Source organism: Quercus suber, unplaced genomic scaffold, assembly GCF_002906115.3.
Source record: "Quercus suber isolate HL8 unplaced genomic scaffold, Cork oak 2.0 scaffold_124, whole genome shotgun sequence".
NCBI lineage: Eukaryota > Viridiplantae > Streptophyta > Magnoliopsida > Fagales > Fagaceae > Quercus > Quercus suber.
The window spans coordinates 411,715-483,803 of record NW_027069588.1 but is presented as its reverse complement, the minus strand read 5'-3'; the positions used below and the strand labels follow the sequence as shown (position 1 = coordinate 483,803).

The 72,089-nt window shown below is 38.8% G+C and overlaps 3 protein-coding genes and 2 pseudogenes across 3 annotated transcripts; all 5 read left to right on the top strand.

Annotated features, from left to right (window-relative positions):
- The first annotated feature begins 17,226 nt into the window (after positions 1-17,226).
- On the top strand, positions 17,227-18,213 carry LOC112017065 (rust resistance kinase Lr10-like). The gene has a single exon (XM_024049528.2). It carries the CDS (start codon positions 17,261-17,263, stop codon positions 18,206-18,208), a length of 948 nt encoding a protein of 315 aa, XP_023905296.1. The 5' UTR covers positions 17,227-17,260; the 3' UTR covers positions 18,209-18,213.
- A 3,218-nt stretch (positions 18,214-21,431) lies between these two features.
- LOC112017060 (pentatricopeptide repeat-containing protein At3g49170, chloroplastic-like) lies at positions 21,432-29,119 on the top strand (annotated as a pseudogene).
- Positions 29,120-30,034: 915 nt separating this feature from the next.
- Positions 30,035-31,091, top strand: LOC136068592 (rust resistance kinase Lr10-like; annotated as a pseudogene).
- Positions 31,092-40,458: 9,367 nt separating this feature from the next.
- On the top strand, positions 40,459-40,911 carry LOC112017066 (uncharacterized). Its single transcript, XM_024049529.1, has one exon. The coding sequence runs from the start codon at positions 40,459-40,461 to the stop codon at positions 40,909-40,911; it is 453 nt and encodes a 150-aa protein (XP_023905297.1).
- Positions 40,912-49,190: 8,279 nt separating this feature from the next.
- On the top strand, positions 49,191-49,769 carry LOC136068591 (uncharacterized). The gene has a single exon (XM_065775946.1). It carries the CDS (start codon positions 49,191-49,193, stop codon positions 49,767-49,769), a length of 579 nt encoding a protein of 192 aa, XP_065632018.1.
- The last annotated feature ends 22,320 nt before the right edge of the window (positions 49,770-72,089 follow it).

The following is a 72,089-nucleotide window of genomic DNA, read 5'->3' as shown; positions in this document are numbered from 1 at the left end:
AAAAAAAAAAAAAAAAAAAAAGGAGAAAAGGAGATAAAGAGGGAGCAAAAGTCAGACGGTGGGACTGGGTTTGTAATGGTATTTACAATTTTGCCATTGAGAATTGAGAATTGAAAACTGAAAATAGCCAAAAGTTGTTTTCAGTTTCCATAACTCATAACTCAAAAAGTAGGGAATTGAGTATTGGAAACAGAGTTATGAAAATAGAGCATTGGTGCAGGCAAATGAGTATTTTACTATAGGTCCTACCATTTTTGAGAATTGAGTTATGAAAACTGAGAATTGAGACATGAGAATTGGTCATCCAAACAGCCTCTAATATTCTTGAAAACTGAGATAAGTACAAGTGTTTCTTCACTTTTGATACAATGCATCCATCTATTCTTTACAAGTTACAACCACACACCATATATATAGTCAAGTAAAGTATGTAGGTTTGAATAGGCTTTGAAGATGATTGACCGCTTGCTTTTTGTCAACCACTCTTTTTAAAATTTCGTTGGGCTCGTAATTTAATCAATTTTGTAAAGCTTTAAGTCTTTATCCGGCCACTCCTCTAGCTTTTGTTTATTTTTTTTATTTTAAAAATTTTCATAAAGAGTTGAATATTCAAATGGGCTTTGGCATAAAACAATTGATTGGATGGTCTAATGGGCTTGAGTATAACTTGAGATAATTTAGACATAAACTCTTATAAAAAGATTAAAAAGAAGTAAAATATTGAGTTTTATCAAACAATATTTATGTTTGCTTAAGATTTCATATTTTTTATTTGCCTTATGAAGGTTGTGATATAAAAAAGACATTTGAAAATTAGATCTTTATATTTATTTATACTATTTTAGTTCATTTTTCTACTTATATTAATTTAATATATTAATTCATATTTTAAATAATTATTAAATTAATTATGACGTCATCATGATTCGACCTCGGTTCGACTCCAAAAACCTTGAACCTTTCTCTTTTACGGTTCAATGAACAATCCGGGTCTGAAAACCTTGCTAATTTTCAGTAAATTGATTTGTAATTCTTTTAACATTGTTATATGAGTACCTTGTGGGCTTGAGAGCTTTGTAATCCTCTAAAAACATTTCAATCCTAACTTGATTTTCTTTCTTTGTTTTGTCATAGTGATAGACACGATAGAGTGCATATACTACTAGTACCGAAAGAAATGACACCAAGATGGAACCTGCAAATTAAACACATTCATGAGTCTAGGAAGAAAAAAAAATTTTACTATAAATTTTTCAAAAATGGCCAATGGAAAACTCACCAATACTCACTTTTGTTGTTAATGTACCTGAAAAATATTTTAATAGGATTAGCTTTTTATTGCACATATCGAAAGAGAAAATAAAAAATAATTGTGTGTAAATTTTTTATCACTATTAGTAGAAAAATGATAAGATACTATTAGAATACAGCGACGCGATACTCTCTTCTCTCATGAATGATGGATTCCATCAAGAATTTAATTAGTAGGGTTAATTATTATGTGAGACGAGAAAGTACTAAGTCGTGGTACTTCTTAAACATTGAATAATTACTCTTATTAGAAAGGTAATATTACATTTAGACTTTGAGTTCATGTTTAGGCTTTTAAGAGGTCTAATGTTCTAAGCAACGAGTTTTCCTCAATTAAACAATTACCTCTCTTATGCTAATATTTTTAGCTAAAATTTATGTTGATATCGCAAGTTTGGTTCCAACTGATGGGCTACCAGCTTATTCAAGTTTTTTTGAGATACAAGTAATTATTTAGTAAAGTACTAAAGTACCATGCTATTGTACTCCTAAAACATTAAATAATTATTCTTATTAGCAAGGTAATATTGCATTCTGACTTTGTTTTCATGTTTAGGATGTTAAGAGGTCTAATGTGCTAAGCAATGGGTTTTCCTTAATTAATCAATTAACCACACTTGCACTAAACTTTAGCTAAATTTTATGTTGATACCCCGAGGCTTGGTACCAACTGATGAGCTACCAGCCTATTCAAGTTCTTTTGAGACACATGTAGTAATTATTCAGTATCAGGTAAGGTATAATTTATACCTTCTCTTAACACATAATAGTGAATTTTACTAAATACTAATTAAATTTATGGAGAGATCCATAGTCATGTGAGACAAAGGAGTACTACATTGCTTTATTGATCATTTCCCTTGTGAGACAAGCCGATTTCTAAAATAATGTTATTTTGGTTGGAAGGAAAAATTACACCTTAAGAATTAGTAGTCTAATGTTATGAGTACCATTTTGGACCGGGTTCCATTTTGTTTAACAGAAATACTGGCCTATTTTGGTACTGTTTTAAAATTTCTGATATATATATATATATATAGATTAAGGGTGTTAAAATTAAAAGTCTCTTTTCTTAATTAGTATGTCAATCTTTAAGCCTAAATATCAATTCAATATTATTAAGAATAATAAATTAATAAAGGGATCAAGCTGAAAAAGAAAATTGATAATCACGTGTAGTTCACAAACAAAAAGATATACAGTAATTAAAAAATGACAAAAAACAAACTAACAAAGCAGTGAAGTTCAAACGGGCAGACAACACAGAAACCAAAAGGAAGAAACAGAGGACGATACGAAACGAAGAAGGAAGAAGAATGGATGACCAGCTGTGATGGGGGTGGGTTCCTTGAAGCCACCAGCGACGTGGTTGTACGTGACTGGTGACCTGGGGGCTGATTTATAACAATTGAGACACAACTTAGCACCCCATGACTGGTTACAGGAAATTACCGTCGCAGAGGATTTATAAACTGAGGTTGATAAAATCAATACATGTTGGCTTGAAACGTGAAGAACTTGTGTGATTATAGAAGTGGAAATTGGGTAGAAATAATACAATTCGTACCTTTGTCTTTGCACTCAATTTTCGAATCAGTGCTATTTTCCTCGAATCAACAGTTCTTGCCTTTCACTTCACCGTGTCCGCAGAACCATGTCAATGCAAGAAGAGGATCCTCCCATATATAATATGGAACTGATGAAACGCTGTACATCTTTGTACATGATAATATGGGCAAGTCGTCTATGTCTCTCTCCGAAGGAAAAGCATAAACTTGGTGGCGACTGCTACTAAGACAATCGATATAAGAAGATCCTGGAACTGTTTCTGGCGTACAATCGAAAAGGGAATAGTTATAAAGAATATATTCAGCTTCGTTGAATCGGAAAGGGGAAGAAGATAAATTGAGTTTGAGTTCTTGGAAAGCAGCCATCTGAGTCAGTTACTTCAATTGACTAAGATTTGTAATCAATGTGTTTAACAAAGGTTTTTACCGAATTTGACAGCTCAAACACCGTATCATCTTTATCATTGCAGTAGAGATCAAAGCCACCGTGCTGGTCTGGCTGCCTGTTTTTGCTGAGTCGGAAAGGAGGTCGGATGTCTGGGCCATGGTCTCCACACCAGTCGGGACACCAATTGTGGCCCTCGCCAAGGTCTACGATGAAAAGCGCAAACAACACTAAGGTTGGGATAACTATTCTAAGGGAAATATCCATATCTGTGGTCCGGAAAGGCTTCTCACACTCCCCAGATTATCTAAGACTAACTTTTTTTTTTTTTTTTTGAGAATCATCACCTAAGACTAACTTAGATGGAGAGTATATGGATTATTATGGAATCCTCACCTATTCCTAACCAACCAATTATTATTTGGGCGGGTGAAAATTTATAGACTTGGGTCAATCGTTGCTTCGGGTCATCGAGTGGACTCCATTTGGTTTTTACTTTTTACTTTTACTTGGATTCATTGATTCAATAAGGGCTGTTATCCTCTAAAATTTTCTCACGCGTATAACCTTTTTTCTAGGTCGGTCAACATATCAGAACTCCTCAGATATCAACTGTACTGGCCCATTATAGATTATACAAAGCTCATGATGAAAGTCTGAAAGTTATTTGTATTGTGTTTTCTTTTCGTACATGTAAAATTTCATTGCTCACAATCTTCTCATGGGCTACTTTTTATAAGTCCGATGGGCTGATTTTGTAAGTCTGATGGCTTTAAGGATAGAAAAAGAATAGTGATTGGGCCCACCTAGTTCCCTTTCTTCCTGATTTATTTAATAAATTTTAAAAAAAAATTGACAATCACGCATTAATTTGGGCCCGTTGTTTTCATGACATTCCTGCACTAGCGAAGGCATTAACTTGAGCCAATTTTTTTTTTAGGTTTCAGCTAGTTTAACTGGTAAAATCTTTAATAGTTGTATAAAAAATCTGGAATTTAATCTCCACTTACACCAAAAACTGATTGGTGCTTTAGTCTAATGATAAAAAGCTATCATTAGGAGCGGACGTCATAAGTTGAAACTAAAAAAAAAAAAAAATTGAAGAATTTTGATCAACTTTTCTTACACGATATGACTATACTAAACTTTAATTTTATTTAAGGGGAAATTGCAATTAACCCACCTGTGGTTTGGCCCGTTTTAATAGTGTTCACCCGTGGTTTGAAATTTGTCACTTAACCCACTTGAGGTGGCCTCTATTAAACTCCCGTTACCCACCTCTGTGCTCTCCGTTAGAAATTCCTCTTTACTATATAAGCCAAAATTAGAACCTAAATAGAACCCTAAAAAAAAGAAACGAACTCTCTCCCTTTCTCTACCTTAGAACCCCCAAAAATCCCCAAACCCATAATCCCTTTCTCTCTTTGCTTTGATTGCCAAAGTGAAATCCCCGAACACTTGCAAGTAAGGAGGAGGTGTGTTGAAACTTGGGTTTTCCTCTATATTAGGTATGAAATGACTTTCTAAGGGTTTTGGGCGGTGGCTAACAGTGGTGGTGTTGTTGGAGGTAGTAGTTTGGTGAGGCTATGTTTTGATGGTTCAGTGAGTTGGTTGTGGTGTTGGATTTGCTAGATTGCTGGGTTTTTTTTTTTTTTTGCATCCCGATCTGGGGTTTTGGGCAGTGGCTAACAATGGTGGTGGTGTTGGAGGAAGTAATTTGGTGAGGTTATGTTTTGATGGGTCAGTGAGTTGGTTGTGGTGTTGGATTTGCTAGATTGCTGGTTTTTTTTATTTTTTTTTTTTTTTTTTTTTTTTGCTGATTTTTTTGCTGGGTTTTTCTTGTTTCTTTGTTTTTGCATCTCGATCTGGGGTTTTGGGCAGTGGCTAACAGCGGTGGTGGTGTTGGAGGTAGTAGTTTGGTGAGGCTATGATTTGATGGTTTAGTGAGTTGGTTGTGGTGTTGGATTTGCTAGATTGCTGGGTTTTTTTTTTATATTTTTTTATATTTTTAAGATTTTTCTTTTACTTGCAAATCTGGGTTTTTTTAGAGAACCCAACAAAAGAGAGAGGGTTAGAGTTTTAGAGAGAGTGTTTTTTTGCTTTGTCTACCCTCTTTCATAAAACTTTGTGCTAATTATGTATATGAAAAATGATGAAACAAATTTTATCTTGATTTGTTTTTTGATATTTTTCTTTTACATTTTATGTGAAGAATAAGAAGAATGAGAGAAAAGAGAAGAGAGACATAAAATATAATGAAAAAGACACATTTACCCCTATTTTTAACGGTGAAAAGGGAAAGGTGGGTAACCGGGGTTTAACGGAGGCCACCTCAGGTGGGTTAAGTGACAAATTTCAAACCATGGGTAGGTATTGTTAAAACGGGCCAAACCACAGGTGGGTTAACTGCAATTGTCCCTTTATTTAATGTGTTGAACTTTCCACTGAGCTATTATTATTATTATTATTATTATTATTATTATTATTATTATTATTTTGTTAATTTAACATGTTGGGACAATAAGTTGTATTTTTCATTGATATGTTAGTAAGAAAGCAAAAAAGATAGGGATGACTCTACTTACAAAAGTGGGTGTGGGGCCCATGGGCCTGATAGCCTCGGCCCATCGTGTAGTAGGCCCAAGGCCCGTGCTGAGGAACACAGACTATCCAAAGCTAAATTAGGGAAAGCCTCTTTTCCCAATCCACACCGAGGACCTCCTCATCCTCGGCCTAACAATGATGATTTTTGGAGAAGACCAAGCCCAAAGTAAGCTGTCACCCTCGCATTTAATGCATTCACCTAACCCCCCTGGCCGCATTAATGGGGATATAACCCCTTGGCAGGATAACGTTGATCAGAGTGAACCACTTGAGTACTGATAAGGCCTCTGATGGGACGGACGGCCAGAAGAAAGGCAAATGGATGATCAACAGATGGAAGAAGGAGATTATATAAGAAAAGAAAGTAAAGTAAAACAGGGGGAAAAAAGAGAGAACAAAAAGGTCTCCTCGGCCACAGGCCGAGGAGCATCCCCCCATTTGTAAAGAAACTCTTAGTTTTTTTTTATAAAGAAGGTTCATGCTTGATGAACGACGGCCAGCAACTAAACCTTTAACCCACTCTCTATAAATTTATTGTTTGGGCTTGATTGGGCTGAAAACTCATGTCAATCCAAATTGAGTCCCTACAATTAGCGCCGTCTGTGGGAAGGATTAGGGTGCTGGCCGGCGCACCAGGCGAGTGGCGAGTGTTCTAAGTAGTTGTTTTACAGAAGGTTAAAAAAAAAAAAAAAAAAAGCGAATAAGAAAAAATATAGAAGATTCGACAGCAAAAAAAAAAAGAAAAAAAAAGAAATATCTTGATATTATTATTTCATGAATAGAAAAGTACAGATTACAATCAGAGGCCCAGGTGGAGCCGCCCTAAAAAACCTAGCTGGTGGGAAGTGTCAAGCCGTCCCTTTATTGGTATAAAGAGAATGGGAGAGCTTGACACAAAAGGCGGAGAAGGGGAAGGGCAATCATGTTTCCAGGCCACCAACAACTCCCTTCTCGGCCAGGCGGAGCTGGAACAAAGAGAGGAGCAGATGCAGGGGCTCTGAGATACCTTCCCCCATGATGTTCCCTCGATTCTCTCCGATCCCCACGAGTGTTGGCCGTTGGAGACGGCAACACTCGAGCACCGCCCATGAGGTGAATTCGCACGTCTTCTTCATCGGGGGTGCGCTCCGAGGAAAGACGTTAGGTTCTCTAACAACACCCCTCTAGGACACCTCGAAGGGCACTATCGGGGTTACGCCTAGACTCTGCCGCACCGAAAGCCCAGTGGGGGCTGCGGCCATACCGGTTTTTGTCAATCCCGGTAACAATTCCGGCGGGGTTGTTAAAAGGGATTGGGGAGCTGGAAGAATATGTTTTTTCTGTTTGTGTTGAGAGGTCCATGGATTATGGGGGAACCATCTCCTCACTTTATATAGGGGATGGGGGTTGGTGAGAATTAATTCATGCAGAGTTCGAAAAGAGAATTATCAGCTGGGCTAATAATGAAGCTGCCAATTTCCAAGAAGGCCGTAGACCGTTGGACTCGTGTTAATTCACGAGGACATTAATGAAGGCGCGTTTCGCGCACCGAAGCGTCCAGCGCGGAACACGAACAGACAAAGGGCACTTCATAAATGAAAAAGATGGGACCTCGAGCCGGAGGCGAGATCAATGCCACGTGTAAAGATCATAATCTGACCCAAAGAGGAATCATCCCCAGTAAAGTGGTCTGAGGACAAACCTCTGCTTACAGAAAAATAGAAGTGGTAGACAGAACCAAGGTATTGCATGGTCCTCGGACCCAAGCCTATGGTAAAACTATTCACACCATTATACCTGGGTACTAGACAGAACCAAGGTATTGCATGGTCCTCGGACCCAAACCTATGGGGAAACTAGATACTTACAGAAAAATTGAAGTGGTAGACAGAACCAAGGTATTGCATGGTCCTCGGACCCAAACCTATGGTAAAACTACACACACCATTATACCTGGGTACTAGACAGAACCAAGGTATTGCATGGTCCTCGGACCCAAACCTATGGGGAAACTAGATACTTACAGAAAAATTGAAGTGGTAGACAGAACCAAGGTATTGCATGGTCCTCGGACCCAAACCTATGGTAAAACTACACACACCATTATACCTGAGTACTAGACAGAACCAAGGTATTGCATGGTCCTCGGACCCAAACCTATGGGGAAACTAGATACTTACAGAAAAATTGAAGTGGTAGACAGAACCAAGGTATTGCATGGTCCTCGGACCCAAACCTATGGAAAACTAGATACTTATAGAAAAATGGAAGTACTAGACAGAACCAAGGTATTGCATGGTCCTCGGACCCAAACCTATGGAAAACTAGATACTTATAGAAAAATGGAAGTACTAGACATAACCAAGGTATTGCATGGTCCTCGGACCCAAACCTATGGAAAACCAGATACTTATAGAAAAATAGAAGTACTAGGCCTAACCAAGGTATTGCATGGTCCTCGGACTCGAACCCATGGAGAAAATAACTATCTGAAGAAAAACCAAAGCGTTACTTAGAGTCAAGCTATAATACGGTCTTTAGATTTATATTTGAAGGATAACAGATGGTTTCATGAGGCTAACTCCAGAATAGAATACGAATATTGAGCAGAATACAATAGTAAAGCAAATAAAAGAAAATATCATTAGTTGGAAGCAAAGTATTAAGTATTCAGTTCAAACGGAAAGTACACAATTTCCTTACAACGCCACTAAGGCAAGAAACAAAATGAAATAAAAGAGAAAATAAACAAAATTATCCTATGTCGTATACTAGTCTCCCCGACTCAGTAGGTAAATTAATCCGATGAGCAAATCAAAAGGCTTTAGCCAAGGCCTAAGGGCTTGGTCTCGAAGGTTCCGCCGTAGGCCTCGCTACGTCTTGTGGTATTTCCTGACCCTCGGTTATAACTTCCCCCAACGTTCTCTGGGGCTCAACCTCCTCGGATGGTTGGTCAGTTAATGATGTATCCTCGGCGGTCTTATCGTGACTCTCAACCGCTGGTAATGAGGATCCCTCCTCGGGAGCAGCAGGTGCAACCTCGCGAATGGCAATAGGGTAATATACCCTGTCCTCCCTTCTAAGATCAGATGAGGCATCAACCCCTGCTTGGTTGAGGGCTTCATGCCAGGTTTGAGAACAGTAATGCCTGCACACTGCAGGAACTTGAGCCCGAAGGGTGGCTTCAGTCTTAGCCACCCCATCTGCGAAAGCATCCTCCTCTGCCTTTTCCACAGAGCGCTCAGCGTCTATTTTCGCAAATACCGCCTCGTCTTTGGCTCTCACAGCCTCGTCCCTGGCATACTCGGCAACACCTTTTTCATGGATTGCCTTGGTCAAATTTTCCTTCATATAGGCAATGTTCTCCTTGGCAGTTTGTAATTGACCCTCAACATCTTGCAAGCGATTAGTTTGATCCTCAGCTTGCTTCCTGGCCACGGCTAGGTCAGAGACAGCAGTATCCCTGGCCTTCGTCATTTCTGTCAGATCATCGGTCGCCTTTTTTAGGTCGGCCTCAGATCTCTTAAGAGTATTGGCAGCCTCCAAGAACTTGTCACGCTCTTGCGCTAAGGCATTGCTATGGTCATCGACCTCCTCGCCTAACCTGAAAAGGGCCTGGATAGCCTGCCAATAAAAACAAGTAACTCCGTAAAGAGAAAGAAAGGTACTAAGCGACAAACTTTGAATAAAGTGAATAGGTGCCAAAGGACCCACCATTCCTAGATACTTCTTAAGGTCGAGGACAACCTCTACTCCAGTCATATTTCTTAGCTCGGCCATGTCAGTGGGAAGAAGAAGAGATTTCTCCAGGGCCTCGGCTACAAGAGCCCCCTCGGCTCCTTGAGATTCCCGCATCGACGCGTTATCCATCAGGGGCTGATCATGAAGCATGGCAGCGGGCAGCCAGGCCTGAATCTCGGACTGCTGGCTGGCCTTCTTACTCTTCCGTTGATCACCGAGCTTCAGTTGCTTCGGAGGCCTGCGAAACCTACCCTCCTCGGGCGGGGAATGGGATTTGCTCCCATCCATTGGCTCCTTACCCTTGGAAAGTCTTTTCCTTTTCGGGTCATGAGACTCGGTAGGAGGGTCTGTTACTGTAGGAGCAGAAGACGACCTAGTTTGCACAGTTAAAATCTGGGGCGGAGGTGCTGGAGGCTGGGGCTGCGACTCTTCTGGTCCACCCTTCTTTGAACCGCCTTCGAGTAAGTCAAGAAGATTGGTTTGGGGCTTTCTTTTTAAACCCATCTCGGCTTGAGTACCAACTCTTAGGGACTGGAGATCGGCTTCGGACAAATGAGGGTCTCCTAGATCACCAGAGGGATCCTCGGACTGATCAGCTAGGTTGAACACGCTATATTCGTCCTCAGAAGAACTCAGTTCAACCACCTCCCTTGCCTTCTTAGATAGTCCTTCCTCGGCCACCGTTACTTGCTGGGATGAGGAGGGACCTGCTAGCGGAATGCCTTCAGGTATATAAGACCCCTCAGTAAATGCAAAACCGTCTTCCACCACGGTGATCTGCGTAAGCCGAGGGTCACGAGCTCTAATTACGTGCTTCGGGACTGGGAATGATTTCTGAGCAGGGTCGCATCCGAGGATGTGATGAGCAGCTCTGACCTGGTTATCAGTTTCGTTTAGGAAAAGGTCCGACCTAAGAACGGTCTCCAAATCCGCTTTGTTAACCAGATGGAAATGACGTGCAAAGGCGTGCGGATCTGTGACAAGAAAAGTGAAACTCCTATGGTTAATCAACCAAATCAAATATACAGTTATAAAACTTGAAAATACTGAAACCTAGATTGTCTTCTACTTCGGATATCCTACCTGGCTCCCCCTCTACTGTTGGGCAATGAAAACCGTTGTGCCACTCTCCCGACACTATGAGGAAATCTTGGGTTAACCCCTTATTGGAATCAGGAAGACACTGGATAAGACGAACCCTATCGTCCCTTGTCTTCATATAGTACGTCTTACCCCTCAGGTGATGAAGGTTGTAACACCAGTTCACATCGTGGTGAGTCAGTCTCAGCCCCATTTTCTCATTCAGGGTATCTACACACCCTAATATCCTAAATACATTCATGGCACACTGAGTAGGAGCCAGGCGAAAATGCATAAGGTAATTGAGGGTTACCAGCCTCATAGGGATTCTCATCCCTCCTTCTACAAAAGCGACTATCGGGATCACGACTTCACCCTCTCTCCTCTTAAGGTACCACTCCCCTTCTTCACAGTACTTCAAACTCACATTATTGGTTATTCCATAGTCGACAATGAATTTGTTCATCATCTCGTCGGATTCAACCAACTTCTTAAACTTACCCATTCCCCAAAGACAACTAAAGGTTCTAAAAGAAGAAAAGGAGGAGTAAAATTAAGGAAATTTGGGGTCGCTAGAAAAAAAAGACTTACAGAAGTATGACGATACTCTTCAGATAGTGTACAAGTCGAACCAGATTCAAATCATACGCGTCAATAATTGTAAGCGCGAAAATGATGAAACCAGGTGGTTCAAACAGGTACTTATACTCCCCCTTAGGTTCCCCACATGTAACCACTTGCTCATAAAAGCAAAAGATCATGCCGTTGAAAGTGGGAAACGTGGTGCCGCCAAAATTTAATGCGGGCACCCATTAAGTCTTGAAACGCTAAAAACGCGCATCGGGCAATCAAAAAGCCGCCAGCATCAACACGAACCGAGGTGGGGCGACTCGTCTAGAGGGCCCGCGGGTATCAAAACCCTCCTCCCCGTGCCGAAGAACACAGACTATCCAAGACTAAATTAGGGAAAGCCTCTTTTCCCAATCCACGCCGAGGACCTCCTCATCCTCGGCCTAACAAGGACGATTTTTGGGGAAGACCAAGCCCAAAGTAAGCTGTCGCCCTCGCATTTAATGCATTCACCTAACCCCCCTGGCCGCATTAATGGGGATATAACCCCTTGGCAGGATAACGTTGATCAGAGTGAACCACTTGAGTACTGATAAGGCCTCTGATGGGACGGACGGCCAGAAGAAAGGCAAATGGATGATCAACAGATGGAAGAAGGAGATAGGAAGATGAAGATTATATAAGAAAAGCAAGTAAAGTAAAACAGGGGGGAAAAAAGAGAGAACAAAAAGGTCTCCTCGGCCTGTGGCCGAGGAGCATCCCCCAATTTGTAAAGAAACTCTTAGTTTTTTTTATAAAGAAGGTTCATGCTTGATGAACGACGGCCAGCAACTAAACCTTTAACCCACTCTCTATAAATTTATTGTTTGGGCTTGATTGGGCTGAAAACTCATGTCAATCCAAATTGAGTCCCTACAGTGGGTATTCAAATTTGTATAGAAACACAGCTTCTAGAAAGCTATTTGTTGACTCATGGCTTCAATTGAATATGAAGGTGCATGCAACAAAGATAGGGATGACTCTGCTTGAAAAAGTTGGTATTCAAATTTGTACAGAAACACAACTTCTTAGAAGCTATTTGTTGACTCATTTTAAAAATAGTAATGCTACAAACACAAATTATTTTACAACATTTTTACAAAATGTTGACATGGCCAACCTTTTATTGGTTTTCATCTAGGCTCACCATTAGTATTACTTTTTTCATTTACCAATAATCACTCACGACATCAACATTGTGTAAAAATTTTTATAAAATAGTTTGTATCTCTAGCATTATTCTTTTAAAAAACTTTTTATGAGAAAATAAAAAATCAACTAACTCTTTTTACAACTTTTTATATTTTCCATTAAAGTGGTACTCCATTAGTGGAATAAAAAGCGAATTTAACAAGGGATCAAATCTAAGATGTCTAATTGGTTGATCTCGAATACACGAATACGAATCTTTTGTTTTACTTTTTGGTAAAAATAGTATGTCATGTGTTTGATTTTTACCATTTTAAACTTTGGTAATTTTATAAGAAAAGTCAAACACATACATAGTAATTAATGGAATAAAAAGCAAATTTGACAAGGGATCAAATCTAGGATGTCCTACTCTATTACCATAATAAATTACTAATTCTCCCAAAAGATTAAGTTAATAGGAAATGTTAAGTTTAATCATTTAATCTTAATTCCAACAATCTCATTCTTTTAAGCTTAATGATATGAAAAGTAAAAATTATATAATTTCTTAAGAAATTAGCTTCCTTTCAATAAAAATTTGCCTTTTCTGGCTCCCAATTTTTCCATGAGAATAAAGGTTTATTACTTAGTATTCAATGCAAAATGCACGTCCAAACATTCACTCCATTATAACCTAATTAAAACATCATGCTTGACTCAATGGGAAAATTCTTTAGCCCTAGCCATAGGTTAACTAAATGTTAAATTACCAAAATTTTCAAAAATTTAAGAGGTTGAGAAATAATAAATTTAATCATTTAACCATATAATTCTAAGTTCTAACAACTAATGCATATTGGAAACTCTGAATGCATCTGATTGAGCTCAACTCAATTAAAGTGACATCCCAATTTTAAGACCATATATATAAATTATAAAGTCAACCGGCTTTTATGGTTGTTGATATTTCTTGCTGAGCATGACCCAATGTAAGATCTTACCGCATTTTTATTAGGCCTTAGACTTTTCAAGTTATTCAAGTCACTTGTTTCACTAATTAGTAATGGCGTATATGCACTTTCGGTCATTACATTTTGGGATCATTTCTATTTTGATCTCTACATTTCTATTTTACCGCTTTTAATCCCTAAAATGAAAAATGTGTTCTATTTTAGTCCTTACCGTCACTCACTTAATAGAAATTGCTAATGTGGCAAATAGAGTACACTTTTAGTCCCTAAAATGAAAAATGCGTTCCATTTTAGTCCTTACCGTCACTCACTTAATAGAAATTGCTAATGTGGCAAACAGAGTACACTGCTGGCACATTAAACGCTGACGTGGCCATTAAAAAAATATTAAAAAATTTTAATTGGCATTTAAAATATGCCACTTCAGCTTTTTTATTTTAAAAAAGAATTTCTAATCAATTTTGACAAAAGAAAAAAAAAAGAAAAAAATAGAATTAAAAACAATAAAATACAAGAATTCAGATCTACTCCATTTTAAACAAGAACATAATCGGAGATTGAAAGCTCTAGCAAATCACGTCACTTGAAGCCCACAGTTTTGAACAAAAAGTGGATGAGCTGAAAGCGATTTCTGAGCTCAAGAGTAGCTTTTTCAAAAAAGAACTTGATCTTTCACCCCAAGTCACTCTCATGCTCATTGAGATTCAAGAGCAACAGAGCTTGATGAGAACTTACCAAATCACCATCAAGAAGCTCCAGAATGAGGCAGACCACAAAGACTCTGACATTTATTCGCTGCAAAACTAGCTCAACAACTTGGTTTCCTTCAACAAGTCCTTAGAGAAGAGGCTAAACGCAACTGGGCCTCTGTTAATGTTCGATAATCTTAAGCTTAACAAGTACTTTTTCTGATCTAATCCAACAATAGAAAGTGCTTTTTCTTCTTCTTCAGTCAGTGATTGGAGATTGAAAGCTCAAGCAAGATAGGATGTGTGGGTGGGGTCAGATTTGGGTTTGTGTTTGGTTGCTTTGTTTGGATTTGAGTTTTCTGGGTTTGCTGAAAATGGATTGCTGGGTTTGTGTTTGTATTCTTGCTGATGTTTGGGTTTGTGTTTGTTGTTTTTGTGTTTGGTTGACAAGAAATGGAAAGAAAATGTTAGGAAATCTGGGCTCTGTTCACAACCACCAACAACCCACAATTAAACCGATCTCAAGCAAAAAGATCTAGAATAACCACAAGAAAAACAAACCAAAAAACTCATCAATCATCAGATATCAAAGGCCAAAAATTCCAAAACCAAATCTGAAAATTCAACCCAGCAACAAACTGATTCTCTTAACCAGTAACAACCCAATTTGCTTACTTCCAAATCGAAATGAAAAGTTGTGTGAGTGAAGGACTTGGCGGAGAGGAAATCGAAGAGGACTCAGAATGGTCAACGTCGTGAAGCCTCCTTGTTCTGTCGTGAAAATGCTGGCCATCGCCACCACTATCTCTCTTTCTAATTTCTCAAATCAACATAAAGAGCCGTTTGTGGGTATGGATGGTTTCATGTTGGGAAGAAAATGAAGAACACATGTTCTGATCTTCGTGCTCTTCCCAAAGAACACATGTTGAAGTTTTTTATTATTTTTATTTGATGTGGATTTTTAAAAAAAAAAAATTAAAAAGCTGAAGTGGCATATTTTAAATGCCAATTAAAATTTTTTAATATTTTTTTAATGGCCACGTCAGCGTTTAATGTGCCAGCAGTGCACTCCATTTGCCACATCAGTAATTTCTATTAAGTGAGTGACGGTAATGACTAAAATGAAACGCATTTTTTATTTTAGGGACTAAAAGCGGTAAAATAGAAATGTAGGGACCAAAATAGAAATGACCCCAAAATGTAGTGACCAAAAGTGCATTTACGCCATTAGTAATTCATTTTTCGTTAGCAAAATGTAATTTCACCTTCTTCGTGTTTATATTTCTTGCAGAAAATTTGTTCTTAACACCGGCAATCAGTAATAACCTGAATATCTTCTTCAACTATAATTTATTTAGCATATCATTCCTTAAGATTGTAATTAAAAATAATTTACCATGCATGCAAACAAGACATAAATATTAGTTGCATTAACATGAAATAAAATATATTGTGCTTAATTACAAGGATTAAGAAGGTATGTAGTAAGTCTCACTACAAAAAACGTGGGCTATAGCCACTTTTTTTTAGCCGCGTTTACAAAAATGCCACTATAGTTGATCTATAGTTGCGTTTCTAAGAAACGCAGCTAAAGCCTCAAGCTATTGCTGCGTTTTTAAAAAACGCGGCTATAGCTAACTTATAGTTGCGTTTTTTAAATATGGCTATAGGTCCAGTCGAATAAATTTTTTTTTTTTTTTTAAGGATGACCTATAGATGGGTTTTTAAAAAACACGGCTATAGCTAACCTATGGCTGCGTTTTATAGGTCTAGTCGAATAAAATTTTTTTAGGGTGACCTATAGCTGCGTTTTTTAAAAATGTGGCTATAGCTAACCCTTAGCTGCTATAACTAACCTTTAGCTGTGTTTTAAAACGCAGCTACAAGTTAGCTATAGCCACATTTTTCAAAAACGCAGTTATAGGTCCAGCCGTATAAATTTTTTTAAAGGGTGACCTATAGCAGCGTTTTTTAAAAACGTGGCTATAGCTAACCTTGAACCGCAGCTAAAGGTTTGCTATAGCTGCGTTTTTTAAAAGGCGGCTACAGGTCCAGCTGATTAATTTTTTTAAGGCGGCTTCATTCCTCACTCATTCCAGGGTAACTCTTCAGGTTCTTTTTTTTTTTTTTTCCTTTTTCTTTCTTTCTTTTTTTCTTCTTTTTTGCTCCTTTCTTCTACAAGTCACGCCAGGTTCTTCTTTCTTTCTTTCTTTCTTTTTCTTTTCTTTTCTTTTTTCTTCACTCCAGCACAACTCTTTTTTTTTTCTTTGTTTTGTTGCTGCTGCTACTTTTTTTTTCCTTTCTTTTTTTCTTCATCTCAAGCACACTGATTTGTCTATAGATCTAGTTTTTTTTTTTTTGGTTATTTTATGTTTTGTTAGTAAGAAAATGGAGGAGATGCTAAAAATTTTGAATGAAGTGGATATTCTAGCAATATTTGTGTCTATGTCTTGATTTGGATTTGAGTTTTGATTTTGAATTTTTTGGATCTGTGCTTGAATTTGTGCTATTGTGTTGCTGATATTGTGCTTATGTTTACATAGGTTTGTGTTCTTTTGTGTTTCTAAGCTTGTGCTTTTGTGGGTGTGTTTGATTTGAATTTTCTGGGTTTGTATTTCATTTAAAATTTTTTGGGTTTGTGTTTAATTTTGAATTTTTTGGGGAAAAAAATCCAGAATTTAAAAAAAAAAAAAAACATATAGCCGCGTTTTTAAAAAACGTAGCTATAGGTCCGCAGCCTATAACCACGGTTATAAACGCAGCTTAAAATGGGTTTGTAGCCGCGTTTTTGAAAAACGCAGCTATAGGCCCGAAGCCTATAGACGCGGTTAAAAATGTGGATATAGGTCCGACCTTTAGCCACGGTTATAAAAACGCGGCTATAGACCCACAAGGGGCTATTGCTGCGTAGTATAGGCCAGGTTTGTAAACATAACTATATCCTATAACTGCATTTTTGGGGTCTATAGCCACATTTTTGAAACGTGGCTATAGCCCCTTTTTTGTAGTGTCTAACTATAATTTCAACTAAAATTTAAAATAGGTGACAGGTGCAACAACAAATTTGTTCTCTTATAGTCATTTTGGTGATGTTTCTGCACAGTATTATTTCACCTTGAAACAAAGATTGTCTTGGGGATTCCATGTGTAGTGGCATTTTTGATATATAAGTGGCGTAAGAGACATTTATCAATGTATGATGCTGTTGAAGAATTTCTGCAAAGCCAAATTAATCTCATACCAATTAGGTACTCTTACTCTGAAATTAGGAAGATGTCCAAAGGTTTCAAGGACAAATTGGGTGAAGGAGGCTATGGCTCTATATATAGAGGAAAGCTTAAAAGTGGCCCTCTTGTTGCTATAAAGATGTTGGGAAACTCCAAAGCCAATGGGCAAGAATTTATCAACGAAGTTGCAACAATTGGAAGAATTCACCACGTGAATGTGGTGCAACTCATTGGCTTCTATGCTGAGGAGCCAAAGCATGCCCTTATATATGAATTCATGCCTAATGGTTCCCTTGAAAAATACATTTTTTCTCGAGAAGAAAGTATCCCTATAAGTATCGAGAAAATATTTGAGATTTCTCTTGGAGTGGCTCGTGGGATTGAATATCTATATCGAGGATGTGACGTGCAAATTCTGCATTTTGATATCAAGCCTCATAACATTCTTCTCGATGAGAACTTCATTCCCAAATTTTCTGATTTTGGGCTTGCAAAAATTTATCCAACAAATGATAGCATAGTGTCTTTGACTACTGCAAGGGGAACACTAGGATATATAGCTCTAGAGTTGTTCTATAAAAATATTGGAGTGGTCTCCTATAAAGCTAATGTTTATAGTTTTGGCATGTTCCCAACTTGGGTCTATGGCCAATTTAGCAAAGGAAATGACATAGAATTAGAAGATGCTTTAGAGGAAAAGAAGAAAATTGTTAAGAAGATGATCATAGTTGCATTATGGTGCATACAGATGAAGCCTAGTGACCGTCCCTCAATGAAAAAAATTGTAGAAATGCTTGAAGGAGAAGTTGAATGCTTACAAATGCCTTCCAAGCCTTTCCTATCATCATCACCAGTGAGACCAACAGGGGATGTAGGAGACAACTTAAATTCAACTAGTTCATCATTTCAATAAGGTGAATCAAGTTAATCGGCTAAACTTTAAATGCAAGGAAAAGCTACACCACCGCAAAACTGGGGCAATTAGTCTTCACACATTTGCGCTATAACTCAAAAGGACTAGTCACAATTGAGGCTCCTTGTAGTTGTTAATAAAGCCCAGAGCTACCTAGTAAATACCCAGTGTAGGACTCCTCACACATCCACACACATCACATAATCAATCAAATTAGGGCATCATAATCTCCTCCACTTAAATCCCTAACCTCCTCGTTAGGGCCCACTTTGTGGGGTAGTGTCTCTGAGACCACACAGGATTACTGGGCCGGCTCCAATACCATATGTAACGACCTAAGGAAAAGCGCTAGCCACCTTTGTACATTACCTCAAAAGGACTAGTCACAATTAAGGCTCCTTGTAGTTGTTAATAAAGCCCAGATCTACCTAGTAAATACCCGATGTGGGACTCGTCACACACCACACACATCATACAATCAATCAAATTGGGGCATCACACAATTAGTCTTCACACATTTGATAGCATAGAGACACTTCATATTTTTGTGTGACAAATAATTGATCCCTTGATTTATGATAGCTATCCTTACCTAAAACAATTTTCTTTTTGGCTTAGTACATGGTATATTTATTTTTTAAAGTCTTTTTAAGAGGAAACAAAATTTATAATTTTATAATTGTGATTTGTGAATGTGTAATTGATTAAGTTAATAAACAATGCTAAAAAACCGGGCAATATATATTGGAGTGGCAATAGCCCAGTTGTAGAAATTGCTTTACTTCTATTTATATGTTCAGTATTCATATGCATGGCTAAGCAATGAATTTATGTGAACTACGAAGTCTACAATAATTCAGTGGCTGCACTACCTCCAATAGTGAAGGAATCCTTCCAAATATTGTTGTGCAGAATCGTTCGAGGTTTAGCTCTGGAATAGATTAGGCAACTAATTAATACTTCCTTAATCAGCCAAGCTGCTCAATTAGAGCTGTCCCATTGAATGAAAATGTTCCTGACATATGGAGTTGGTATGCATAGCATCAACATGTACCCAAATGCATTTCACCGCTCTTTCACACATGCGAGAGGGTGGTTACATCATCTGCTCTTATTGTAGCAGGTCCAAATATTTAGATTTAAATGCTATAAATCATTGAATCATAATATATATATATATATATATATTTGATCTATTATCATTTTATCTAAAATTTTAAGTCGAAATCCAAATTATAACCTTTTTGTTTTAGTAAATTATCATTTTCATCCATAAATAATTATTTTATTTTATTTTATTTTACTATCTATAAAATTGTCATTGGGTATGATAAAATGGCATTCCATCACATATGCAAGTAGTATCAAATTTATAGCCAACAATAGACAAAAGGATAAGGACTACAATAACAAAAACAAAAACCTTTTAATACAAAAATAAAAATTTGCTCAAATATAAAGCTTTTGAATTTTAGCCAAAAATTTTAAATGATGTGACACTATATACATTGTTATATACAAGAAAAAAACAAATTGATAAGAAAAAAGTTTTATAAAAACTTCCAAACATTCATAGATATCAATATAATATAAAAGTTAATGGTGTACAAACCAAACATTCATAGATATCGCTATAAAAGTGAATGGTGTACAAACCATACATTAATAGATATTGTTGTAGTTGATATATCTACACTATAGATGAAGCAGTTAAATTGGTCGAAACGAGTTTCGTGTGTATTTGACTCAAAATGACAAGATTATTACATGAGTCAATTTGTATCAACCTAAATCTAGCACGAACCCGCTAAAACTCAATCCTAATTTACAAACATTGTGTCATGTTCGTGTCATGTTCGCAGGTTGCATCGAATATTGTCCCCTAAATATATGGATATTCACAATTTTTTATTATATTTGATAGGCCACAAACGTATTGACCCCTTGTGATGAATTAATTAATTAATTAATTAATTAGCCATGTTTAATTAATTAATCAAATTAACATGCAAACGCGTGGTAGCACAAACAAATCACCAATAAACTAATTATGTAGTGGAAAATAAATAACACGGTGATTTATTTACGAATGGAAAAAACCTACATGGCAAAAACCCCACCGGGTGATTTTCAGGTCACCACTCTCGAAATTCCATTATTATCACAACAAGCGGTTACAAGTAAAAGAATCCCAAGTACCTTACCAACCTACAGTTGAACTCTTACCCTAATACCCAATTGGACTTGTTTTGTAGTAACAATTTCTCCTTTTGATGCACGGCTCCTAAGTACGTGACTAACTAATGCGCGGATCCCAATACACGACTTCACTCACCAACTAGAAAGAGTTGTTGGATAAAAAGTTCTTCAGTTCATCCTACATGATGAAGATCAAGAAGATGCTTGGTCACAAAACCCAAAAGTGCACTTACATAGCAATTTCTTCAGAAGAGATGAACTAAGGCGAAACTTTGTCTTCAATCACAAATTGCTTGAACAGACTTTGCTCAATGCTTATGCAACTTGTGTCCCTTTTGATGGCCCTTAAAACAATCCTCTTATATGTCTAAGGTTAGGATAAAAGAAGGCCCAAAGACACATTCACAGATCCCAAGAAATCAGATCAAAAATTCTGATTTTATAAACCTCGACAGATAGAAGCTGTCGAGCAGGTGTCGAGCACACGGGCTTGAGCAGCTTGCTTAACCTCGACACATGCTAGCTGTCGAGCTTTAATAAACTTGCACTTTCAGCTTGTTTTCTTGGACAAACTTGAAGGCTTCAACACTTGATCTTGAAACATGGTTTCTTGAAGTATTTCAACACATCCGAAATCTACCCAAATTCAAGTAAAATGCGTTTTGTCAAAGGATTAACCAATTACATAAAAGAATGACATATGTTCTTAACAAGTGAACTACATATGTCCTAACAATATTACCTTTGGGGCATGAGGGTAAACTGCTTAATCTGTTATGAGTGAAAAACCCTTAGATTACTTGGTTACTAGTTCTGGCGAGTAGAGTCAATTGCACGTAGGAGTTTGATTAATAGTGAAGATTGTTGTACAGTATGTTCTGCGATATGCAACTAAAGTAAAGTTCTCCTACGAAAAAAAATTATTATATAATAAATAAAATAACAAAACAAACAAACCAAAACCCAAACCTATAAAATGCAACAAGCCCGGCCTCTTGTATGGTTCTAGCCTATTGGAAGAAACATGCTAGGCCTCTCTGTTTCGTCTACCTCCAAACTACCTTCATTGCCTTCTATCAAACCCTCAAATCGGTCCCGCCATAACCTTCAATTATCATCACCACAAAATCTAAACTGTGAACTCCTTAACCACCGTCTGATCCACCACCTCAGTGTGGGCCACCTCCACAAAGTAATCTCCACCCTTGATTTCATCTCATGGCCCAAAAGGGTATCCACCTAGACCTCACCACCGACTCTCTCTTCCTCAAGTCCTTTATAAGGTCCTGGAACTTCCAACTCGGCAAACTCGTTCACACTCACTACTTGACTCACTCCCAACTCCACCTCAACTCTCTCATTCTCAATTGTATAATTAGCTTGAACTCAAAAAGTGGGGATTGGGCTAAAGCAAAATCCATTTTTGATGATATGGGGGATTTCAGAAACTTGGTCTCTTAGAGTGCTATGGTTTCTTGTTTTGCAAATAATGATGTTAGAAATACTGAAGTCAATAGTATTGTATTTCATAATCAAAGAATATACATGGGTGTCTTTATATAGGAGGCATATGTGTGCAGTACAAGTAAGAGTATAGTACAAGAAAGAGTGTAGTACAAGAATGTGTGCTATACAAGAAATCTAACTGGGCCTAAAGCCCACAATATTATACACATTAACAGCCCTCCTCAAACTCAAGGTGGATGTGAGACCAGCTTAAGGTTGTCAACCAAATCACGAAGGCATCCTTTAGGATGTGACTTGGTGAAGATATCGACAAGCTGATCTTTGGAGAAGACTGAGAAGAGCTTGAGAGCACTATGGATAAGATGATAACGGATAAAATAACAATCAATCTCGATGTGTTTAGTCCATTCATGAAAGACATCATTGTGAGCAATATGAATGGCATTCTGGTTGTCATAATAAAGAGGAGTAACAGAGGATGTGGACACACCTAAATCCTTAAGAAGCCATCGTAGCCAAAGGAACTCAGATGTGGTATCAGTAAGGGCACGATATTCTGCTTTAGTACTAGATTAGGCCACAAAAGTTTGTTTCTTACTTTACCAAGAAATCAAAGAAGAACCAAGGAGAAAGCAATAACCTGTAGTGGAATTGTGATCAGTGGGATCTCCTGCCCAATCAGCATTAGAGAATGCACGAAGTACAAGAGGAGACTGAGCTGAGTAGAAAAGGCCATGGAAGAAAGTGCCCTTCAAGTATCAAAGAATACGCAGAACAACAGCATTGTAAGTCGATCGTGGAGCAGACAGATACTGGCTCACCTGATGAACAGCATAAAAAATTTCTGAACGAGTAACTGTGAGATAAACTAGGCTGCCGACCAATCGTTTGTAAATAGAGGGATTAGACAATGGTTTCCTCCCCACCCCCCAGAGGGTGTCAAATGCACATTAAGTTCAACTGAAGTGTCAACAATCTTGTTGTCAGTGAGTCCAGCTCGAGACAAAAGGTCAGAAGCATACTTAGCTTAAGTAATATAAAGGCCTTCTGTGGAATGAGTGATTTCAAGACCCAAGAAATAACTGAGATGTCCAAGATCTTTCATCTCAAACTGCTGACCGAGAAAATTCTTGAGTTCTTGAATGCCACTGAGGTCATCACCAATTATGATCATATCATCTACATATAGGAGAAGCAAAATGGTGCATTTATCATTGCGACAAAGAAATAAGGCAGAATCATAAGGACTGGCAGTGTAACCCAAGCGAAAGATGGTGGAGTTGAACTTGGCAAACCAAGCTTGTGGAGCTTGTTTAAGGCCATAAAGTGCACGTTGAAGGTGAAAAACCTTGTTTGATTCAACAAAAAGACTAAGAGGAGGTTGCATATAGACTTCTTCACTCAAATCCCCCTTAAGAAAGGCATTTTTAACATCCATCTAAAAAAGGTCTCATTTACTAGCAACGGCAACAGCTAAGAGGGCACGAACAGATAAGATACGAGTAACTGGAGTAAAGATCTCTTCATAATCAATCCCATACTCCTGTGTAAAATCTTTTACAACAAGACGAGCCTTGTAATGCTCAATGGACCCATCAGAGTGAGTCTTGATCTTATAGACCCACTTACAACCAACCATAGACTATCTAGGAGGGAGAGTAACCAGATCCCAAGTATGGTTTTTGGTTAATGCATCAAGTTCCTCTTTCATTGCATTCTACCATAAAGGGTCAGTGGAGGCCACACAATAGGTTTGAGGCTCGTAGAGTGTAGCAAGGGCAGTGTAACAATGATAGTCAAGTAAATGTGCAGGGATGGATCTTACCCAGGTTGAGTGGCGAGGTGAAATGTCTTGTGGAGGACCTTCAAGGGAAGCAGGAGCAAGGGACCCAAGCTCAAGGTGGGGTAGCTCGTCATCAACCTGTTCATCTTCGACCTATCTAGGAGAAGCATAAAAAATATCTGAAGGTTGGATAGAGAAGTCCAAAGAAGGATCAAGAGTATTTGTAGAAGGAACATGAGATTCATCTGGAAAGATTTCTAAAACAGAGGAGTTAGTTAAGGAAGAACGAAAATGAGAGAGTTCAACAAACAAGCAATGTTCCCAAAAGACAACATTACAGGAAACACGAAGATGATGAGAGATAGGATCATAACACTGATACCATTTTTGAGTTTCGCCATAACCAAGGAAACAACAAAGTCTAGATCGAGGATCAAGTTTGTTGTGCCCATAAGGCTGAAGAATAATGAAATAAACAGATCCGAAGGAGCGAAGGTAATGATAGTCAGGGGGTGACCCAAAAAGGCGCTCATACAAAGTCTGATTATGGATGACAGCGCTTGGAATGCGATTAATAGCATGAACAGCATGAAGAGCGGCTTCACCCTAAAATAAGGAAGGAACTTTGGCAAAAAGAAGAAGGGCACGAATAGTGTCAAGAATATGACGAAGTTTTCTTTCGACTCGACCATTTTGTTGAGAGGTATTTGGACAAGTTAGATGATGTACAATGCCATAAGAATGTAATAGAGCTTGAAAAGCATAGTGAGTATATTTAAGAGCATTATCAGTTCGAAAAGTTTTAATACATTTGGACAATTGTGTTTCAACCATTTTTGCAAAGTTACTATATATTGGTAAGATTTCAGAACGAGATTTCATAGGAAAGATCCAACTATAATGAGAATAATCCTCAATAAAAACAACAAAATATCGAGATCCACCAATATTAGTAACAGGGGAAGGTCCCCAAATATCAGAATGAATTAACTCAAAAATACTATTAGAGATAGATTCACTGTTATTGAAATGCAAAGTTGGCTATTTTCCTAACTAGCATGAAGTATAATCAAAATTGTTTTTAGACACAGAACCCAACAGACCCTTAGAAGCTAACTATTGTACCCGAGAAGATGGTGTATGACCAAGATGAGAATGCAAAGTGCGAGAGAAGGTAAGGAAGAAACTGCAGCAACTGCAGTAACAACAGAAATAGGAGCAACAGGTGAAAGATGAAGATTGTCCACGGGAAACAAATACCCAACTCTAGGACCGGTCCCAAGCTTTTGCCCCGTCCTCGGATCTTGCACAATACACCCAGAATAGTAAAAAATAAGGTGATATCCTAGTTCAGCTAATTGGCCCACAGAGCACAAATTATAGGATAGGTCAGGTACATGGAAGACCCCAAGAACAAAGAGGTTGGAGGTCAAAAAAAAAACTTAGACTATTCCCATGCATAGTGGAACCATCAACTATATGAATATTAAGAGGATGTGGTGCAAGGTCAAGTTTGGAGAATAAGGACGAGTAAGGTGTCATGTGATTGCAACAGGCAGAATCAAAAAGCCAAGTTTGAGGCTTATCAGGCAGAACTGAGAGAGTAGCGGAAAGAGATACATTACCAGCCATACGAACAGCCTAAGCTATAATATCCTGTAATTCAGTGGGGGAGAGGTTGATAATGGATCCAAAAGACTGTGACTTAGCTGAAATGGAAGGCATTGGTGGTATAGGCTCAGTATTAGCAACAACAACAATAGATTTGTTGTGATGGTAACAAGTCTCAATGGTGTGGCCAGGACACTTGCAATAGTTGCAGAACTTTTTGTTGGTATGCTTGCGACAATTGCTAGTGCCAAAGGAATCACCTGATTGCTGAGGTTGCTCTATAGGAGGAGCAGAAGGAGTAATAGCCAGAACATTGAGCTTATTATGGGCCTGAAGGGTTGCAAGACGAGTTTCTTCTCTAACCAACTCGTTTACAGTAGTATCAAGAGAGGGAGGAGGACTGCGATTAAGAAGCTGACCTCGAATGGGCTCAAAGTCTTTGTGAAGTGATATCAGGAATTCATAGAGGCGAAATTCATCTCTAATGGTAGCATATTGCTGAGCATCCTTTGAGCATGCCCAAGTTAGATCAGAAAGGTCAATTTGGTCCCAAATGAAGTGAAGCTGATCATAGTAGTCATTGATGGATTACCTTGGTTCTTGCCTGAGTTGATGCAATTCAACTACTAACTGATATTTCATGGATCTGTGAGTAGTGGAGTACCTTTTGGCCAACATATCTCATGCTGATTTTGCGTCATTAAAGTTGCCCAACAGATTAGAGATTGAGGGAATGGAAGTGTTCCGAATCCATGTATGGATCATGTGGTTGTGACTATCACATTCAATCATGCAACTTAGGAAGGCAGCATCTTCTTCATTTGCCCCTTTGACAGGAATAGTGATTGCACCAATGCAATAATGCCAGAGCATGCAACCTTTAAGAAAACTACGTATAGCTTAAGACCAAGATAAGTAATTCTTATTCCCCTCCAATATAGTATTGATGGGGTGAGGAAGAAAAATATCCTTTTTATCCATTTAGAGACACAATATGCAAAAACAAACTGCAAAAATGAAATCTACGAGAAAAACTGGGTAAGGAGAACCTGGACTACAAAAAGTCAACCCTGGAGAAAAGTCAACAGCTTGGTCAAAGTCAACGGCCAGCAGTGATGACATCAGCAGATGACTGGATGCTGACGTAAGCTAGGGCTGACATGGCACTGATGACGTCACGAGTGACGTCAGCCTGGAGCTAATGATGGCGCATATGGTGTGTAAGCTTTGACGCAAAAACTTTGGGTGGCGCGTGAGGTCTCCGATGGCTGCGAGGCTTCCACCAACGTGTAGATTGGCGCAAGACGATCTTAGTGATACCTGCAGAAACGAAATCGAGCAATATTGACGACAATGATGACACGTGCAGTGGTCTGTGCGGTGTGGGACTCCTCAATGACAGCGGCTGCAAGTCCGAAACCCAAAGACAACAGCTGGAAGACGTCGAAGGTTCAACAGCAAAAGGCTGCGGTGACTGTTGTGATGGCAGAAGCGATATTGATAATGGATTAACACCAATAAAGATAAGACTGCTAAAAAGATCAGAGCAGTGGCTCTAATACCATGTTAGAAATACTGAAGTCAATAGTATTGTATTTCATAATCAAAGAATATACATGGGTGCCTTTATATAGGAGGCATATGTGTGCAGTACAAGTAAATATGTGTGCAATACAAGTAAGAGTGTAGTACAAAAATGTGTGCAATACAAGTAATCTAACTGAGCCTAAAGCCCACAATATTATAAAAGTTAACAAATGATATGGGAATTGAAGCCATTGTCACGTTTCTTGATATGCTTGAAAATGGGTTTTGCCTAAATGAGTATTGCTTTTCAGCAGTGATTCGTGTGTGTTCGAATGCAAAAAATGTTCTCATTGGGGAAATGGTTTTTGGGTTTGTTATCAAAAGTGGATATTTTGAGTCTGATTTGTGTCTTGGGTGTGCATTGATTGATATGTTTGTGAAGGGTGGTGATGTGGATTTAGCATATAAGGCATTTGAGAAAATGCCTGAAAAGAATGCAGTTACTTGGACTTTGATGATAGCTAGGTTTATGCAATTTAGGTACCCAATGGAAGCTGTAGATTTGTTTTTGGATATGTTTTTTAGTGAGTATGTATCAGATCAATTTACATTTGGTGGAGTTATTTCGGCTTGTGCAGAGTTAGAATTGTAAAATCTTGGGCAGCAATTGCGTTCATGGTTCATACGGACTGACTTGGCTTTAGATGTTAGTGTAGGGTGTTGTTTGGTAGACATGTATGCTAAGTGTGCAGCAGATGGATCAGTGGATGATGCAAGGGAAGTTTTTGACCTGATGGTAGATCGTAATGTCATGTCTTGGACAGCAATTATCATAGGATACGTGCGAAGTAGAGGGCATGATAAGGAAGCTGTTGAACTTTTTTGTGCAATGATCAAGGGTCATGTTTCACCAAATCTTAAGGCATGTGCAAATCTTTCTGATCCCTGTATGGGTGAGCAAGTTTACACACATGCTATGAAACTTGGTCTTGCATTGGTTAATTGTGTGGGAAATTCTCTTATTAGCATGTATGCAAGATCTGGCATGATGGAAGATGCTCATAAAGCTTTTGATATGCTATTTGAGAAGAATTTAATTTCTTACAACATGATTGTTGATGCAAATGCCAACAATTTGAATTCTGAAAAAGCCTTTGAACTTTTTCGTGAAATCGAGGATATAGGAATTGGGGCTAGTGCTTTCACAATTGCTAGCCTCTTGAGTGGAGCTGCTAGTATCAGTGCAGTTGGTAAGGGTGAGCAGATTCATGCATGGCTACTAAAATTAGGGTTTGCGCCAAATCAAAGCATCTGTAGTGCTCTGATCTCCATGTATTCTAGGTGTGGATATATAGAAGCTACATTTCAGGTTTTTAATGATATGGGAGGTCGAAATGTTATATCTTGGACTTCAATGATTACTGGTTTTGCAAAACATGGATTCACCTCTAAAGAATTGGAAATGTTCCACAAAATGCTTGGGGATGGTGTTAGACCAAATGAGATCACCTATATTGCTGTTTTATCAGCTTTTAGCCATTTGGGGCTAATTTCCAAGGGCTGGAAACTTTTCAACTCAATGTACAGAGAACATGGGATTGTTTCGAGAATGGAACATTACGCATGTATGGTTGATTTATTGGACCAATCCAGATCCCCTTCAGAAGCACTTAAATTCATTAATTCAATGCATTTCAGGGCTGATGCGCTAGTCTAGCATACATTTCCTGATGCCTGTCAGGTTCATGGCAACAAAGAACTTGGGGAACTTGCTGCAAAGATGATTCTTGAGCAAAACCCATATGATCTAGCAGCATATATCCTATTATCAAACTTGTATGCTTCCTTGGGTTGATGGAACGATGTGGCAATAATTAGAAAAAATTTGAAAGAGAGAAACTTTATAAAAAAAGCAGGTTGTTGTTGGATTGAGGTGGAAAATATGGTGCACAAGTTTCATGTTGGGTACACTTCACACCCCCTAGCACAAGATATTTATTATGAACTGAACCATTGGCTTCAAAAATAAAGGAATTGGGCTATGTACTTGATACAGATTTTGTTCGCCACGATGTCGAGAATGAACTAAAGGAGCAATATTTGTTTCAGCACAGTGAAAAAAATAGCTGTGGCATTTGGTCTTCCAAGCATATCGAAACCAAAACCTGTTAGAGTATTTAAGAATCTGTGTTTATGGAGATTGTCACACTGCAATCAAATTTATTTCAATGCCTAGAGGTAGAGAAATAGTGATGAAAGACTCAAACTGGTTTCATCACTTCAAAAATGGAACATGTTCTTGCAATGATTACTGGTGATGTTGATTTTTTTTTTCCCCCAACTGGTGAGGTTTAGGTTTTAGGGTGTTGTTACATTGAAGAATGTTGGATTTCCTCAATGATAGTTTGGCTTATAATATGAGTTTCCTTTCCATTGCCTAGGTTCTTAGCTTCCTTCTTTCGGCTAAGTTTGGAATGGATATTCTGGTCACTCGTTAAAATTGTTTTCTTAGGGTGGACTGGAAGTAGTTTGCTTTCAATACAGAGCCTACAAATGGAAAGTTTTAGAATGCACAACTTCCAGCTGCAATTAATCTTAAGTTAGCATGTACATTTGTCATTAATTCTTTCAGCTTTGATTCATCACTTGTTCCACTATCTGTAACCTTTCTAATTCATACTTGCACCAGATTTGTGTAATTTGTATCTCTATAGTTCATATTTGCAGCTCTTTGTACAACTAGGGATTTGTACCATCACTTAATTTACAAAAACTATTTGCATTTTCTCCCATAGCTCATATTGCTTGTTCTAAAATTCTCTCACAAATTTTGGTAGTCTTCTTTGCTATTTTCCTCTCTCTTAATTTACAAAAACTATTTGCATTTTCTCCCGTAACTCATATTGCCTGTTCTAAAATTCTCTCACAAATTTTGGTAGTCTTCTTTGCTATTTTCCTCTCTCTCTCTCTCTCTGGGGCAATGCTTTTGATTTTCTTTTTTTAGAACAATGTTTGTAAATAAAAGATTTGGTTGTGTTAGTATTGCTTTGTGATGCAATGAAATGCGCTCGTGGTAGTAAATGTTATTGTGAGCTCTTAGTTAACCAAGGGAAAAGTTTAGTTTAGTGCCATTTTTGGTGAGGTAAAATGGCTAACGTTTTTATCCATCACTATTTCACTTTGAAACAAAAACTACCTTGAGAACTCTATGTGTGGTGGTTTTTTTGATACATAAGTGGTGTAGAAGGCATTTATCAATGTACAATGCTATTGAAGAATTTCTGCAAAGCCATAATAACCTCATGCCGATTAGGTACTCTCTCACAAATTAGGAAGATGGCCAAAGGTTTCAAGGATAAATTGGGTGAAGGAGGCTATGGTTCTTTACATAAAGGAAAGCTTCAAAGTGGCCATCTTGTAGTTATAAAGATGTTGGGTAAGTCCAAAACAAACAGTCAAGAGTTTACCAATGAAATTGCCACAATCGGAAGAATTCGCCATGAGAATGTGGTGCAACTTTTTGGCTACTATGTTAAGGGACTAAAGCGTGCCCTTATAAACAAATTTATGCCTAATAGTTCTCTTGACAAATACATTTTTTTCTCAAGAAGGAAATATCAATTTAAGTATTGGGAAAACATACAATATTTCTCTTGGAGTGGCTCATGGAATTGAATATTTGCATCAAGGATGTGACATGCAAATTTTGCATTTTGATATCAAGCCTCATAACATTCTTCTTGATGAGAACCTCACCCCAAAAATTTTTGATTTTGGACTTGCAAAACTTTATCCAATAGATGATAGCATAGTATTTTTGACTACTACAAGGGGAACACTAGGATATATAGCTCCATAGTTGTTCTATAAAAACATTGGGGGGATATACTATAAAGCTGATGTTTATAGTTTCAGCATGTTATTGTTGGAAATGACAAGCAAAAGAAAAAACTTGAATGCATTTGCTGACCATTCAAGCCAAATTTACTCCCAACTTGGGTCTATAGCCAATTTAGCGAAGGAAATGACATAGAAATGGAAGATGCAACAGAGGAAGAGAAGAAAATTGCTAAGAAGATGATCATAGTCGCATTATGGTGTATACAAATGAAGCATAGTGATCATTCTTCAATGAACAAAGTTGTAGAAATGCTTGAAGGAGAAGTTGAATGCTTACAAATGCCTTCTAAGCCTTTCCTATCATCATCACCAAAGAGACCGATAGGGGATGTAGGAGACAACTTAGATTCAACTAGCTCATCAATTCAATCCCCAGATGGACAAATAGAGGTGTAGGAGATAACTTAGATTCAACTAGCTCATCAATTCAATCCCCAGATGGACAAATAGAGGATGTAGGAGACAACTTAAATTCAACTAGCTCATCAATTCAATTAGGTGAATCAAGTCAATTAGCTGAATTTCAAATGCAAACTAGTTGATATTTCAATTTGTCGATTTACATGGGAAAGCTAACATCTCCACTAAATGTGAGCAATTAGTTATTTACAAAAATGATTCATATTTCTATGTAATAAATAATTGTGCCCATGATAGCTCTCTTTAATCTTAACGTATGTTGTTGTTGCTTTTATTTTTTTACTTCTAAATTCTATCTACTCATACTCAAAATTAACTAATAATTAGGTTTTAACTTGAGAAGATATAAAGCAGTACTTCAATTTTTATTATTCATGCTCTACGTTGCATATAAATTTGCACCAATCTTCGGCCCTCCTAGTTAATTGTTACTGTTCACTAGGCCCAAGCCTACCTTCGTGGCCACTATGATTGTACTACCATTGTACTTGTTGTTAGGACATATATGTTTTAACTTGTTTAAGAACATATGTCACTTAGTTATGTAAATTGGCTAATCCTTTGACAAAACGCACTCTGCTTGTAATTGGGTAGTTCTAGGTGTTTTTAATACTTCAAGAAACAATGTTTCAAGCTCAAGTGTTGAAGTCATCAAGTCTGTCCAAGAAAAAGCAAGTTGAAGTGCAGGATTTTTAAAGCTCGACACCTTTCGATAGCTACCTCGACACCTGCTATCTGTCGAGAATTAAAAAGTCAGAATTCCAATATGATTTTCTTGGGATCCGTGAATATGTTTTTGGGCTTTCTTTTCTTCTAACCCTAAACATATAAAAGGATTATTTTAAGAGCCGTTTTGGTAGACACAAGTTGTATTATCATTGAGCAATCTCTGTTTATGCAAATTGTGCTCAACAGACAAGGTTCTTGACCTAGTTCATCTTCCATCAAGAAGTTGCTATGTATTTGCACCATAGGATTTTGTGACCAAGCATCTTCCTGCTATTCATCACGTGGATGAACTGAAGAACTTTGCAGCCAACCATTCTTCCTCAAGTTGGTGTTCTGAAGTCGCGTACTTGGATCCGCGCATTAGTTAGTCACATACTTAGGAGCCGTGCATCAAAGGTGGAGACTGTCACTACAGATCAAGTCCAATTGGGTATTGGGGTAAGGGTTCAACTGTAGGTTGGTAAGGTACTTGGGATTCCTTTCTTGTAACCGCTTGATTTGATAATAGTGGAGTTTCGGGAGTGGTGACCTGAAAATCACCCGGTGGGGTTTTTGCCGTTAGGGTTTTCCCCATTCGTAAACAAATCACCGTGTCATTTATTTTTTCCGCTGCATAATTAGTATTTGGTGATTTGTTTGTGCTTCCACGTATTTGCATGTTAAATTGATTAATTAATAACTTGGCTAATTAATTAATTAATTAGGGTTAATCACAAGGGGTCATTCAGATTGTGACCTATCAAGTGGTATCAGAGCAGGCACACTCTGATTAGGGTTTAATCTTTGCTGTTTTGATCCATTGACCCCTGTTTGTCATGGATAGAGGACAATCTTTAATTATACCTCCTTTATTTGATGGCACTAACTATGCATACTGGAAAGTACGCATGAGAGCTTTCTTGCAGTCTTTAGATGAAAAGGTGTGGCAAGCTGTAGAGATTGGCTGGACTAAGCCAACAGAAGATCCGGCCGATTGGGATGATACTAAGATCAAGGCGGCTAACTTCAACAGCAGAGCGTTAAATGCCCTATTTAGCGCAGTCACAAATGAGGAGTTCAAAAAGATATCCTCAACTGAAACTGCTAAGGAGGCTTGGATCATCCTCCAGACTACCTATGAAGGCACAAAGGCTGTCAAAGACTCAAAGCTTCAGAGGCTCACTACAAGCTTTGAAGAAATTAAGATGGAGGAGGATGAGTCATTTGATGAGTTCTATGCCAAGCTCAAGGACATAGTGAACTCAGCCTTCAATCTTGGGGAAACCATCCCTGAACCCAAGATTGTAAGGAAGGTGCTCAGATCTCTACCTGAGAGATTCCATGCCAAGATTACGGCGATAGAAGAATCAAAGGACATTGACAAGATTCCTTTGACTGAGCTGGTAGGAAACTTGCAAACCTATGAGATAGGATTATCTAGGATTGGCAAGTCAAGTAAAGGTAAAAGCATGGCCTTGAAGGCAAAGAACAGTGATACAGATGAGTCTTCCGATGATGAAGATTCTAAGATGAAGTCCTACATCACTCGGCAGTTCAAGAAGTTTATGAAGAATGCCAATGGAAGGAGCTTCGACAAGGACCGGAGGCAGTTCAGTTCTTCACAGTCTAAAAGCCAAGACAAAGGGAAGAAGGATGCTAAGGATGGAAGTCAGTACACTGTTCCTGCAGGACCAAAATGCTTTGGATGTCATGGGTTCGGACACATGAAAAATGAGTGTCCTACATATCTCAAGAGCATTGGGAAAAGCAAGGCACTTGCTGCAACTCTAAGTGACACTGAGCCTGAAGATGATTCCGACAATGAGGATGACGGAATCTTAAATGCCTTCACCGCCACAGTCAATCCTACTGAAGGGATTGTTGAAGAAGTGGATGAAGAAGAAGAACTGGTGGAATCAAAATTTGAGAAAATGGATGATCAAGATGATATCCATTCAGCCTATGAGAAGCTTTATAAGCTCTCTGAAAAGCATGAGAAATTATACAGGCTGGCCACCAAGAAGCTCAGTGATGTGGAACTTGATCGTGAAGAGTTGTCCACAAAGTTTGATGAGGCGAATCAAACTATTGGAGCACTGAGATTTGAAAACACCTTTTTGGCTGAGAAGACCAAGAAGCTTGAAGCAGAGCTGTTTCAAGTCAGAGCTCAACTAGAGAGGACTTCAAGTGCAAAGCTTGATGAGATGCTTAGCAATCAGAAATCTGCTTCGGATCGAACTGGTTTGGGGTATGGTATTTCTTTCTCAAATACTGCTTCTACTAGCAATACTGTTTTTGTTCCTCCTGCTAATAATACTGAAATTGAGAATACTGATGTCAAAACTGAATTAGCTAGTGAGAACTTAGACAAGGGTAAATCTATCTTAGGAGCACCCCCTAAGCAAGATAAGAAAGATGATAAAAACCCTAGGGCTAAGAAGGCTAACTCTCAAAAGCCTAAACAAAAGAAGCAGCATCTCTGTCATCATTGTGGAGCTGCCGGTCATACTAGACCAAATTGCTATAAGTGGTTAGCCACTCAACAGAGCAATGGCGTGATAGCATCTGGAAACCATAATCAGCTTCAATCCTCTCTTGCTCCTCTTGGAGATCTTCTGAAAGCCCTCATGTTCCTTTCGAACTTGAACGGGTTAAATTCTTCCCCCTCACCGCCGGTTCAAGGATTCAATCAAAGGAAAGGCTCTTCCAAGGTGTGGAAGAAAAAGGACTTTAAGTGATTTCATCACTTTCTTTTTCCTTTTTGTTTTTCTGTGTTTTGCATTGCTTGTGTGTTTTGTTTTTCTGCTGAGTCAGTCTTGTTTTTGCATTATTTTGTTTAACATGTTTTGTGTGTTTACTTTCAGTTTTGTTTTTGTTTTTTTTTAAAAAAAAAAAAAAATTGAAAAATCAGAAAAATACAAAAACAGTGTGTGTTTTGTGTACTTTGGTACTTGTGTACCTTGGATGGCCAATGAAACAAAGTTTTCTAAACTTTGTATCTCTTGTAGCTTAGATGAGCATCTCTATGCACAACTAAGCAAGTGAGCTATGTGGCTCTTGTTTGTGATGAGTAAGATTAGGTTATCTCTTAAAACTTAACACTCATATCACTCTTTTTGACGGGTAGGACTAGAAAATCCTAAGAGAAAGGCATAAATAACCATCTCACCACTGGTGCCCGCCAATCATAATATGACACCTGTATGCTTCGGCATAGCAAAAGTGCAGTGTCAAAGACATTCGTATGCTTCGGCATAGCAAAAGTGCGATGTCAAATGCTTAACATCTTGGGTATTTCTTTTCTCTCTTTTATATACCCATGTATGATATGCTAAAATAAAAGAAAACATGCAAAGAAAATAAAAAGCAAAAAGATTAAAAATGCTTTAAATATGGTTGCAAGCGTGTATTCTAGGAGATGTGGGAGTTATAGGATGTACCTCGAAGGTGATAGTCCCCATCAAACAGTTATGATTGTGTGTGAGTTAAAAGTTATTTTCTCATATCTCAGATCGTCATAACATCTATACACATATGCAATCTTGCGATGTTTTTCACACACAACACGCAATATTCTTTGCTACTTTTGATACATGTGCAGGTACAATGTGATTTGGCCATCACAAAGGTTTTACATGTGCTAATGTATGCTCACTAAACTGTCATAACTTGTTTTTGAAATATAAAATTGGTTAGACTTGTTTAGTGTGTGTGTGTGTTTTGCATGATCCTTGTGCTTATTTTCTTGTTGAGAGATGTTTTTGAGAGGTTTATATGTTGAGTGGATCTTTGGTTGAGATGTGTGTTGGATTGCATTCATGTCTGTGTTTTTCCTTTCTCGAAAAACTGGTTTTTACTGCTGGCTCGACACCTCCCTCGACACCTCCTCGATACCTGTCATCTGTCGAGCTTCTCAAGTTGTTTCTTATCGCAATCTCGACACCTCTTCGACACCTGATGGATCGATCGAGAAAGTCTCTGTCCCCTCGATAGATTCTCGACACCTGATGGATCGATCGAGATTCACTTATGCTGTTTGAGTCTTCTTTCTCGACACCTGTCTCGATACCTTGTGGATCGATCGAGATTTCTTCTGTCCTCTCGACAGCTTCTCGATACCTTGTCGATCGATCGAGCTTCTTGATTCTGCATTTGGCCTTGATCCTCGATACCTCTCGATACCTGCATCTGTCGAAGGCATTTTCCTCGATACCTTCCTCGACAGCTTCCTCGATACCTCTCGACACCTCAGCTGTCGAGAATTACTGAGGTGCCTATTTAAGAGCTGTTCGCGATTTTTCCCTCATTTCTCTCGATCTCACTCGATCTGTCCGTGGCTTTTCATCTTCCAGACTTGATTTTCTCACTCAATCTTCAACCCCACTTGGATCTTGCTCATTCCTTGCTTCAATCTCTTGGTAAGATCACTTTTCCCTTCCTTTTTCATGCATTTCATGTTTGAAAACCTAGTTTTTGGGATTTTTCATAAAAATTTGGGGTTTTTCAAAATTGTTGAGTTTTTCTTCAAATTTTGGGTTGGGTTTGCACTTAGATGATTTCAAAATGTCATACATTGCATTTCATTTGCATTATAATGATATTTACATGCATTTAGATGTGTGCTTTATGTTTGTGTGCTGCTAGGATTGGATTGGGCTGAGCCCATGAAGTTTTTTTTCCTTTGCATGTCACATGCTCATGCATTCCCATGCATACGTACTTGTTGTTCAACATATTTGATATATTTGAACTGTGTTGGGACTTTTCTGATTGTCTCCCTCTCTATCTTTTTCTCATTCTTTTACGTTAGTCGTGTCTATGGCACCCAAACGTAAATCTACTCCTGCTCGGAACCCTCTGCGTTCTGGAGCTTCTACTTCTTCAGATACTACTCCCTTTAACATTCGGTTCCGTGATGGAGATGCTCATAAGGCATTTTCGGAGAACTTTTCTAAACGAGGTGTTCATTCGGAACGCCAAGTTATTCTGGCGGACTTCGCCGATACTGACCTTCCCTCTGTCATTAACAGTAGGGGATGGGGGTCACTGTGTGACATCCCGGTCACTTGCCCTCTCGTGCTGATACAGGAGTTCTACTCCAACATGCACGGGATTGATCTTTCAGTACCTCATTTTGTTACTCGCGTTCGAGGTATGCGCATTCCTGTCACACCGCAACTTGTTGCGGATGTGCTTAGAGTACCTAGGATAGAGTTTCCAGATTACCCCTCTTGTGAGCGTCTGAGGACTGTGTCCAAAGATGAGCTCATCTCTGCTTTTTGTGAGCGCCCTGCTGATTGGGGTGAGCATCAGTTCACATCATGTAGGCCTTTTGCTAAAGGTCCTAGATTCATTAACATGGTGATGACTTTTGTTCTCCATCCTCTTTCTCACTATAACTCTATCACAGAGCCTCGTGCTCGATTTTTGCTTTCGTTGCTTGAGCATCTTACTATAGACTTCCCTTCTCACTTCATCCGATCTATCATAGAGGTCTATCTTGATTCGGCGTCCCGTGATAAGCTCATCTTTCCTTCTGCTATCACGCGGATTCTACGCCATTTTTCCATTCCCTTTCCTGTGTCCGACCACTTCACACACATATTTGCCATAGACGCCGCTACCGTAAAACGTAGTGAGGCGCAGTTCAGGTCGAGACAGCCAGGTGCCACTCCTCCCTCCCGTTCAGCGCCATCCAGATCAGCTCCATCTACATCTGCTCCTTCTTCCTCTTCGAGCGATGTATCCCTTGGTGATATTATGGCGCAGCTGCAGCGCATGGACACTCGTCTTGATACACTCTCTGCTGAGTTGTATCAGGTGAATGTTCATGTGGGTCGTATTGCACGACGGCAGGCGATCATGGGTGGATTTGCTCCAGAGGCTACTCCTTCACCATCTACTCCAGCAGCGTCAGATTATGAGGATGATGAGGATGATGATGATGATGATGATGGGGATGCTAGCTCTGCCGATGAGATGTCTACATGACACTCTACCCTTTGTCACTCGTGACAAAAAGGGGGAGTAGTTTTGGGCTATGAGAGTAGTCATCTTAGGGGGAGAGTTAGTATATAGGGACATTTTTGATAGGGGGAGTGTTATCATATTTTTGAGGGATGTAGTGAGGCTATATGTTTTTTTTTCTTATCTCTTAGATACATTGGTCTTGTATATGAGGTCCTTTGACCATTTTTACATACATTGTACTTATCTTATCTCTTATATATGTTGATGTATGTTTCTTTCACCTCTCTCTTCATGTGTTGTTTCTTTTCTATCTTTATACACATGTTCTTTATACTTGTATGCAATCTATTTATTTCTGTTTCACACAAGATGCCTTGATGAGTTTTGTTTAAAGTGTTTCAGAAATACAGGTTGTCAAAGTCTACTTATCATAAGCTCTCTTCTTGCAAAGTTTTTCAAGAGTTTGTGTTAGGATAGATTTTATTGTATTCAACAAGTGAATATGAGTTGAGTGATTTATGACTTCTCTCATATGCTCATTTGTTTGTTGTGGTTTTGTCACGGATTGCCAAAGGGGGAGATTGTTAGGACATATATGTTTTAACTTGTTTAAGAACATATGTCACTTAGTTATGTAAATTGGCTAATCCTTTGACAAAACGCACTTTGCTTGTAATTGGGTAGTTCTAGGTGTTTTTAATACTTCAAGAAACAATGTTTCAAGATCAAGTGTTGAAGTCATCAAGTCTGTCCAAGAGAAAGCAAGTTGAAGTGCAAAATTTATAAAGCTCGACACCTCTCGACAGCTACCTCGACACCTGCTATCTGTCGAGATTTAAAAAGTCAGATTTCCAATCTGATTTTCTTGGGATCCGTGAATATGTTTTTGGGCCTTCTTTTCTTCTAACCCTAAACATATAAAAGGATTATTTTAAGAGCCGTTTTGGGTGACACAAGTTGCATTATCATTGAGCAATCTCTGTTTAAGCAAATTGTGATCAACAGACGAAGTTCTTGACCTAGTTCATCTTCCATCAAGAAGTTGCTGTGTATTTGCACCATAGGGTTTTGTAACCAAGCATCTTCCTGCTATTCATCATAAAGGATGAACTGAAGAACTTTGCAGCCAACCATTCTTCCTCAGTTGGTGTTCTGAAGTCGCGTACTTGGATCCGCGCATTGGTTAGTCACGTACTTGGGAGCCGTGCATCAAAGGTGGAGACTGTCACTACAGATCAAGTCCAATTGGGTATTGGGGTAAGGGTTCAACTGTAGGTTGGTAAGGTACTTGGGATTCCTTTCTTGTAACCGCTTGATTTGATAATAGTGGAGTTTCGGGAGTGGTGACCTGAAAATCACCCGGTGGGGTTTTTGCCGTTAGGGTTTTCCCCATTCGTAAACAAATCACCGTGTCATTTATTTTTTTCGCTACATAATTAGTATTTGGTGATTTGTTTGTGCTTCCATGTATTTGCATGTTAAATTGATTAATTAATAATTTGGCTAATTAATTAATTAATTAGGGTTAATCACAAGGGGTCATTCAGATTGTGACCTAACACTTGTGCACTGTTGTATGTCCATCCCAGGTTCCTATAAAAATTTTTTTTTTTTAAATTCAATATATAAAGAATTACATTCTCAATTTTATCAATAATCCTTGTCAAAATTAAGTTATGTTTAAACGGTGAAGACAATAAGCCAAGGGAACAAATGTTTTTGAAAGCTTTGGAAGAACAGAATAACAAACGTAAATAAAGGTATAATGGTGTAAACACGTGATAGCTCCACTGTATTTAGAGAATATAACACTATCTAACTTTATACATGCTGAAAAAGATTTACACACAAAATTTTATATATATTGTTAGAGATATACGGCTTGTAGTCTTTCTCATTTCTTTGTAAATGTTTATGAAGGAGATAGTTATTTTGTGCCTTTGCCGGTTAGATAGTAACATCATGTTTTTCCTTCTCATACTCTGTCGTTGTGTATAAAAGGCAGAGCTATGTTGTGTTAAAATTGCAGGGCAAAGTAACACGAGACAAGCTACAAGTCTGAAGTGTAATGCAGTTGTTGCTGAGGTAAAGAGCACTAGCCGAGCCACAAGAGCTATAGGGAGTGCAGCACTTGCTGATAAGCAGTGCAGTGATCAAACCACATAGCATGCACTTGACCTGATTAGCACTGAAGTCTTGGAACTCATCGAAGCCATGCCCCATATGAATTCTTCATTCAAGAGCACTAAAGTTTTGGGTCCCGAGAATTTAGGAAGCAGTTAAAGGCAGCTGACACGTGTATAGCTCTAGAAATTCAATAACTGACTTTGGCGCCATTCCTGGAAGTTAGTTATGTTCACTGTGTATATAAACAAGGCATTATGTATTCTGTTACTTACTCTCTTCTCTTGTAATCATTTTCTGATCAATGAAATTCTCCAATTCTATTTAGATTTCTCTCAGATTTTTTCATGGTATCAGAGCAGCTAGCATAGTTTACACTAATTTCCTAGCTTTAGTTTGGTTCCAGAAGATTTTCTTTCGTTCCAAACGGGGATTTCTCAAGAAAATTTCCTTGTTTTTCTTTTACTGAGAAATTGTTGGAGAATTTCTTTGTGCTTCTTCTTTTCACTGAAATCTTTCGTTCAATCCTTGAAGATCATTCATGGCTTTTGTTGAAGGAAATGATCATTCTGATCCAACGCACGCTCAATCCACGCGACCAGTCTCTAATTCCAATACACAAACCAATTCACCCAATCCTTTTCTGCTAAGTGCAAGTGAGAATCCAGGTAATATCTTGGTCACTCAGCCATTGTTGGGAATGAAGGACTATCAATCTTGGTCTAGGGCTATGGTTCTAGCACTCACTGCCAAGAAGAAGATAGGCTTCATGAATGGAAAGATTGAGAAACCTGAAGATGATTCTCCATTGTATGAAGATTGGGAAAGCTATAACACAATGGTGCTTTCTTGGTTGATCAATTCAATGCATTTTGATGTGTCAAGTGGTATTATGTATTGTGAGACTGCGAAGGAGATGTGGCTTGAGCTGCAGCATGTGTTTTCTCAAGGAAATGGACCAAAAATCTATAACCTTCAACAAGAAATCTCTTAGATAACTCAGAGTCAATTATCAGTGACTGAGTATTACTCTAAATTCAAGAAGCTTTGGGATCAACTGCTTCATTATAAACCTTTGCCAGCCTGTACTTGTGGTGCAATGAAGATACTCAGTATTGCTCATGAAAAGTCCTATGTAATGATGTTTCTAATAGGGCTCAATGAGAATTTTGAGACTGTGAGGAGTCACATTCTCATGCTTGAGCCATTCCCATCAATGAGCAAAGTGTATGCTCTAATCCTTCAAAAGGAGGCTCACAAAGGAATTGGTCATGGTCATGGTTCTGCCTTCGTACCTAAACCTGATGCAGTGGCAATGTATGTTAATATCAAAGGGAATTCTGGCAACAAAGCTGGACCTAAGAAGGAAAGGCCCTTGTTTACCCATTGTAACATGCTTAGACACACTGTGGACAAGTGTTACAAACTCCATGGTTATCCACCAGGCTATAAGCAAAAGGGGAAGTTCAATGCTAATCAAGTTTCCTATCCACAAGGTGCTGCTGTTGAGAATCTTCAAATGCATCTGCTTAGTGTCCTATTACTAAGGCACAATGTGAGCAGCTCCTTGCACTTTTCAATCCTAGAATTGATCAAGGTCAAAATCATCATGTTGCATTTGTTAGTACGAGTGGAAGTGTCTCTGGTTTGACTACTGAAGCTAATGGTGTGCCTGTTGCAGCTAGTGTGCCTTCCTCATCAGCCCATGCCAATTCCAATTTCATTGACACTATGTCAGGTACCACTTCAAGCTTTTTCTTCAAGCCTACTTTGCAACACTATATTTTCTGCCAAAATAGTTGATAAGGAGTGTTTTCATACCAATGATTGGGTCATAGACACAGGGGCTACTGACCACATGGTACATTCTGTCACTTACTTTACTTCCATCACCACTATTTTGAATATTCATGTAAATTTGCCTAATGGTGAGATAGCTTTGGTCACACACATTGGTACAGTGAGAATTTTAGAAAAACTTACCCTTTACAATGTGTTGTATGTTCCATCATTCAGTTTTAACCTCATCTCTGTCAGTCAGTTAGCAAAATCTATTTCATGCTGTCTTATCTTCTTTGGGACCTTGTGCTTTATCCAGGACTTTGCTCATTGGAGCACACTTGGTCTGGGTAAGGAATGCAATGGACTCTACTTACTGGAAAGGAGCAACTCCACTTCACAATCCATTTCTGCTTCTATTTCTGCTGCTGTCCCTTCTGTCCATAGCACTCATGTATGGCATTCTTGATTAGGATATCTGTCTAATGCCAAATTAGTTTCAATTAGGAATAATGGTGAACCACTTTGTACTTCAATTGAGGATTTTGTTTGTGAAATCTGTCCACTTGCAAAACAAAAATGTTTGCCCTTCAATAAAAGTTCTCAAATTTCTGCTGCTTGCTTTGATTTGATACATTGTGACTTATGGGGTCCTTTTTTAGTGTCTACCATTGATAATTGCAAATATTTCTTGACAATTGTAGATGATTGCTCAAGGTGTACTTGGGTTTACTTGTTAAAGCATAAGTCCCAAACTCAATCTGTTTTAGAAAGTTTTTGTGCAATGGTGGAAACTCAATTTTCTAAAAAGATTAAGATCATTAGGTTTGACAATGGTACAGAATTTCTTATGAGAGATTTCTTTGCTAAGCAAGGCATTTGCCATCAATTGAGCTATGTTGAAACCCCTCAACAAAATGGTGTTGTTGAGAGGAAACATCAACACATCTTAAATGTGGCTAGAGCTCTCATGTTTCAATCCCATATACCTTTACATCTATGGGGACATGCTATTCTTGCAGCCGTTTATTTGATAAATAGAACCCCTTCTTCAATTTTGTCAAATCAAACTGGTCATCCACCCACTTATTCACATTTGAGAGTTTTTGGGTGTCTGTGTTTTGCTTCTACCCTTTCTAATCATAGAACAAAGTTTGCCCCTAAAGCAAAGAAAGGTGTCTTCTTGGGGTATCCTTTTGGGGTAAAAGGGTATAAGGTTCTTGATTTAGCCACGCGAAGTGTGTTTCTCTCTAGGGATGTTGTTTTTCATGAACATTCCTTTCCTTTTGCATCTGCTTCTAATAGTGTTCCAGATTCTTTCACTTCTTGTGAAGATGTTGTTGCTCCCTCTTCTCCAGCAGGTAATGATTCCTTTGTCACTCCCATTAGTGTCCCTGATTTTGTTCCCAATGATGGTGATGATGCCTTATTTCCTTCTTTTACTTATGCTGACCCTAATTCTGATAATGCCACTACTTCTTCCTTAATGTCTGCTGATGTTTCACCTAGTCCTAGTCAAGTTCCTTCTATAGCTGCACCTTCTTCCTCTCCACCAGTTGTACCAGCACCTCATATGCCTCTCAGAAAGTCAACTAGAGACACTAGACCTCCTGCCTACTTACAGGATTATGCTTGTACTACATTTGCACCTGGTGCTGCTTATGATCTGGCTAAGTGCCTCACCTACTCTCACTTGGAACCTGGTTACCAAACTTAATTGTTGACAGTTGGTTCTAGTTCTCAGGAACCTCAAAGCTTCTCCCAGGTAATTCAAGATCCTCTTTGGAGAGCTGCCATGGACAAGGAAATTCTAGCTCTTGAGAATAATCACACTTGGGATGTGACTGCCTTACCTCCTAGTAAATCTCCCATTGGCTGCAAATGGGTCTATAAAGTAAAATTCAATCCTGATGGAAGTGTTGAGAGGTATAAGGCTAGGTTGGTGGCTAAAGGTTATACTCAAAGAGAAGGGCTTGATTTCTTGGAGACTTTCTCTCTAGTTGCTAAGACTGTTTCAGTGAGAGTTTTGATTGCACTGGCTGCTGCTAAGGCTTAGCCTTTACATCAATTAGACATCAACAATGCCTTTCTCCATGGGGATTTGGATGAGGAGGTTTACATGACTTTGCCTCCTAGTTTTCACAGTAAGGGGGAGTGTTCAGCCTCTTCTCCAGCAGCTGCTCCTAAAGTATGTAAGATGGTGAAATCCCTTTATGGATTAAGACAAGCTTCTCGGCAATGGTACACAAAATTGTCAACAACAATTACATAACTTGGCTTTGTTCAGTCCCAAGCAGACCATTCCTTATTTGTTCATAGCAAAGGTTCTTTGTTCACTACACTGCTGGTCTATGTAGATGATATGATTATTACAGGTAATGATCTTGATTGTGTTGCTTCTCTAAAGTCAGTTCTGGATCAAAGATTCGGGATCAAAGACTTGGGATCACTCAAGTATTTTTTAGGCTTAGAGATTGCAAGAAACAAGACTGGTATCAGTTTAACACAAAGAAAGTATGCTCTTGAAGTTCTTAAAGAAACTGGAATGACAGGTTGCAAACCAACTCAGACACCAATGGAGTAGCAATTGAAGTTGTCCAAAGGTAGTGGGGATCTCATTTCTAATCTTGGACAGTATAAGAGGCTTATTGGGAAGCTAATGTATTTGACTTTAAGCAGACCAGATATCACATATGCAGTTCATAGGCTTAGTTAGTTCTTGGCACAACCTAGAGTACCACATATGAAGGCTGCTACCAGAATACTTCAATACATTAAAGGCACACCAGGACAAGGTGTATTCTTTCCCACAGATTCTGATTTGCACTTAAAAGCATATTGTGATGCAGATTGGGCTGGATGCCATGACACAAGGAAGTCTTTAATAGGCTATGGTGTGTTTTTGGGTAATGCCTTGGTGTCTTGGAGATCTAAGAAACAAAGCATAGTGTCTAGATCAAGTGCTGAAGCAGAATACAAGGCAATGGCCACAACTACATGTGAGCTAACTTGGATCTTACATTTGTTGCAAGATTTGCATGTTAAACATGATAGACCTGTGTTGTTGTACTATGATAACCAGGCAGCACTTCACATAGCAGCGAATCCAATATTTCATGAAAGGTCCAAGCATATAGAAGTTGATTGTCATGTTGTGAGAAATAGAATCATTGATGGTACACTTAAAACTTTCTATGTTTCAACCAAAAATCAGTTGGCTGATGTGTTTACAAAAGCATTAGGGGTTGAAAACTATTTGAGGTTGATCACTAGATTGGGTGTCATCAATATTTTTGCTCATATAGTGGAATATCCTTCCCCACCTAAGTCTAGCCAAAAGGCAAGAGCTCTGCTCTTGAGGGGGAGTGTTAAAATTGCAGGGCAGAGTAACACGAGACAAGCTACAAGTCTGAAGTGTAATGCAGTTGCTGCTAAGGTAAAGAGCACTAGCTGAGCCACAAGAGCTATAGGGAGTGCAGCACTTGCTGATAAGCAGTGCAGTGATCAAACCACACAGCATGCACCTGACCTGATTAGCACTGAAGTCTTGGAACTCATCGAAGCCATGTCCCATCATGAATTCTTCATTCAAGAGCACTGAAGTTTTGGGTCTCGAGAATTTAGGAAGCAGTTAAAGGCAGCTGACACGTGTATAGCTCTAGAAATTCAATAACTGACTTTGGCGTCATTCCTGGAAGTTAGTTATGTTCACTGTGTATATAAATAGGGTATTATATATTCTGTTACTTACTCTCTTATCTTGTAATCATTTTCCGATCAATGAAATTCTCCAATTCTATTTAGATTTCTCTCAGATTTTTTCCGTAACATAATTAATAAATTCAATGAAAATACACATTACTTTCTCCTTCATGTTTTGCTTGTGTTCTTGAGCAAACCTGTGTTGTAACATTGTTTTATTTTATTTATTTGTTAGTGGTAAGTGTCAGTGAAAACTACAAAATCCAAGCCTCAAATCATCTTCTAATTACCTGTGACAACAATGTGCAAGGTTTGTTCCAAGAATTGGAATGGTTTGATCACAAGCAACACTAACTTTTGCAAGAAATGAAAGAAAACAAAACGAAACTTGAGTGTTTTTTTTTTAATTCATTTTTTTAAAAAAAAGTTATTTTCTTTCGAAAATCATTATTTCTTTTTTTCTTTTTTGATTTTGATTATTTATTTATTTAGATGTAGATGTGGTTTTTTAATACTAGTAATTAATTATTCTTAGTTATTTTATCAGCTATGTGCGTGTGTGCCAAGTGAGATTACAAGTACTAAAATGACAATATTTTCATAACTTAAGGATAAAAATTATTTCATCAAAAAAATAAAGGATCAAAATGATTGGGAAAAAAAATGCACTAAATTGAATGGATTGGAGTGGAGGAATAGAAAATTGAGGGAGGGAGAAAAGAGAGAGTTCTTATGGTGGGATCCACCAATAAAGTTTTTTTTGGGTACAAAGCAAAAAAGTGAAAATAATATCATTTCGCTTCCCTTTCCTCCCCCCCCCCCACGGCCCCCGCCCCCCCTCTTCCTCCCTTTATTTCCCTTCTCTCTCCCTTGTTTTTACCAAGCATGTGCATTTGGCTCTTGCTTATTTGCTAAAAGCTTTTTGTTTTTTGTCTTAAGCTCTTTTTTGGTAAATAATAAATTTTATTAGAAATAAGCTTTTTTTTTATAAATTTTTTGCCATACATTTAATATAAAAGTTATCAAAAATTTTATATTTTAATAAATACTAGGAAAATAAATTACCATAAAAAATTGCTACCAAACAAACACATAATGTAAATATAAAGACAAAAATGCGTTTTGCCTAAAATTTATTGACAATAACGAAAATTTTGAAATGTTGAAATAAAATCAAATTTACAAGAAATGTACAAAGATCTCTCACATGAACACTACCACACATTTAGTGGAGAGAGAGAGAGAGAGAGAGAGAGCAAAGGGAAAATTGAGAAATCAAGATGAAAGAGAGAGGTAGATGCTGTGATGTGAGAGGAAGAATCCAAATTAGGGACCCAATATGAAACTGAAAGATGTGAAATTTTGGCCAAGTTTCTATATTACTAGTGCTGTGAAGTGGTTGTGCTTCCACTTGGACGGTGTAGATTTGAAAGTAGGAAATGTTGTCATTTACTTTACCTTGTAAGAATCCAAGACAGTAAGGGCTAGGTTTTTTGGCTTTCAACATAGTTACATTAAAAGAGAAATTATAGTAAAATTTATTACATAATTAATGTGGGGGGAAAAGGCCCAATCTAACATAGTGGGCCTAGAGCCCCATGGGAGGATTACTGTGCGTCCGAAGAGAAGGAGATGGTAAGGGCAAGGCCCATCTGGAAGAAGGAACCCCAGAAAGAAGGGTGGTTGCCGTCCGAGAAGACCGCCTTCCGTCCGAGGAGATTTTATTCCTCGGACGCGAATAGTATTGATTGATCAAACGTGTGGAAGGTCCGAATGATTTTCCTAACAACCCCAATGATCAAGATAAACTCTGGGTATATTTGGAGAAGATAAGAATGAGGAAATATCTAAAGGAAAAGCTGCTACCACCGCATTTAAGGCACTGCAGCAACTTCTCGGTGGAGAAGAGCTTTAAACAGTGTAACCTCACCTACCGCCACTCACAGAGAGCCAGAGGAAATACTTGACATGACATATACTCAAGTAGAGTCACAGATAAGGAACAAGTGGACGATGGGGATGATGGGGAAAGAGGTTATATAAAGGAAAGAAGCTCCTGAGAAAAAAGGGAGAGAGAACGAGGGAGAAGAGAAAAAAGGCTTTATTATAACCCTAAGATCTGTATCCACCACATAATCAATAATATGCCTCTTCGGACACCAGTTCTTTACGTGTAAATTCATGTTGGTTTATGCTTGAGGGTTGTGATTAATTGTTGTCAATTCCATAATCAACCTAGCTCTTTCACTCATTCTCTACAAATTCATTGTTTTAGGCTTGGGCCACAAATCCTAACCCTACAATTGGCGCCGTCTGTGGGAAGAGCTTGAGTATGAAGGGAAGCAACAGCAGTTGGTCATGGCGGAACCAGGGCAACAACCGGCAGAATCTAGGGCATCCCAACATATAGACCCTTTTCTCAATTTGGAGCGGAGACAAGATCGTGAAGGCAGTGTGCATACTACACACACCGAGCGAAGTCAACCTCGTGGCGGAAGTCATGTGTCTCATGCAGAGAAGAATAGCATGCAAATAGAAATTGAAAGGTTAAGAAGGGAGTTGCGCCATGCGAAAAGAAAACGTACTGCCTCGCATTCTGATGAAGACTTGGGTGACGAACAAGACATCACTTATGAACAAAGGTCTCGAACTCCAATCAATGAATCTTTTTCATATAAAGATGAACACCGTCGCAAGAAGCAACCTCAAAGGCCATCACATGGAGGGGTGGGAAATGATGCCATGAGCAAGGCTTTGAATCAAATCTCTAGGTCACCTTTCACGCGCAGGATTGAAGGAATAAAGCTCCCTCGGCGCTTTAACCAGCCAACCTTCACTATTTGCAACAGTAAAACGGACCCTGTGGAACATGTGAGCCATTTTAACCAAAGGATGGCTATCTACTCCAGAGATGAAGCTCTAATGTGCAAGGTATTCCCTTTTAGTCTTAGACCCGTGGCAATGAGGTGGTTCGACAACCTGAAAGCAGTCTCCATCAATTCCTACCAAGAGCTCACTCAAGCTTTTGGTTCATGTTTTGTCACATGCCGAAGAGTGGCCAGACCCTTGTCTTCTCTACTATCCTTGAGCATGCGTGAGGGTGAAACCCTGAAGGCGTATTCAGATAGATATTGGGAGATGTTTAATGATATGGAGGGTAACTTTGATGCAATGGCCCTAGACACGTTTAAGCTGGGTCTCCCTACTAATCATGGTTTAAGGACATCCTTGTCCGGCAAACCTGTCACTAACGTGTGTCAACTTATGGACCATATTGAAAAATATAAAAAGGTTGAAGAAGATCAGCAGCAAGGGAAGGGTAAGGATAAGGTTATCCCCCAGGACAGGAAGGACTTCAGGTTGGATCATTACAACAACAATAAGCCATGGAGAGATTTCGTTGGGTAGTCGGGGTCAAGAAATGCTCAAGCAGTTAATACAGTGTTCAAGGAGTCAGTTCATCAAGTTTTGGAAAAAATCAAGAATGAATCATTCTTTAGGTGGCCGAGTAAAATGGTAGGGAACCCTGAGAGACGCAATCACAATCTCTATTGTCAATACCACCAAGATCATGGGCATGCCACTGAAAACTGTAGAAGTTTGTGGGATCATTTGGACCAGCTGGTCTGTGAAGGCAGGTTGAGGCATCTTTTGCACCACTCTAGTGGCCGAGGAGGTTAAGTGAATTTTGAGTCCGAGAAGAGTGATTCTACGAAACCTCCATTAGGTATTATTAACGTCATTTTCGCAGCGCCAGGAAGAACAGGGTCCTGGCCGTCCAAAGTTATGTCAATGGCTCGGCTACCCATAGGGGATATTGGTCGAGATCCGAGGAGCTCTAAACCGGCTGTCCCGCCTGTTTTAGGCTTTTTGGACGAAGATAAAGCTGGAACCATTCAACCTCACGACGATGCTTTGGTAGTCACCTTTAGAATCGAGGGATATGAAGTGAAGAGGGTGATGGTGGATCATTGTCGCGCGGTGGAGATTATGTATCCTGACTTCTACAAGGGGCTGAACCTCAAGCTTGATGACTTAACTCCATACTGTTCTTCCCTGGTTAGCTTCGAGGGAAGGATGGTCACCTCGAAAGGACAGATACGGCTGCCCGTACAGACTGGCTTAGAAGTAGTGGAAGTGGACTTCATTGTTGCAGATGTTTATTCCCCTTATACGGCAATTGTAGCCAGACCTTGGTTACACACGCTAGGGGCTGTTTCCTCCAATCTGCATCAAAAAGTTAAATATCCATCCGAAGGGCGCGTTTGTGAAATCCGCAGAGATCAATCCTCAGCTAGACAACGTTTGGTGGCTGTCGTACAACACCAGCCTAAAACTAAATCCTTAGTAAGGGCAGAAGGAGACTTATAGCAGTTAAGAGGACGGTTGTCACCCGCCGAAGATCTTAATGAAGGCCCTAAATGCGAGGACTTAGTGCAAGTTTTGAACGGTTTTAGACCCCTTAAAACACAACCAAATTGGTTAGCCTAGATTAATTAGCCAAGTTATTACTTAGTCAAATTATGCAATTCTAGGTTAAAGCAATCAAATAATCATATCAAGATATAAAGCAACAGAAAATAAATGAACACAAGATATGATGACCCAGGAAACCACACGGTAAAAACCTGAGGAGGATTTGACCTAGCTATCATCAAGGTAAACCTAAATCCACTATGCAAAAGAATCGAAGTTCATACAGAAGGACTACAAGCTCCCCGCTTGACTTCCTAATGCTACCCACCAGTAGAACTTACTGACACAACCACGTGCAAGCTCCGAATCCACGGACTCCTTCTTTCTTGGATTCTTCAATCAGCTACAAGCACCCTCGCTTGATATTCTTTAAGCTTCAATGGTAGCAACCAAGTTGATCATCAAGATATTGATATTATCTCCAACTTGAAAACCCTAAGCTTTATGTAAAGGAAAGCTCCTCTAGATCTCACAAGAGATTTACACAAAACAGCAATGTATGAGCAACAATACAATTAAAGCAACCCTAAAAAATGTGGCTAGGGTTTAGTTTATATACCTAGGGTAAAAACATAAAACCCTAAACGTTTAATGAAGTAGGGCTGAGTTGGAAATTCTGCAGAAAAATCAACCTGTGCAATTTTCGATCGATCAAGTCTATTCTTCGATCGATCGAGCCAGGCCGAAAGTCCCAAGTACTTCTGCAGCCACTTGATTCCAACTTTACAATAATAAACCAACTTTGAGCAAGCCTAAACAAGACTAAATACATTGTTTCGATCATGGTTGGTCAACATTACAAATTAAAGTTCTAAATACATAAAATCCTAAGACCTTAGAACCTAACAAACTCCCCCTTTGGCAATCCGTGACAAAACCCTAACTAAAAGCTCAAAGTTTTACAAGTAAAAAGCCCTTTACAAAGAAATGCTCATAAACTTCAAATTCAGCCTAACTACTATCCATCGGTTGCAAGTGTAGACAGCAGCTTAGTTGAATCAACCTGTATATTCCTGAAATACTCAACAAACGCATAAACACAAGTGTGACAGAAAATAGTAAAACAACAGGTATAACATTCTTGTAAGATCCACACAACACAAAATAAAGACATATATAAATGATCAACTCATAAATATAAATCAATAAGCAGTGAATCACAAATCAACAAGAATCAATAAAAAAAAAATGTATATCAATCAATGTTACTCCCCCTAACATAAATATCTCCAAAAATGATATACAAAGTGAAGCACCTAGATACACTCTAAAAACTCCACAAGCTCCTCTCAACAAGTAACAAAAAAATCTCCCCCTAACAACAAAAGCCCTCTACAAGTCAAAACTCCACTCCCCCTTTTTGTGACGGAATGCCAAAGAGCAATCATGAGTTGCCATCAAAAGGAGGTGGTGAGGGTGAATGAAGGCGCGCTAAATCGGCTCGGAGAGCATGAATCTCATCGAGTAAGTCCACCAAAATGTGACCATGAGCCGCCTGAACGGTCATGACAGTCTCCAGAGTACGACGAACATCAAAGTCGGTCAAAGGAGATGGAGGAACATCAGCAGCAGCAGCATCATCACCAACTGGATCAGGAACATCCTCACCAGCAATACCTGTAGAAGAAGAAGGAGGAGGTGCGCTACTAGACGGCTCAGACGTAGGGTGTTTAGAACCAGCTCGAAGATGAGCGGCCCTCTGTCTAAGAAAAGACGCACCTATAGGAGCTATCACATGAACGGGCTCAGAGGAAGGGAAGTCACTAAGGTCAAGATAGAGCAAAATCCTATGAATAAAAATAGGATGAACAAGGGCATGAGAAGTAGATGAACTCCTATAAACATCGTTCAAAAAACGAAGAAAGAGATGGAGAAAACTAATAGGAGCATCAGTAACCAGAGCGTATAAAAATACACACCTCTCAAGAGGAATGGTGTGAACATGAGAAATGGGCCAGATGGAATGACAAACTATCCTAAAGAACAAATAGTGCAACCCGGAAGCTCAGCAGAAGTGATCCTAGGATCAGAACCCCACTGGACAAAAGTCCCAGTGATGAAAGACAAAACGTCACTCAGCTCGGGAGACTTGTCATATGGATAGACAGGATTCCTAACCAACAGTACCCCTAGAGCATCAGCCACTACCTGAGGAGTAATGGTGTACCCTACACCTCGTATCCAACTCTTTACTAAAGTGTTGGAATCATAGACGTGGATAGAAATGTTCGAATAGAACTCTCTAATCAAGGCAGAAGGTGGAGGAGGATCAGAAATGTCCAACAAGGGTAACCAGCCCCGACGCTCAAAGTTTGCCCTAATGGCAGGATCTAGCTCATCTAACAGAACAGAATGCTCAGCCCAAATCTTTCTCTTAAGGTTAAATTTCTCAAAAAGCTCTTGGTTTTTCTCACTCGGAAACCTCTCACGGTCAAAGGAAGGAGGGGATGGAGAAAAAGAGGGAATGGACCTACGGGCTCTACTCTTCCTAGGCATGATGCTAAGGAAAGGACAGAGACACAAAAGAGAAAACCAAAAAGACAACAGAAGACAAAACCAAGGACAGACTGCAAGTTAGCAACAAAAATAATAGAATGAAAATCTATATGATGCATGAACAGATACAATGCCATGATGCATGTACTAATGCAGTACACAATTTAGTTTAATTGAGATTAAATTGACAAAATTGGCTTGAGCAGGGAATTTCTTAACAAAAACCCCAAAAATTGAAAACCACTTGAAAATTTTTAAAACAAATTGATAAATTAAGCATTACAAAACTCAGCACATAGATTATAATACTTAATTTCATCAATACAACAAGCCAATTTCATCAAATTCTGCCCAATTTAACAAAATCCCCAAATCAGATCAATTAGAAACCCTAGATTTTTCAATTTTTCACCAAATTCAAAATTGATCAAATTAAACTATTAAGATCATGTCCATAGCATGTCCCCACAAAAACCCATTGATCAATTTCACAAAATAGGACTTGAATCAACAGAAATCCCAAATAGAAAAAGTTCCAAAATTTTGAGCATAAATGCATGAAAAATGCATGAAATATGTAAATAAACTCAAAAAGGAAGGGCAAAACAAACTTACCAGCTTGAGGAAAGAGAGATTTTGCAAAAAATTCGGAGGAAAACGACAAAAATCTCTATGTGGAGCCTTGCCTCGTTGAAGAGAGAAAAGAAAAAGTTTGAAAAGTTTGAAATAGAACTTTGAAAAAGTCAGATCTGAACTTTTTTAAAAAAGCTTTTCCACGATCTTCGATCAATCGAAAATTACATTCGATTGATCGAATGAAACAGTCATTTTAGAACAAACTAAAGCACTTTTTCGATCGATCGAAAAACAGACTGGATCAATCGAAATGGGCAGAGGCTCACTAAATTTTTTTAAAAAAATCCAGTTTTAAAAGACACAAACCTAATTTTGAAAAACAACTCCTCAAAGCATTAAACAAGGAGAGCAAAATGCATGAGTATGAGATGGAATGCCTTTTCAAAAACCCAAATTTTTTTAAACCCAAATTATGTCAAAAACAAGTTTCAATCATTCTCCCATTGAATTTTCTCAAGCAACAAAAATGTTGTGCACAAATCTCAAGATATTTTCAAACTTGGTTGGTCAGACCAAAAACACACACACTAGCATGTACAGTGTTTAACAAGGAGTAACTTGTGTAGTGTGTGATACTAGTAAAAACTTGAGATACATGTGAGGTGATATGTGAATAGCAATCAAACATAAAGTCTACACAATTCATCACATAGAATTTAAAAGAGACTATCACCTAAAGAGTTACATCCTATAACTCCCACATCTCCTAGAACAAAAGCTTGCAATCATGTAAGTTTCTTGCATTTTTGCCTCTTATTTGTATGAGATGGCATTCAGCCTAATAGTACACACCGGTTTGAATTAAGTGAATTGGCATCAAGCCTAATAGTACACACCAGTTTTTAATTTAATTTGAGGCTACACCTTATGTTCTTTTTGTGCATGTGCTACACTTTCTCGAGCACACAATCTTATGATATGCACTAAGGTGTTCATGATTGGCTAGTGAACAGTGGTGAGAATTTTGCATAATACTTAAGGTATTTTCAAACTTGGTTGGTCAGACCAAAAACACACACAATAACATGTACAGTGTTTAGCAAAGAGTAACTTGTGTAGTGTGTATAAACTAGCAAAAACTTGAGATACATGTAAGGTGATATGTGAATAGAAATCAATCACAAAGTCTACAAAATTCATCACACATTTAAAAGAGACTATCACCAAAAGAGTTACATCATATAACTCCCACATCTCCTAGAACATAAGCTTGCAATCATGTAGGTTTCTTGAATTTTGCCTCATTATTATGTGAATTGGCATCAAGCCTAATAGTACACACCAATTTTAATTATGTGAAATGGCATCAAACCTAATAGTACACACCAATTTTAAGTATTAAGCAATTAACTGAGGCTACACCTTATATTCTTTTTGTGCATGTCCTACACTTTCTCGAACACAAAATTTTATGATGCACTAAAGTGTTCATGATTAGCTAGTGAACAGTGGTGAGATGGTTATTTATGCCTTTTTCAAAATGTTCAAGTCCGATAGTCAAATAACTTGTGACTTCAAGATTAAGACAAAGTGATAAACACCATAAACATCTTTCCCATACAACATGCACTACAAAGTTTCAACTAGTCAAGTGCAATAAATAAGCTCATCAAAACCAAACAAGATACACAAGACATGTTATGTGTAAATAAATTAACTAACCTTGTTTTCAAAAACTAAGAAAAATAATGCCAAACATATTTTTGCTTTCTCCCTTTTTTTTTTTAAAAAAAAAAATTTAAAAGAGAAAACAAAGTAATCCTAGAATGAAATGCATGAATGTAATGTAATGCAAGTCCTAGAAAAAAACACAAAAACACAAACACCAAAGAACAATGGTCACAGAGAAATGAGCAATGAAGCACTAGGACCATGAAAGCGAAAAGAGACTAGGGACACCGAAGCACACCAATAACTTGACAAAGTGTCTCAAACTTACTTCCATTAAGCAGTTTGGTGAAGATGTCAGCGTTTTGACGATCAGTAGGGATATACTTAAGAGCAACAATTTTCTTTTCAACCAAATCCCTAATGAAGTGATACCTAAGTTCAATGTGTTTGGTCTTAGAGTGCTGAACAGGATTCTTGGATATATTTATAGCACTAGAATTATCACAATAGACAACCATGGTGTCTTGAGGAATCCCATAATCACTCAAAAGCTTTTTCATCCAAAGGAGCTGAGAACAACAACTCCCAGCAGCAATATATTCTGCCTCAGCAGTGAATAAAGAAACAGAATTTTGCTTCTTACTCATCTAAGCCATGAAATCTCGAATATGTGTTGAAAACACAAGAGCAATTTAGACCTCTAATTAAAATTACGGCTCGATAGATAATATACTAACTTAATACTAAGTGCGGAATAGTGTAAATGTGAGTGGATGAACAAATAAGCTACTTTAACCCATAAACTAAGCAACACAGCAGTATAATGGAATATAAAAGAGTAGGGAAGAATGATGCAAACACAGAAAACATCGAAACATGTTTTCGAAGAGGAAACTGAAGAACTCGGCAAAAAACCTCTCCGTCGCCCTCCAAGCAGAAATCGATCCATTAGACAATCAGTTGGGATACATGGGTTAGTAAGAGACCCTCCAAGCCTAATCTACCCGATGTACCTAAGCCCTCCAAGCTCCTACTCCAACAAGGCTTTTCGGAACCGTATCTTGTCATAGTTCTCCGGATCCCGCAACAAGCTCCATGTTGCATCTGCCATCATCGGCTTCTTCCAATGCTTCCTAGCAACTCTAAAACACTCTCTACACTCTGAATAGGTGTGGGTTGTGTTTGGGTACAAATCTCCTCTCAAGGTATGATAATGGGAGAGGGATGGAGAAGATGCTACAGTGATTTCTCACTAAGGATGAGTAGCTCTCTCTCAAAAGATGGGTGTGTGTGTTTTAGAAAACATCTTTAGGGTTTTTCTCTCTAAATGGCCTTACCAACATATGTGGGTAATGAGGGTATATATAGAGTGGGCAAGGATAGAGTGCATCAGAAAGGACAAGCTGGCAAAATAGAACGTTTCGCGGGTATCTCACGAGAAGGCCTTACCAGCGAGATACTCGCGAAACACAGCTGTCTCCATCTATCCTGACTCTTCGCATTCCAGTCATGTGCATGGCATATGCATCATTTCGCGGGTAGCTAAGTTGGAACATACCCGCGAGAACTCTTCAGTTTTCAAATGCTTGAGTCTTCACACACTCTCTCTATCACACAACCCTTACAATCAAATCCCACAATAAATACAGAGTATAAATGATTGAATAAAATTACAATCAAATTTGGCACGGAATAAAAGCCAACAAAATACATAGTTGTAAATAACAACTTTACAAGTTACAAGATTGGCTCCTACATAAAAACACCCCCCAGTGGTGCTTTTTCTGTCATCAACATTCCCAGCCCAATCAGAATTAGAAAAACCAGCATGAGACAAATTAGACTTTTTGCTATAAAATAATCCATAATCATAGGTTCCACTAACATATTTAATAATTCTCTTAACAACATTTAAGTGAGAAACCTTAGGATTAGACTGAAATCTAGAGCAAACACCAACACTAAAAGAAATATCAGGCCGACTAGTAGTCAAATACAAAAGACATCCAATTATGCTTCTATGCAAAGTAATATCAACAGACTCACTTGATGGATCAATTGTTAATTTTGTATTAGCAGCCATCGGTGTTCTAGCATGAGCAACCTTGTCCAATCCAAATCTTTTGACTAGATTTCTAGCATGAGCAACCTTGTCCAGTCCAAATCCCAAAAAGTAAGTCAGTTCACTAACCATGCTCATTTCAAACATCGCCTTCATTTCATCTGCAAAAGAATGGGCAAGAGAATCATTAGTAGCACCAAAACAATGTCATCAACATAAATTTGAGCTACAACAAAACCAGTCTTATCCTTTCTTATGAAGAGAGTTGTATCTGTAGATCCCCTTTTGAATCCATGCTTAGTGAGATATGCAGTCAATTTGTCATACCAAGCCCTAGGAGCTTGTTTAACTCATAGAGGGCTCTCGTCAATTTGTAAACATCATCCGGTCTGTAAGGATTAACAAAGCCTTTAGGTTGTTCAACATATACTTCTTCTTGTAGCATTACATTCAAGAAAGCACTTTTGACATCCATTTGATACAACTTGAAGTTTAGGTGATTTGCTATGGTCAGCAGTATCTGGATGGATTCTAACCTTGCTACTGGTGCAAAAGCCTCATCAAAATCAATTCTTTCCACTTGTGTGTACCCCTGTGCAACAAGTCTTGATTTGTTTCTGATCACAGTGCCATGTTCATCCGACTTGTTCTTAAATATCTACTTAGTTCCAATCACATTTACACTCTTCAGTCTAGGAACTAATTCCCACACATCATTCCGAGCGAATTGATGAAGCTCTTCATGCATGGAATTTACCTAATTAACATCTTGAAGTGCTTCATCCACCTTCATCGGTTCAAATTGGGACAGATAGCATGAGTGAGTGATCACATTCAAGGCTTTTGATCTCAATCTCATGTTATCATTCAGACTACCCAATATATTAGTGGAGGGATGATTCAGTCTCACTCTAGAGGATAGACTTTTAACTAAAGATGTGGAGGTACCTTTCTGTATAGATGGAGAACTGAGGTCAATTTGTACTTGTTGATTTTCACGAACCGGAGTTGATGGTTCTGAACTTGATGATACTAAAGCTGTATTATTCAATAACAACAGCTCTTCCTCACTATGTTTCCCAACATACTCAGTAGGAAGTGAATCATCAACTTCTAGAGACTTATCTTGAGCATGAGCAGTGCTTTCTGAAAGTGTTTTTGAACACACTTCATCATTTATCACAACATTTGAAGATTCCATGACTATTTTGGTTCTCAGATTGTACACGCTGTAAGCTCTACTAGTGGAAGAGTATCCTAGAAAGTATCATTTATCACTTTTTGCATCAAACTTTTCTAGGTTCTCTCTATCATGTAGAATGTAACAGTCACTGCCAAATATCCTGAAATATTTGACAACAGGTTTCTTCCCTCTCTCTAGAGTTCATAAGGAGTTTTCTTGGAGTTAGGTCTGAAATACACTCGGTTGAAGGTATGACAAGCAGTGTTGACAGCTTCTCCCAGAAGGATTTTGGCAACTTTTTATTGTGTAGCATAACCCGTGCCATCTCCTAAACAACCCTGTTTTTTCTTTTCACAATCCCATTCTGTTGAGGTATCTTGGGCGAAGAGAACTCTTGATGAGTGCCTTGATCATTGCAGAAAGTAGCCAGCTTGGTATTCTTAAATTCTTTTCTATAATCACTTCTTATTTTGTCTATCATAGTATCTTTCTCAACCTGCAATTTCTTGCACAGATGTATCATCTTCTCAAGAGCCTTAGCTTTATCTTTCAAAAGCACAACCTAAGTATATCTAGTAAAGTCATCCACAACAACTAGAATATACTTTTTACCACCCAAACTCTAAACTCTGGCAGGACCCATGAGATTAATGTGCAATAGCTCTAAAGGTCTTGAAGTTTGAACACTCGTCATCGACGGATGCTTGGATTTCACTTGTTTACCTATCTGACATGGTCCACAAATGCACTTATCTATCTTCTCAAATTTAGGTAAACCAATAACTGCCTCACTTTTGGAAATCTTTTCTAACTACTTATGACTGGCATGTCCTAACCGTTGATGCCACAAATCAACTTGATCGATCTTTGCACCAAAGCACTTGTTGTTCACACTTGGTCTTATGCCATAACAATTGTCAGTTGTCCTTACTCCAACACACATACAGTCACCTCCTCCATCAAGTATCTCACATTCATACTTGGTGAAAAGAACATTTAATCCATTGTCACAAATCTGGCTTATGTTGAGTAGATTGGTCTTCAGTCCATAAACATACCAAACATCTTCAAACACTGGCAATCCTGGAATATCCACAGTTCCAATGCCTCTGATCACAGATTTGCTTCCATCTCTAAAAGTGACTATACCAATCTTTCCTTCAAAGAGTGTTTTGAATAAACCTTTGTTTCCTGTCATATGCCTGGAACAATCACTATCCAAATACCAAAGACAAGAATCATGTGCCTTAAAGGCAGTTAAACCAGTATAACATAAATAATTCTTATCACATATGATTATACCAAGATACTCAAGGAAAGATTTAACAAAAACAACAAGAGGCAAAGACAACAAGTAGAGAAGTTGATATATAAGCAAAAAGTTTTTCCAAAAATCCATGACAGCAGGGGTCAAGGATCAGCTCAAAGATCAAAAGATCAACAACAAGAGAGCTACCTGCTCTGATACCACTTGAACAGTTTTAGACCCCTTAAACCAACCAGATTAACTTTGTTAATTAGTCAAGTGATTAACTTAGTCAAATTATGCAGTTCTAGGTTATCACAAACATACAATCATATCAAGAATATAAAACAGCATAAATATAAAAGACACAATGATATGATCACTCAGGAAACCACACAGTAAAAACCTGGGGAGTATTTGATCTAGCTATCCTCAAGGTAAACCTGAATCCATTATGCGAAAGAATCGAAGTTCATACAAAAGGACTTACAAGCTCCCCGCTTGACTTCCTAATGCTACCCACCAGTAGAACTTACTAACACGACCACGTGCAAGCTCCGAATCCATGGACTCCTTCTTTCTTCGATTCTCCAATCAGCTATAAGCACCCACGCTTGTTATTCTTTAAGCTCCAATGGCAGCAACTGAGTTGATCATCAAGATGTTGATACTATCTCTACCTTGAAAACCCTAAGTTTTGTGTAAAGGAAAGCCCCTCTAGATCTCACAAGAGATTTAAAAAAAACAGAAAAGTATGAGCAACAATACAACAGGAGCAACTCTAAAAACGTGGCTAAGGTTTTTCCTTTTATACCTAGGGTAAAAACAGAAAACTCAAAATATTTAATGAGTTAGGGCTGAGTTGGAAAATTCTACAGAAAAGCATTCTGCCTGAGATTCAATCGATCGAGTCTTTCTTTCGATTGATCGAGCTAGGCCAAAATGCACCATTGCATCTACAGCCTCTCGATTCCAACTTTACATAAAATATATAACTTTGAGCAAGCCTAAACAAGACTAAACATATTGTTTTGATCATGGTTTTCCAACATTACACATTAGAGTTCTAAATACATAAATTTCTAAATCTTTAGAACCTAACAGAATTAATAATTATTATAGAACTTTATTAGTAATGTGTCTTTTTCTTTCTCTTTAATTCTAAACAAAAAAAAAAAAAAGGTCAATGACATCATTTACAAAACCCACAAATTCACAACGATTGACCTTAACGTCAAAATCGTAATTGCCGTTTTGTTACTCGATATAAAGTGTAAGCCCCCTTTCTTGGTTGTAGCCAACTCATACGACTTAGGATTAGATGAAACAACAATAGGTAGGTAGGTGTCATCGAAAAATTGAAGGTAAATAACATCAATTTTATTTTGTGTGTATTTGATATGGGATGGAATAAAGGGCTATGGGTATGCATATATAAAGGGGTAGAAATGCAAGAGGTAAAAATAATGAATTAAAATGCAAAGAGTTTTGTGTGTATGTAAGGGATGAAAAGTCTCGAAACATTGAACCAAATGATATAAAGAATATTTACTTTTAAATTAAAAAAGTCTTGAAACATTGAATCAAATGAAACAAAAAGTCAATCTTTAATTTGTTCTTATCTTTAATGTAGCACTTGAAAATATTTTAACTTTCTTTGCATAAAATGTGCCACTTTATAGAATCTTATGCTTTCTCCATGAGATCTTTGCATTTATATGTGCAAGAGGTAAAAATAGTGAATTAAAATGCAAAAAGTTTTGTGTGTATGTGTAAGGGATGAAAAGTATTGAAATATTGAACCAAATAATATAAAGAATATTTATTTTTTAATTAGAAAAGTCTTGATACATTGAACCAAATGAAACAAAAAGTCAATCTTTAATTAGTTCATATCTCTAATGTGACACTTGAGAATATTTTAACTCTCTTTGCATAAAATGCGCTACTTGACAGAATCTCATGTTTTCTCACATGAGATCTCTATTTTTATAGATATATTGATGTGAGTGCACCGCCTGCTGGTTGCATGACATACTTTCTCTTTTCTTTGAGAGTTGCCAATTGATTTAGATTAAAGAACCAATTTGGAGAACTATGTACTAAAATCTAGGTTTAGAGTTGAAAGCTCGAAAATATGTCAAAAACACAAGAGCTGTTTAGATCCCTAAATTAAAGATACGGCTTGGTTGATTTTACACTAACTTAATACTAAGTGCGGAATAGTGTAAACATAAGCGTATAAGCAAGAGAAGTACTCTAATCCATATTTAAAGCAACATAGCAGTAAAAATGAAATGAACAAGAGTAGGGAAGAGAGATGCAAACACAGTTAACACCGAGACGTGTTATCGAAGAGGAAACCGAAGAACTCGGCGAAAAACCTCTCCGTCGCCCTCCAACTAGAAATCGATCCACTCGACAATTAGTTGGGATACATAGGTGAGCAAGAGACCCTCCAAGCCTAATCTACCTGATGTACCTAAGCCCTCCAAGCTCCTACTCCAACAAGGCTTCTCGAAACCGTATCTTGTCTTAGTTCTCCGGATCTCGCAACAAGCTCCATGTTGTATCTGCCATCCTTGGCTTCTTCCAATGCTTCCCAGCAGCACAAAAACTTCATTTTACACTCTCAGAGGGTGTGATAAGTGTTTATGCTATCAACCTTTCAATGGTATGGAAATGGAGATGTAGGAGTTGAGGAATTTCCACTAGTAAATGTGTAGAGGATTATGGGTATGACAATCTCTGATTCTCTAGGTGTTTGAAACCTGGGGAGGATTTGACCTAGCTATCCTCAAGGTAAACCTGAATCCACTATGCGAAAGAATCGAAGTTCATACAGAAGGACTACAAGCTCCCCGCTTGACTTCCTAATGCTACCCACCAATAGAACTTACTGACACGACCACGTGCAAGCTCCGAATCCACGGACTCCTTCTTTCTTGGATTCTTCAATCAGCTACAAGCACCCCCGCTTGATATTCTTTAAGCTTCAATGGTAGCAACCAAGTTGATCATCAAGATATTGATATTATCTCCAACTTGAAAACCCTAAGCTTTATGTAAAGGAAAGCTCCTCTAGATCTCACAAGAGATTTACACAAAACAGCAATGTATGAGCAACAGCACAATTAGAGCAACCCTCAAAAACGTGGCTAGGGTTTAGTTTATATACCTAGGGTAAAAATATAAAACCCTAAACATTTAATGAAGTAGGGATGAGTTGGAAATTCTGCAGAAAAATCAACCTGTGCGATTTTCGATCGATCAAGTCTATTCTTCGATCGATCGAGCCAGGCCGAAAGTCCCAAGTACTTCTGCAGCCACTCGATTCCAAATTTACAATAATAAACCAACTTTGAGCAAGCCTAAACAAAACTAAATATATTGTTTTGATCATGGTTTGCCAACATTACAAATTAGAGTTCTAAATACATAAAATCCTAAGACCTTAGAACCTAACAAGTTCTAGTGGGGGGCAATCCGGAAAGATACTTTCAAATCGGGTCTTAGATACCTCAACCAGAAAAAGAAGAGCTAATTGATTTCCTTAAAAGAAATATTGAAGTATTCGCCTGGAGTACTTACGAAGCCCCAGGAGTAGATCCAGAGTTCATTTGCCATCATTTGAGGGTCAACCCACTGATTGTACCCAAGAAGCAGCCTCCTTGACGGCCATCCAAAGATCATGCGGATGCAGTCAAAGAAGAAGTGATGAAGGTCAAACAAGCTGGGGCTATTAAAGAAGTTTTTTATCCTGAATGGTTGGCAAATACTGTGGTGGTAAAGAAGAAAAGCGAAAAGTGGCGAGTTTGTGTAGACTTCACGGACTTAAATAAGGCTTGTCCTAAGGATCCTTTCCCTATGTCGAAAATTGATTAATTAGTAGATGCTACTATCGGCCATCCTCGGATGAGTTTCCTGGATGCTTTCTAAGGTTACCATCAAATACCGTTAGCCCCAGATGACCAAGAGAAAACCGCTTTTGTTACCCCCATTGGTAATTACTATTATAAAGTGATGCTATTCGGTCTAAAAAATGCAGGTTCTACTTATCAGCGGATGATGATCAAGATGTTTAAATCACAATTAGGCAAAAGCGTTAAGGTCTATATAGACGATATGGTGGTAAAAAGCAAAGTTATTTCTGAGCATGTGAAGGACCTTGATAATGTTTTTGAAACCCTAAGAAGACACAAGTTGCACTTGAACGCCTCAAAGTGCTCATTTGGTGTGGGGTCAGGCAAATTTTTAGGCTACATGGTAACACACAGGGGAATTGAGGTTAATCCCGATCAGATAAAGGCTATTCAAAATCTGCAGTCTCCTCGGAATCCGAAAGTGGTTTAGAAGTTAACAGGGATGGCAGCAGCTTTGAACCGATTCATCTCCAGGTCCGCGGATAGGTGTAAACCCTTCTTCTCGCTGATCAACAAGTGGAAGGAATTTGAATGGACTGAAGAATGTGCCTCAGCTTCCCAACAACTTAAAGATTACTTGGCTCGGCCACCGATTATGTCTAGCCCTGAACCACATGAGGTCTTGTTTGCCTATATCGCGGTGGTTCCCCATGCTGTAAGTCTAGTGTTAATAAGAGTGGATCAAGGTATACAAAGGCCAGTTTACTATGTGAGTAAGTCTCTACATGAGGCTGAGATCAGATACTTGCCATTGGAAAAAGCTATTTTGGCAATAGTACTTGGAACACGAAAATTGCCCCACTACTTCCAAGCACATACTGTCGTTGTGCTCACGCAACTCCCGCTTAAGACCGTACTTCGAAGTGCCGACTCCATGGGAAGGATAGCCAAGTAGGGCACTATTTTAGGAGCTTTTGATATCAAGTATATGCCTCGCACTTCAGTCAAAGGGCAGATCCTTGTGGATTTAGTGGCCGAGTTCACGGAACCCAGCTTAGAAGAAATAACGACAGAGACAGACATGAATGGAAAATCGATTGGCATGATTTCTCAACAAGATCCTACCCGCTAGGAAGTATATGTGGACGACGCTGCGAACCGGAAAGGTTCTGGAGTAGGGCTAGTCTTGATATCTCTAGAGAGAATCATCATTGAAAAGTCATTAAGGCTGGATTTCGGTGCAACCAATAACGAGGCAGAGTATGAAGCCCTATTGATGGGAATGTCTATGGTCCGAAGAATGGGAGGAAAGGCAGTGGAGTTGTTCGTGGGCCAAGTACAGGGGGAGTTTGAAGTGAAGGATGAAAGAATGCAAGGATACTTGAATCGAGTTAAACGTCTGCAGTCGGAATTCAAATTTTTCAGCTTGCTACATGTTCCTAGAAGCAGTAACGCACATGCAGATTCTTTGGCCACACTAGCCACCTCTTCGGAGCAAAATTTACTGAGAGTTATCCTCGTTGAGGATTTCCATGAGCCCACCGGGACAAGAGGGGATGCAGTCCGAGTCCACCAGATCAGAGACGGCCTCTACTGGATGGACTTTATAATCAAATTCTTGAAAGACGACATTTTGCCAGAAGAACGGGGGGAGGCTGACAAAATTCGAAGGAAGGCACCCAGATTTTGGCTATCTGAAGACCGAAAATTATACAAACGATCCTATTCGGGACCATGCCTGTTATGTATTCATCCAGAGACGACTGAGTCGCTACTAGAAGAGTTGTATGAAGGAATTTGTGGGAGTCACACTGGAGGTAGATCTTTGACTCACCGAGCCATTACTCAAGGGTATTGGTGGCCGAACATGCAAAAAGAAGCCCATGATTATGTAAAGAAGTGCGATTAATGTCAACGATTTGCGCCGAACATACACCAACCAGATGGAGTCCTCAACCCACTATCTAGTCCATGGCCGTTTGCACAGTGGGGTTTGAATATAGTGGGTCCATTCTCAAAGTCCACAAGAAACAGGAAGTACCTTCTGGTCGGCACAGACTATTTCACCAAATGGGTTGAAGCTGAACCTCTGGCCAATATCTGAGACGTAGATGTGCAAAGATTTGTATGGAAGAATATCATTACTCGTTTTGGAGTTCCTCATACTCTCATCTCGGACAACGGCTTACAGTTCGACAGTAATGCGTTTCTGAGTTATTGTAGCGAACTAGGAATCACGAATAGATACTCTACCCCTGCCTACCCTCAGGGGAATGGGCAAGCTGAAGCAGTTAACAAAGTCATAGTTAATGGATTGAAGAAGAGGTTGGACGATGCGAAGGGCAAGTGGGTTGAAGAGTTGTCATATGTACTTTGAGCTTACAGAACTACGCCTCGCAGATCTACTGGAGAAACCCCTTTTTCGATGACTTATAGCGCTGAAGCTGTCATTCCTTTGGAGACGAGTTTCCCAACTCTAAAAACTAGTTCGTTCAGTCCGACCAGCAATGATAAACTTCTAGAAAGAGGCTTGGATTTGATCGAAGAAAGGAGAGAAAATGCAATAATTCGACTGGCACATTACCAGCAGAAACTCAGGCAGGGCTATGATGCCAACGTAAAGCTAAGGCCCCTAGAACCCGGTGATTTGGTACTCAGAAAAGTCGTGGGCACTGCGAAAAACCCAACCTGGGGGAAATTAGGACCAAACTGGGAAGGGTCATATTGTATTACTTTAGGGGCTGGCATTGGGGCATATTTCCTGGAGGACTTGGATAGTCATGTAATGCCACGCCCTTGGAATGTAAATAACCTCAAAAGGTACTATTATTAATCGAATCATTTCTTTGGTCAGTGCAATAACTTGTCATTCTTAATTGTTCTCTAAGTGTTTAAACTTAAATCCAATCATGCATGTAGTCCTCGGACCAGATGATTTGGGTTAGTTAACACTCCTTATCGGTTCTCTAACTGTTTAAACTTAAATTCAATCATGCCTGTAATCATGCCTGTAATCCTCGGACCAGATGATTTGGGTTAGTTAACACTCCTTATCAGTTCTCTAAGTGTTTAAACTTAAATCCAATCATGTCTGTAGTCTTCGGACTAGATGATTTGGGTTAGTTAACACTCCTTATCGGTTCTCTAAGTGTTTAAACTTAAATCCAATCATGCCTGTAGTCCTCGGACCAGATGATTTGGGTTAGTTAACACTCCTTATCAGTTCTCTAAATGTTTAAACTTAAATCCAATCATGCCTGTAGTTCTCGGACCAGATGATTTGGGTTAGTTAACACTCCTTATCGGTTCTCTAAGTGTTTAAACTTAAATCCAATCATGCCTGTAGTTCTCGGACCAGATGATTTGGGTTAGTTAACACTCCTTATCGGTTCTCTAAGTGTTTAAACTTAAATCCAATCATGCCTGTAGTCCTCGGACCAGATGATTTAGGTTAGTTAACACTCCTTATCCGTTCCTAAGTGTTTAAACTTAAATCCAATCATGTCTGTAGTCTTCGGACCAAATGATTTGGGTTAGTTAACACTCCTTACCGGTTCTCTAAGTGTTTAAACTTAAATCCAATCATGCCTGTAGTCCTCGGACCAGATGATTTGGGTTAGTTAACACTCCTTATCGGTTCTCTAAATGTTTAAACTTAAGTCCAATCATGCCTGTAGTCCTCGGACCAGATGATTTGGGTTAGTTAACACCCTTTGGTGATTCTCACTAAGTATTTAAACTTAAACCCAATCATGCCTGTGACCCTCGGACCAAGTGATTTTCAGTTAGTTAATACTTTTGTGTTGCTATTAATACTGAAGGTTAACTTTAGAATGAATCTTGCCTGACATTCTTAGCTGTGTTTAACATCAACGCTAACCTATGCTAATATTCTTGGTGTACATGCAAAAAGATCTATCCAACTTTTATAATACTTGTTATATTCATTACTTAATAACGACTTTTATATACTGTCCTTTTCGGAACCAATTTTAGTTATATATATTATCAGCAGGATAGGGTGATTTTTCTACATTACCATAATTGTAAAGTACAGTTATTTGTAGCAAGAATAAGTCATGTGATATACACCGAAAATGAAAATAAAGTCTGTCACATTAACCAAAATAGGATAGTCTACAATCCTTTACATTCCCAAAAAAAAAGGGGGTACAAAAGAAAAACCCTAAGTATCTAAGATTTTGTCTGAGGGATCACAGGTTCATTGGCCTTGCTCGTCTGAGTAACGCAACTATTGAAACCTGATCCTTGGGCTCTGAAGAAGTTCTTTCTTTTTCCAAGTTCTTGCCCTTGTCCTTAGATGGTTCAGCTGGTTTGCTTTGAGCACCCGGTTGGCCAGACTCCTTAGAAACCTCAAGCGTGGTCAGAGGAACTTAGCTGACCAAAGGTTGCTCCGTGGCTTCTGGGAGTTGTTCTGGGGGAGGAAGGTCAGACTCTAGGAGCTCTCAGATGTCAGGATCATAGTAAATGCTCCCAGGCAGCCTCAACTCCGAATCAGCAGGCACCCCGGGAGCATCCAGTGCTTTGCCCCAGGTTATGTCGCAGTAATCTCGGCTAACCGAGGCGAATTGCTCCGTTAACCCTTTTTCGATTACGTCCACACCCAGTTTGAATGTTGCTTTCTTTTCGACCTTGGTTGCCTCCTTGGCCAGCTGAGCATCCCTCTGAGCCTGCTTAGTAGCTTCCCTGGCCTTCTAAAGGTCGGTGCGAAGTTCCTACACAAGAGCTTTTTCAGAGGCCAAATTGTTCTGAGTTTCATTTAGCAGCTTGCATTGGGTTTCGGCCTGGCTCTCAGCATTTTGGAGGCCAACATTGAGGCTATCCCTTTCCTGGATTACCCCTTTAAGCTGCTCAGAGATCTGAGAGACCTCTTCCTTTAAGCTACCCAAAGCTTTTTCTACCTCGAACCTAGAATGGGCCTCCGCTTGGGCTTCAACATAGGCTTTTCGGTTCCACTCTTCGGCCACGAAGACTTGTTGGATAATCTGCACAGTAAAGTAAAAGGGTTAGCATAAAATACAAAAAATTAGCATGCCAACCGAAGAGCTGGATAAGCACGCTTGCCATGGCCAAGTCCCTCTTCAGGAACATGAAAAGTTCATACTAGCTGAAATGCCTGTATGACTCCATGTCTCGGGGAAGGAGCAGTGGTTACTCCAATGCTTCAGCTATCAGCCTCGCTTTTCCTCTATCGTAGTTTCTAACGGAGGTCTCCCAAGAAAAAGGAACGCCATCTAGTTCCAATCTGGGAGACCACGTGCGTTGCCCTCGGCGCACGTCAGCCATAGGAGGCTCCTCCCTACTCTCCATGGATGAGGCCCTCTTGCTCCGGTAGTCCCTCACCACCTTTTGTTGTTTTGTGGTCTTAGGTGGTATCATCACCTCTCGCTCCTCAGGCTCAAGAGACCTCTTTTTCTTTAGGTCTGGTATTGGTTTTAAGCTCGGATCAAGAACCTAAGGTGGGGGTGGAGGTGGAGGTAAATTCACCACTGGTCGGGAAGTCCCCATCCCTTTGGACTTAGCTTTCTTGCCCCTCGTCTTCAGCAAAAGTTTTAAGTCGAACATCTCTTCTTCTTCCGAAGAATCCTCTGGGAGAGTGGTTAGTAGAATTGGTTGGTGGACACTAGATTGCCTATCGGCCTCTTTCTCGGAATCTGATGAGGGTATTACCTGCACTCCCTCTAAAGCTTCTTCTTCAAATCTGAACTTGTCTATCTGTTCCTCTAGCGAAGAGGATGAAGAGCCAACCCTCTCTCCTACGACCACCGGCTCGAGGAGGACTTGCTGAACTGGTCGGATTAACAATGGAACACCCTGTGGGTTGGGGTGTAGAACGGGCTCAAGATCGTATGGCACTAAAAAGTGTCACTGAGCGACGTCTATTCGCCAAAGCTAGTGATCACCTTGTGTAATGGCGTTGCCGGCCGGCTGAATATCTGTTTTCTTGGGTGTGTAGCTGAGTATAAGGGGGATGGATCGGAGCTGTCCATCTTCACTCACAAATATCTCCGAGCGTAGTAGATAATTAAGGGCGGCGGTGTTGGTAAGGCTGAGCCGAGGAGTAGTATGTGCTTTATCTAAAAAAAAAAAAAAACAGGTTATGAAGAATGAAGATCCTAAGACTATTGTTAGAAATCCTAAGTCTAGGAAGTCACACTTGGCTCTCCTGGCTCAGTTGGACAGTGTATACCATCATGCCATGCGCCCGAGATGATTAGATAGTCGTCTTTCATCCCTTTATTTGATTTGGGAAGGTAGGAGAACAATCTAACGATGTCGGATCAGGATTTAAGGTAGTATCCCACCCCTTTTTAGCTATGATACTCATACATATGTACCAGGTCATGCCAAGTCAACCTTAATCCTAATTGTAGGTTCAAGGCATTGATAGCTCCTAGTATCCTAAAGGTGTTGGGCGCACATTGCTCAGGAGAAAGCCTATGGTTGCGAAGATAGTTCAGGGTGATGGAACCCATTGGGAGGGTCATTCCCCCTTCGATGAAGGCTATCATTGGGATTACGACCTCTCCCTCTCCTCTGTCCGTTAGTATACGCTCCGGAGAGCAGTATCTCAGATTCACCCTCCGCGGTATGCCATAATTTCGCTTAAATTCCTCTATCAACGCCGGACTATCGGCGAGGTGTTGGAATTTACCTATTTTTAGAGAGTGATTGAGGCAGTGACCAGGAAACTGGGGTTTCAAAGGTTGAAAATACTAGCCGAGAAGAAAATAAGGGGCCAAAGGATGCCGAAACTTACACAGGCGAGATTGGAGAACGATCTCTGAACTCAAAATGGATTCTTGGTAGATCCTGGAAAGAAAGAAGACAGAAAATCGAAGAAGTTTAAAGGGTTTTGAATGAATGAGTTCGCTGGGTATTCTGAGGATGCGTAAAGTAAAGAAAAATAACCTCCTCTGAGGGTTTATATACGGGGACAGGTGAAAGGGTGTAATTCATCCCGTCCAAATCCCAAAGAAAAACCCTGTTCGTTGGATCAACAATCCACCGTTAGATGCAAAAGGCAAAACGCCGCCTGGAGTAATTAATATAACGCTTTAGGAATACGGAATTGACAGCAGCAATAATGAAGCGCTTGTCTCTATGCCCGCGCATGTGTAAACTGGGGTATTTACAACTTCTCTCTTTTAAACTTTTTTATTTCTCTTTCCTTACGTGGCGGGTCAAAATCTTATTCTTTCTCCTCGGATGCGAGGGAAAAATTAAAATTTTGAGGGGCTATTGTGGGGGGAAAAGGCCCAATCTAACATAGTGGGCCTAGAGCCCCATGGGAGGATTACTGTGCGTCCGAAGAGAAAGAGATGGTAAGAGCAAGGCCCATCTGGAAGAAGGATCCCTAGAAAGAAAGGTGGTTGCCGTCCGAGAAGACCGCCTTCCGTCCGAGGAGATTTTATTCCTCGGACGCGAATAGTATTAATTGATCAAACGTGTGGAAGGTCCGAATGATTTTCCTAGCAACCCCAATGATCAAGATAAACTCTGGGTATATCTAGAGAAGATAAGAATGAGGAAATATCTAAAGGAAAAGCTGCAACCACCGTATTTAAGGCACTGCAGCAACTTCTCTAGCCACATTTATGTAGAGAAGACCTCTGAACAATGTAACCTCACCTACCGCCACTCACAGAGAGCCAGAGGAAATACTTGACGTGACATATACTCAAGTAGAGTCACAGATGAGGAACAAGTGGTCGATGGGGATGATGGGAAAAGAGGTTATATAAAGGAAAGAAGCTCCTGAGAAGAAAGGGAGAGAGAACGAGGGAGAAGAGAAAAAAGGCTTTATTGTAACCCTAAGATCTGTATCCACCACATAATCAATAATATGCCTCTTCAGACACCAATTCTTTACGTGTAAATTCATGTTGGTTTATGCTTGAGGGTTATGATTAATTGTTGTCGATTCCATAATCAACCTAACTCTTTTACCCATTCTCTACAAATTCATTGTTTTGGACTTAGGCCACAAATCCTAACCCTACAATTAATATAAATAATTTTCTATATTTAAAAAAAAAAAATCAAGATTCATTTTAAAATATCATAAACAATATAAAATATGTTCAAAAGTTGTCATTTGTGTGTTTTATTTTATTTATATTCTGTTAATCCGGAATAGATACTAGTTCTATTTTTTTGTATACTAATTTAGATTTGAGTTTTAGTGTTTTTTTATTCTTGAATGTTGAATGATCAAAAGATTTTATTGTTCATGTTTTGGTTCCCCAAAGACAAATTCCTACTTTCATCTTTAGTTTTCTCAATATTTTCCTTCATTTTTATTATTGGATGCAAAACCATTTTGGCTCACCTAAGACCCATGTGTTCCATTTGGTAGAAAATGAACTGGGCACTGATAGAAGTGGGCCTAAATATTGATATGGTATCACAGTTATTGTACCAAATTGACCCCAAAAAAAAACATAATTATGGAGCTTTGATGTAACTACTTGAAAGTTCAAAGGGTGCTTGTGCAATTAACATTTGAACCAAATACTAAATATTAGAATCGTGTTGCAAATTGCAATCAATTTCTGTGGATGAAACAAATATTGGTTATACCAAAAAAGAAACAAATATTGGAAAATTGTTGCACTCAACTTCTGTCTTTCGTTTAAAAGTTTTAATTTTTATTTCGCTAGAAGTCGTCCAACACGTCCCATAGGAAGAGTGAATAATAATCAAACTTAAACTTACCCCTTTAGAAGAAATCTCAGACACCAAACTGGCTCTAGAAGTCTTTTGCCATTGAGAGAAAATTACTCGCAAATAAAGGTGGCTCAAGAAGTCTTTTGACATTGAGTAAAAATTACTCACAAATGTAACTATTTTCTAGGTTGGTCTACACGTAAGAACTTCTCAGACATAAACTGGGCCTTACAGCACATTATAGAAGATATAAAGCCCACGCTGAAAGGTTTTTTGTGTTGGGATTTTCTTTTTGTGCCTCGGTGTGTAAAATTTCATTGCTCTCAACCTTGTCATGGGCCTCTTTTTTTTAAGGCTGGTGGGAAGCGGTCACTTAAGGGATTAATTTGAGCTACTAGAGTTTCCTAATATTCCTATGGTTGAATAA

Excerpts from the sequence above, each read along its gene's own strand:
- LOC136068591 (XM_065775946.1), top strand. The coding sequence starts at position 49,191 with ATGGCTCGGCTACCCATAGGGGATATTGGTCGAGATCCGAGGAGCTCT.
- LOC112017066 (XM_024049529.1), top strand. The coding sequence starts at position 40,459 with ATGGCTTTTGTTGAAGGAAATGATCATTCTGATCCAACGCACGCTCAA.
- LOC112017065 (XM_024049528.2), top strand. The coding sequence starts at position 17,261 with ATGTATGATGCTGTTGAAGAATTTCTGCAAAGCCAAATTAATCTCATA.